This window comes from Lytechinus pictus, chromosome 7 (assembly GCF_037042905.1).
Source record: "Lytechinus pictus isolate F3 Inbred chromosome 7, Lp3.0, whole genome shotgun sequence".
NCBI classification, from domain to species: Eukaryota; Metazoa; Echinodermata; class Echinoidea; order Temnopleuroida; family Toxopneustidae; genus Lytechinus; species Lytechinus pictus.
Window position 1 is genome coordinate 21,491,950 of NC_087251.1, and position 72,089 is coordinate 21,564,038.

At 34.7% G+C, this 72,089-nt stretch overlaps 1 protein-coding gene and 1 pseudogene across 3 annotated transcripts; one reads left to right on the forward strand and one right to left on the reverse strand.

Annotated features, from left to right (window-relative positions):
• The first annotated feature begins 7,037 nt into the window (after nt 1–7,037).
• On the forward strand, nt 7,038–47,843 carry LOC129264757 (sodium-coupled monocarboxylate transporter 2-like). 3 transcript variants are annotated; one of them, XM_064102200.1, is made up of 14 exons: nt 7,038–7,157; nt 19,312–19,363; nt 20,999–21,066; nt 21,934–22,088; nt 34,080–34,220; nt 34,846–34,975; nt 35,655–35,743; nt 37,497–37,609; nt 39,663–39,733; nt 40,690–40,776; nt 42,020–42,246; nt 42,938–43,038; nt 43,778–43,917; nt 44,755–47,843. In XM_064102200.1, exons 2-14 carry the CDS (start codon nt 19,321–19,323, stop codon nt 44,860–44,862), a joined length of 1,473 nt encoding a protein of 490 aa, XP_063958270.1. In that variant the 5' UTR covers nt 7,038–7,157; nt 19,312–19,320; the 3' UTR covers nt 44,863–47,843. The 3 variants fall into 3 exon arrangements, with proteins under 3 accessions (XP_063958270.1, XP_063958269.1, XP_063958268.1); XM_064102199.1 differs by lacking the exon at nt 7,038–7,157 and adding an exon at nt 12,316–12,589; XM_064102198.1 differs by lacking the exon at nt 7,038–7,157 and adding an exon at nt 12,320–12,445.
• A 3,414-nt stretch (nt 47,844–51,257) lies between these two features.
• On the reverse strand, nt 51,258–55,616 carry LOC129266964 (uncharacterized; annotated as a pseudogene).
• Between the last annotated feature and the right edge of the window lie 16,473 nt (nt 55,617–72,089).

Here is a 72,089-nt window from a genome sequence, read left to right on the forward strand (position 1 = left end):
ATTCAAAAGAAAGATTAATGCTTTATTTTCCTTGTATCAAACCATGGACCTACTCACAGAATAGTCTGAGAAGTGTTGAAGTGATATTTTGACCCCCCCCCCCCCGGATAAGAAGGTCAATAGACATTTCTGTCGTTATTAGCGGGAATCAAAGAATAAATGAGTCCAAAAGCAGCATTACAATTGTGCTATTCTTGTAAGAGGTTTTAAGCTATTATTTCTTGTTCATCTTGCATCAAAGTTTCATATTCTAATTTTAAAAAAATTTGTAATGAAAGTTCATTCATGTAGATATTCATTCCTTTAATCGAAGCGACTGTAAACACATTTTCACTTTTTTTGTTAAGTATTTGTGTCTCAACTGTCAGAAATGGGAGTGATTAATTATCTGAAATTCATTATTGTTGTATATTTTGGTATACTTTTGTACAAATTTTGTCTGTCATACATGTTTGAAACTCGATACATGATTTTAACTGCAAATATTTTGCGCCATTTTTCCGAGAGTAGCACGCTATTATCTTTTATCCATATAAAGTTGTAACAGTGTATAAATGTTGTCTGTTGTAAGTTATTACACCGCAAAAAAAGGTTTGGAAATGTTTTTGTTCTTCAACACCGCCGTGATTGGCAGACCATTTTTTATGAATTAGTTCACGGATGAGCTCAATAAGGGGTAAACTATCGATTCTGGTGTGACCAACAGTTGCTCGAACTCTGACCAGCTGTTAGAATTTTGACCATCAGTGAGTTACTAAAAATTCGTTGATCAAAATATTTGCTCACATGTTCAATAAATAATTTGAGAGTATTGCCGAACATTCTTTGCTGTGTATTAATGAAAACTTTGGTCATAATATAACGCACCTGATATGAAGTACGTTTAAACTAACCCTTTCGTTTTTTTAGAATTGATCATGTTGATAGATTGGCCAATACGCCAGTGTATAAATAGGGCGATGAAGGAGACAATCTGATCCTGATTGCCTATTAACCATTATTATGAATGAAATAAGGATTGAAATAAGAATACGTTCACATCTTTTGTTTGACAAACCCAGACATTTGTCATTTATTTTTACAACTTTTATACACACTCTTTGAGAGACGGCAATGAGTCAAATGTATTCTGATATTGTATTACAATGTACACATTTTTATTTACTTCATTTCCAATTACATATACGACAAATGTTAAATTAAAAAGAATACTATAAAGCAATTTTAAGTAACCTTATCTTTTTTCAAATAAACAAGGCTTATTACAGTGTTTTTTTTTCAAATAAAAAAGGAAAATCATCGCTTTAACATAATTTGTGATTATTCCCAATGGATTTTCTGCTTGCTTTATATTAACAAATCTATAATGGCCGCTTCGAGGTAAATCATTTACTGATTGATTGCTAAATTAACATTTGAATCGAGGGCCGATCTTCACACAAAACCACTGGAATATGCCAATTTCTTGTATTATTGCACTTCATTCATACATAAATTTAAGGCATTTATAATTTGAATTGGACTTTGGACGATGGATTTGGATAAGGAAAGCGTATAAATCTCAGTAGTCCACGGTTTGTATAATTGAAAGCTCTTCAATACAGCCCTTACCAAGTTTATGACATCCCTGAAAGGAACGCCACAGCAGAGCCAATGTCAAGTTAGTTGTATATCCTATGCCTGGAATCAATCGCATCTAAAACACAACATTACTTAGAACTGCGGTTCGTGTGCAAAATTCTTGTTAATACTACATGTATGGTAACAGCGACATGTCTCGATCAACGCATGCATTGTGAGGTACGTGCCGTGGCGCCTGGCAAGACACATTTGAGGTTCGATCCCAGGGTGGCGCCTTATTTCCGTAAGCTAATACTTGTGCATACACATGTTTCTGAAAATCGCATATTTTCTCGGTTTTGGAGGGGGAAAAATGATGTATGTCTGCAGGCACAGATCTGATTGAAACTTTGATCAATAAATGGGTTCTGAGACAAGACTAGCACAACGACAACGTGGTTGCAAAGAAAAGGAAAGGAAAGAAAAGAAAAGCAAGGGAAAGGAGAGAAAAAAAAGAAAAGAAACACGAAATAATAAAATATAAAAAAGGAAAAATAAGACTAAGGAAAGAGAAACAAAAGAAAAGAATAAATAGAAAAGGAAAAGAGGGGGAAAAAGAAAAGTAAATAGAACATAAAAAAATAAAGCAGTGGCAAAAAAGTAATTTCTTGACTGGTTGCCAGCCAAATCAAATTAAAAGAGAAGGTACGTACGACAGTGGAAGTTCACGAGTCGGTGCACCGCGGTGGTCCGTATTCTCAAAAAGAAATTTCATTTGTACCGTGCTACAAAACCATGGGATTGGCAGATTTCTCGCATTATTGCACTTCATTTAAACATGAATTTTGCACATTTATAATTGTACTTTGGACGATAGAATTTTGCGATGACTTAAAGGGATGGTCCGGGCTGAAAATATATCTAAATAAATATATAGTAAAATTCACAAAGCAAAATGCTGAAAATTTCATCAAAATCGGATAACGAAGTTATTGAATTGAAGTTTATCAATATTTCTTGAAAACATTTATGTGCATATCGTCATGAATATTCATTAGGTGAACCGGGCTGATAATATCACACCCCCACTTTCCTTTTTCTTATGTTATTACATGAAATATATATATATCTTAAAGTTTCACGTATTGGCTTCAGTAAGGTAAAAAAATAATGCTTTGATTGCCAATAAAGTTTTTATTGGCAATCAAAGCATTATCATCAGCATTATTTTGGCGGGGGTATCTGAATTTTTCAAAAAGAAAATAACATGCCTAAAAAGTTCAATATCTGCTCTTTTTTTCTGTACCTTAATCAAAGAAAATGGTCAAGAATTTAAAAAGTTCTGTTCCCTCGAAACAATGCTTGTATTTCCATAATTTCATTAAATAAACGTGTTTTCACCGGTTTCCCACTGCAGAAGCTATCGCACGGTTGACAAAAGACTGAACCATCTTATCGGTTTCCTTCATTTGTTATTAAGATATATCAGGAATATACAAAATAGTTTAAGCGGCTACTATTCGATATAATTCACCAGTATGCTTGGATGAAGAAATTCCCTCATTAAATCAGCTCATTTGCCTAAAGCCTCCTTCCGAACTAATCATCAGGACCAAGGTTTGTCTGTCTTCATACCGGACTTAATCTTGTGAAAGAGTAAACAATATCATATCCAAGGGCCCAAGTACCTACTTATTCCATTCTCAAAAATTCTAGATGTTCAATATTTAACTCGCGACCCAACAACAGCACATACAAGAGCCTATCAAGTTAAATGAACAAGAAGGCAATTAAGGCATGATGCAAAACAACCATTTTCCGACTCACCCTTGACGAGTGGCATGTATAAAGGAGGTACACAATGTATTAACATCAAGCATTGTAACTGATCTTCAGTTTTGAACGAACATAGTGACATTCCAGATGCAGTATATCAGACCCACTCATAACAATGTGGATTTTTCCCTGTCGAGTGAATGTATCGTGACTATCATTAAAAAAAACAATTAAGGTGAATTTATACCTTTTGACATTCCACTTTTAATAATATGTTCATAACTTGCGAAATACGAACAGACAGTATGCCTGATCAACTGAGTGTTGCCAAGTGGCATGTTTAAAAGTGTAACGAGTGATCAAACAACAGAAAAAATGTGCCTAATCAATATAACACTTGACATAGATAGCATCGATTCCATTTATCGTGATTAATTCGATCAAGTTCAATAAACAATTCTACTTTAAGGCATGATGCAAAACAGTCATTTTCCTATATCATATCCAAGGGCCCAAGTACCTATTTATCCCATTCTCAAAAATTCTAGATGTTCAATATTTAACTCGCGACCCAACAACAGCACATATAAGAGCCTATCAAGTTAAATGAACAAGAAGGCAATTAAGGCATGATGCAAAACAAACATTTTCCGACTCACCCTTGACGAGTGGCATGTATAAAAGAGGTACACATTGTATTGATCTCAATCATTGTAACTGATCTTTTAGAGCGAACATAATGGCATACCGATGCAGTATATCAGACCCACTCTTACAATAATTGGAATGTGCAATTCTGGTATACAAAGTATAAATACGGTATCGTGTCAAATCTTTTTTTAACCGACACTCCACCCTGATAAATGTGAAAGTTTGGATGAATAAAAAATGATCATTTAGACTTAGTCAAATTGACTGACACTTGCGGAGTGGCATGATTATGTGCGATAGTCCAGGGTTAAGGCGTTAACCCCGGCTAAGCAAATACGTAGTATGGGGTTAAGAGAGGCAGTGTGGAACCAATAAAAGATAGTATGGGGTTAAATATAGTTCGGGGTTAAGGAAGGATAGTATGGGGTTAAGGAAATGCAGTGAGAAAAGCATATTACTTGCTTTATGCAATTAATGAGATGAACCAGAGAATGGCATCTCCCTGGATCATCATCCAGTCATGTCCCATCAAATCATGTCCCACTCAAGAGAGCAATAGTCCTACCTTCCAATATTTACGCAAGAGTTCGGTCACACTACCGGCTTTCGCACCGTACTCCAAGCCGATACAAAATCGATCATTGCCAAGCGGCTCAGCAGGTATGGTCGTGCGGTCGCATGAGGATAAAAGCTGACGGCATTTGACTCTATGGTGTCGACATCTAAACCGACGATGAGCGCCGTCGTATCTTTGGGCGACTGGGACGACGTCCTTTTCGCTATTATGCTCTTAATTTCTGCCATCATCGGCATTTACTCGGCCTGTTCCTGGGACAAACAACGGACTGCCGAATTTGATAAAGTTTTAACCAATTGTTGTGAGGACAGTACGTTGCCCAACATTTTTTTAAGAGTGTATGATACGAGTTAGTTTGCCAGTATAGACTCTGATTAAAACTGATCATTAGTGTATCCTGGAACGAGACTACAAGATAACTAATATGCTTTTCACATTGCACTTTTTTCCCTTAACCCCGGGAAATTGGTGGGGTTAAGGGAGGGTCTTTGGCCCTGCCAAAAAGCAGGGTTTGTCGGCTTTTTGTGGTGCTAGCACCACAATTGCGGTGCTAAGAGATGCAGTGTGAAACCGGGCTAAGGAAAAGTGGGGCTAAGCAATAGCCAATCACAGAAGTCGAAATTGCACATTAATCATGCTCTGTGTGGCTAAATCATCAATGTTCATGAGCTGTTTTGATAGGGTGTTAACCCCGGCAAAGCAAATAATATGTGATTAAGGATAGTCAGGGGTTTAGGATAGTACGGGGTTAAGGAAATGCAGTGAGAAAAGCATATTACTTGCTTTATGCAACATATTACTTGCTTTATGCAATTAATGAGATGAACAAGAGAATGGCATCTCCCTGGATGAACAGTGACGAGTTAAAAAGGGATGGTCCGGGCTGAAAGTATTTATAGCTTAATAAATAGAATAGAATTCACTGAGCAAAATGCCGAAAATTTCATCAAAATCGGATAACAAATTACAAAGTTATTGAATTTTAAAGTTTAGCAATATTTTGTGAAAACAGTCGTCATGAATATTCATTCGGTGGGCTGATGATATCTCCACTTGTTCTTTTGTATTTTATTATATGAAATTAGGTTTATTCAATTTTTTTTCCTCCAAGAACTAGAAAAATTGGATTGACAACCGATTTAGTGCATTAGAAATGTATTGCTGCAACTTATTTCATTATAAGGGAGACATATTATTCACAACAAGTATGAAATAATGATAAAAATATGATTTTATGTAATAATATAAGAAAACGGAAAGTGGAGATGTGACATCATCAGCCCACCTAATGAAAATTCATGACGACTGTTTTCATAAAATATTGCTAAACTTTAAACTTCAATAACTTTATTATTTGTTATCCAATTTTGATGAAATTTTCGGCATTTTGCTTAGTGAATTCTACTCTATGTATTTAAGATAGAAATATTTTCAGCCCGGACCATCGCTTTAACATCATCATCCAGTCATGTCCCATGAAATCATGCCCCACTCAAGAGAGCAATTGTCCTACCTTCTGATATTTACGCAAGAGTTCGGTCACACTACCGGCTTTCGCATCGTACTCCAAGCCGATAAAAAATCGATCATTGCCAAGCGGCTCAGCAGGTATGGTCCTGCGGTAGCATGAGGATAAAAGCTGACGGCATTTGACTCTATGCTCACATATGGTCTCGACATCTTAACCGACGATGAGCGCCGTCGTATCTTTGGGCGTCTGGGACTACGTCCTTTTCGCTATTATGCTCTTAATTTCTGCCATCATCGGCATTTACTCGGCCTGTTCAGGGGACAAACAACGGACTGCGGATGAGTATTTCCTGGGAAATCGTAAAATGCACGTTGTCCCAGTCGCACTTTCAATGATGATTACCTACATATCTGCTATGTCGGTCCTAGGCATACCGGGAGAGATCTACTTGTTTAATACTATGTATATGTGGAATATCCTCGGGTATGGTATAGGAGCACTTGTCTCTGCCCAATTGTTTGTACCCATCTATTTTGAATTGGAATTGACGAGTATATACGAGGTTTGTATAAGTGCCCTTTTCCTAATTTCTTGATAAATCGAAAAATACATATTAAAAATAGCAAATTTGAAATGAGTCTAGAACCGAACTAGTAAGGGATTACGATTTTGACTGCTTATAAAAAGCATTTCGTTATTTTTTTCGGATTTTTCAAGCGCTCATAATTTTTATAGCCAGTTTATATTCTATGGATTCACATTACCCCCCCCCCCCCCGCGCACATGCTGGTGAAGCAGTTCTCTGGGTCAGATGCATAAAAAGTAGCAATTGCTTGTGCCAGGCTTTTCCTTGATTCCGTATGCATAAAAACGAGCGATTAAATGCTTTTGCTAGTAAGCTCAAGCAAGGCCTGGTAGCATCTACTTGACGATTAAACTATTGTTAAAAAGCGTAGGCATAAACCGAGCATTGATTTGCATGGGGTTTTTTTTAGCTCCGTCAGAGCAGCTTGAGCGTTAACTTGCTTGATCAGGGCGTTCGCGTTTTATAATCATGTTTATGCACCTGAGAGACAACTTCAAGGTGTAAAGTAGCCTATATGAGTATGTTTTCTTCCTATAGTAAGTACAAAACCGAATGCAAACTATAATAAAATTTATTGATTAGAAACAACTTAAAAGAATTGTTCGAAGATGTTACATGAGAGAAGCAGTATTTTGCAATGCCACACCTGTTTGCGTTCGAGTCCAGCCTTTGTTCTGTGAGTCGTGTTCGCACCGAACTCATGCGTAAATATTGGAAGGTAGGACGATTGCTCTCTTAAATGGGACATGACTGGATGATGATGATAACTCGCCACTGTTAATCCAGGGAGATGCCATTCTCTGGTTCATCTCATTAATTTGCATAAAACATATTAGTTATCTTTCTATAGCCTCGTTCCAGATACACTAATGATCAGTTTTAATCAGAGTCTATACTGGCAAACTAACTCCGTCATACACTCTTAAAAATGTTGGGCAACGTATTGTCCTCACAACAATTGATTAAAACTTTATCCAACTCTGGGTAGTTTTAGACCAATACAATGTGCTTTGGGTGAAAACTACACAGTATTAGATGAAAACTACCCAGAGTAGGATGAATTTTTTAACCAGTTGTTGTGTGGACAGTATGTTGCCCAACAATTTAAGAGCGTACACAAGATGGGTCAACCTTGATGTCCGAAAAAGAACATTTTGCGTATTCTTGCCGATATGATAGGTGGACATGAGTGCAATGAAACATCGAGTTGACGGTTTCCTGTATCATATAATTCCTAAGGTAAGCTAGCCAAAGTAATTATTTTCTCATTTTATTTTTACACCTAGTACTTGGAACTCCGTTTCAACAAGACTATACGTGTAATCTACATGATTATTTTCTTCTTCCAAATGGTATGTATTCATATTAAGCATTGTAATGAAGTAATAGGAAGATTTTTTGTTAAGATTATTTTATATAAGACCAAGTATATTTAAGGATTTGAAAAAACATTACATTGAATATTTCATTACAATATCTGATTTAAGATAAGATAATTTGGGCATTTCAAAGTTTCCCTTCTCTGAGAAAATACATTTATATTTCTTTCATTGGTTTCAACACGCGACAAATCAGCAAGAATCGTCTATAATTGTAATGATTGTGCGTGAATACAAATATGGACTGTAAACCATTGAAATATATAAAGACTGAACACTCTTAAAGGCATGAACAGAAACAAAACACTAGAAATGCACCAAGAGAGAAAAATATGATAAAAATATACAATTCAGATTCGTAGGCCCAGAGGGAGGGGGTCAGGGTATGTGATAAGGGCCAAAAAGACCTATTAGTGACGTCGTTTTTCTCAATTGAATGATGGTATTTTTTGTCATTTATTCGTTTCATTTCATTTACTTTCTACAAAATGCAAATCAGGTTAATACAGTCGAGTCAGTACAAATTAATACGATAGATATGAGATTGTGCTAACAGTCATTTTCTAATTTCTTGATTAAATATAGCAAGGGCCAACAACAAAGTGAATACTGACTGCATTTTAAGATTACAAAAGAGAGCAACATGGCATTGTACTGTGTCTCGATAGTTTAATAACAATGATACAAATAACAGATATGATTTTATATTTTATGATCCACTCTGCAGAGTGCCCAAAGCGCAATTGAAAAAAAAGGAAAAAAGATAGAAAGATACATATGCAATGATGAAATTGACCATTATAATGATCCTTATTTTTCATACTTAAAACATTCGAAATTATTGATATTCGTATAATGCAAATTTCACTTTATGAATGGCTTACACAAAAAAGAGTTACATTTACTTTAGATAGATACATTCATCATGTTCATAGCCCTCTAACTATTGGTAGTCTTTTGACATGAATTTGTTCACTCCGAGAAGTGCTTTGACCCGTAAATCAATAAGATATGTAGAACGTAACATATACGATTTTGTAAAAATATTTTATCATTCAAAAATAATCTATAGGATTTATTTATCTCAAAATAGATTGAATTATATTACTTCAGAGTACCTTTCTGAACTGAGGTTCATGATAGTGTCTTTAATTTAAGATGCAAAACAGGGCGATTCCACACTAGAACTTCAAAAATATCATAACTTTCAACATGCTTTCAATAAGTCATAAGTAGTGTAATATTTTACTATGATACCTAAATTTTTTTAAAGTTGTGAGTTTTAACCAAAAGAGAAGTCAGATTTTTTTTTTTTTTTTGGGGGGGGAAACAATGGAATTTTCAATAATTTTGCTGATTAAATAGTAAAGTACAAACACTGCCTGGAACCATTATTGGCAAAGCACGAGAGGATTGAAAATATTGCAGGTCAATGGAATAATGTATCATTGATGGTTCCAAATAATATCTACAACATTTTCATAATCCATAATAGGGACAGCCCTGATTTTTCTGAACCTATTTTTGGCAACGTCCGTACGACACATGAAAATGCAAACGTTTTTCGTAGACTTTTATTTTTATGAGTTTCTCTATCTTTGACACATGGATGATTGATTTATCCTTCGGGGATCTAATGTACTGCATTTCATTTTTCAATAATTGTCCTATTAAAAGTTGTCCCGTACGACACACAATATATACTGCATTTCATTGCAGGATTTGGATTCAGAAACCAGAAACAGTAGGCCTATTTTATTTTAAGTAATTTATTTGACATTAAGTGAACTGAATAGGCAGCGGCGTAACAGGGGTCGGTGGCCAGGGGGGGGGGGGGGGGGGGGGGGCAAGAGCCAAAAACAAAAGTTCCCGGTCATATCATGGTATGAACAGGTGTAACGAGGCGACTATTTTGAGAAGGCCAGATATTGCGTATCGGGCAGAATTTATCTTTTTTTAAAAAGTTGCGAGCGAGCGAAGCGAGCGCCTTTTTAATACAAAAATCCAATTTTGTGATAGATTTTGACATGATATCCAGAGAATAATATATTTCACTCTTCTCTCTTTAGTTTTTTTTTGGTGGTCTGTACGCCACTGTGAACAGGATTCTTTGCGGCTGTAGCGTGAAGGGTAAAAAAACTAAGGGCGCAGTATAGCCCATGTGCTAAAAAGCTGCTTTATATAAGTCCCGAGAGAGCGAAGCGAGCGAGAAAAAAATCACCTTTTCATGAGAATCTAACTTTGAGCTATTTTTTGACATTATATTCAGTAAATAAAATCATATCCTACACTTTTCCTTTGCTTTTCTTTCCTCCTTTTTTTTTTGTTCTTGTTTGTAGAAATTTTTGGGGCCATGTCCCAAACCTTCCATACGCAGTGATGTGCGGTTGGGGTCCGGGTCGGAGCCCCGGAACTTCTTGATATCAAAGCCATTTAAACCTCGCAGATTGCCGTTATTTTAATCAAATCGCGGGCATATACAAAATATAGATTTTACACAACACATTTATTCAACCCAGTTGCGTAATGAACCAAATATTTTGAGGGGGCAAAACGTAGCAATGTGGAAAAAATTTGTAAAAAGTCGCCAGCGTGCAAAGCGAGCTTGAAAAATAATTGCCTATTGAAATTACATTCTAATTATGTGATAGATTTTTCCATTATATTCAGCAAATAACACATTTCATTATACGTTGTCTCCTATAATTTCTTTTATTTCCTCTTGGGTGTGGAACCAAGACCCCCCCCCCCCCCCCCCCCGCGCACCTGTATGCCAGTGATTGAACGTGATTTAACGGGGGGCGTTATAGAGCCATTTGAAGGTTATAAATGAAGAGCCCCTGCTGCGTTGGGTCTGGGGCAAAGCCCCGGTAGCTTATTTGCATAAAATTTAGGCAAGCTTATAGCACAATGTTGTATGCAGTCCATCTTTCTTCCCGCTCTTTAATTTCAATCATCGGCAGCCCGGTCGTGTTATTATTTTTTTCTTGTCCCTCTTCTTTGTTTTCCAATTAAGCTTTCGACTAATTACATTCTACTTTCGTTTCCCGCTATTGTTTGCCATTTTGTCATCTTTTAATTTATTTCCCACCGTGCTATTGCATGACATAGGCCTATTTCGGAATGATTTGTTCTTTCTCAAATGTTCTTCTTTCGTACATTTTCCCGCTTGCCTTTTCCATTAAAAAAAAAAGTTTTTTCTTCGTTTTCTTTTCATTTTTCCCTTTCCTTTTCCTCCTTTCCTTTCCCCTTTCCTTCCCCTTTCCCTTTTTTTCTCCCTCCTTTTTTTCTTTTTCCCATTTTTCTTTTATTTTCCCGGTGAAATCCGCCTGGGGGGCAGCTTGCCCCCCCCCCCCTGCCCCCCGCCTGTTACGCCACTGTGAATAGGTATTTTTTTATCTCCATAGAACATGAAATAGGTGATTCTAACCATTTTAATTGACTTCATGTAGGCCTATTCTTTTGTGAATCCCTTTAGCTAATACCTTGGTCACATTTGCTCTACGGCGGCCGTACGGCGAGTCGAAAACAGTCGTTTTATTCATTTTCACCCAAAGCACCTATATGTAGCTGGTACAAAAAATGTTAAAACGGCTGGTTTCGGCTCGCCGTACGGCCGCCGTAGAACAAATGTGACCAAGGTATAAGCTGGCGATTGTCACTGGTCAGAGCTTGTAAATTTCTTTGAGCATGAAAAGAGAACCTTAATAATTGATTCACCCTAGCATGAAAGAGGATTTTCCCTTGCATGCTAGTGTGAAATTATTATAAGATACACAAAAAAAGATTTACACATCAATCATCCAGTTTTAACTCCCTTGATGATCACTAATTTTTTTGATATACAGTATTGAAACTCCTTACATTTCTCAAGCTGTTAAAAAAATATGGAAAATAAGACAAACATTACGGTTTCATGAAATGCAAAAAAGTTTTAAAAAGTAAAATCGCATTTCTTTAGAAATAAAAAACAAATGTCGAATTAAAAGTTTACAGTTGTGAAATATATCATGTATATATATTTCATATGTAAAATCATAACATTTTAGTCCCAAAATGTACACAAACAGATTAATTCATTCATTGTTTAAATAGTATATTGGAAATCATCACTCAATTCACTAAAATTTAACTTCACACAAAACCTCAAGTTTTGTTAGCTCTCAAAAATGCTGTGAACCGTTGTACATTTCCGAATATGAAAAAATGATGATATATGCTCCCAATTGTATAAATAACGGATAGAATATGGTTACATAATTATACGAAATATCTATCCCAAAAGGTCGAAAATGTTCAGAGACGAGCCACCCGCATAATACTCAAACAAAAAAAGACAAGAAATGTCCTATCATGACAGATTATTAAAACTCAACTGGCAAACATTGGAATCAAGGAGGACATTTTCACTACTATTTTATGTTGTCAAAGCTTTGTATGGTATTGTACGTTGTGATGCAGTTAGGTGTTCCATTATCATTAACAGTCGGCATTTGGAGGACGTGAAGTTCAACCACCTCCGAGCGCGAACAAATTGACTTCATCTATCAGCTATTAATTCTTTTCCCCGTTACTGGGATGAATTGCCGGTAAGTTTGCGCTCTGGGGTGGTTGTTAACTCACTTATCTCATGGACGAATGAACTAAGAAACAATTTTGTGCTTAGCCGGTGATGAATGACCATGTTTATCTTTGCAGGAATTTATTATTTAGGATTGTGTTTGTGGCAGTTATCCTTGTTGTTTTTATATCTTCGTAGCGACTATTTTATTTTTAAATTTAAATTCATTGATATTGATATTTTAAGTTAAGATGAAGTGATATCAAGTAGACCTATGTTATTCTATTATAATTTATCTTAAACCTTTTTGTTCATACTCACTCTTTTATCCGCTTCTGTTTTATGTAAGCACCCACTGGATAGGGTCAAATGGTCTTCATTGACTACAGTAATTCAGTTAACTTTATTTGACCCTGGCAGTCCAGTGGGTGCTCAATCTATACTCTGTTATGTTTATTATGTGTTGTACTTCACTGTACCAATTTCTATACTTTTCAATGCCGAAATAAATAATAATAATAATAATAATAATAATAATAATAATTATATTGTTCTGAATGACTACTTATGGCTTTTCATTAAAAAGGAAGAATTTAGGGGCAACGCTCCACTTCTGATTAATAAAAAGTTCATTGTTTAATATAGGCTGTCCAATACTATACGCAAGTGTCTGTACAGCACACAAGACAGTGTCCCGTACGACACAATATTTTATTTATGACATATTGACAGAAATATTCAGCCAATATTGGTTTCTAACATAATATATGTCTTGAGTTTGAAAGGATTATCATTATTATCAGCTAAATAAAGGGATTTAAGAAGTCAAAGAGACATAAAATAAGAAAGTCTGGCTTCAATTTAGAGATGCCGTACGACACATTTTGAGTGTCCCGTACGCCACAATGTTCTCAACAAAATTATATGCTTTATTTTTTCATGAATGTTTAATTTGTTTTCTTTGATATATGTGTTCGTTCTTGGGTAATTGAATATCAGTTTTTATGAAAATTATCTGTCCAACTCACAGACTTTAGAGTGCAAACTTGAGGTTTCCAAAAACAGCTATTTTTTCTGCGTCCCGTACGACACATTTCTATTTCAAATCTGTGTTATACAGGATGTGAATTTAATTCATGTTAAGTCTTAGTTTTACTAACACTCTGGTAGTACTTGATGATCATCTTTAGTTAATGGAATATTTTTTGGTTTTCTTGTCGAAAAACTGTCAAATGTTCCAGTACGACACGTGTGGTATCACCCGATCAACATCCATTCTTTTGTCTCATTATGCTGTAGGGGCAGTATTTTATTTCATTTTTATTTCATTTTTGTTATTTTTTATTATTATTATTTCGTATTTTATGCCACAAAAGTGCACAAAACGTGTGCTAAAATGCTCAGAAGCTTCTCCAATAAGCCAGTTCACGGTTAGCTCATGATTTAGCTCATTAGCTCATGATGTAATAAGAAATATTTTTATACTACACTTGGCAATGGTAGGGGGAAAAAACGACATTTCGCTTACCAAGATACTTTTATTTTAACTTTCATTCAATCCATTCATTATTATTACTATTGTATTTTATGTAATTGTAGTCTGGGGATTCTTGAGGTTTCTTTTAGTTTTTTTCTTTTCTTTGTTTTCTTCTATATCATTGTAAATGAATAGGCGTTTTCCTTGTGCTATATGTAACAACAGCGTGAAAAATAACCAAAAGGGGCTACTTTGTACATCTTGCAATTTATGGGTTCATATTTCTTGTGTCAACATTGCTTTGAGGATTTATAATGATGATTCAGAACTTTTCTTAGATTGGAAATGTCCAAAATGTATAATGAAAGAATTACCTTTTTATAATGATACTTCTGATACTTTAAACCTACCGATTTATAGTGAACCATTTGTTGGACATGACGAAAGAAATTGTAAATATCGGGAGTTATCATTAAAGGGATTACGTTTTGCGCATTCAAGTGTTGTAAGCTTATTGAGGAATATTGATGAAATACGTTCAATTCTCATTGACAATCGAATTCACATATTTGCACTTAATGAAACGAGATTAGATGATAGCATCAATGATGGTGAGGTACTTATACCAAATTATGAAATAATCCGTAAAGATAGAAATAGAGTAGGAGGTGGAGTTGCAATTTACATCCACGAATCTTTGAAATTTACGCTATTAGAGCATGATTCTTTGTCTTCGATAGAAGCAATAGCGATTGTTACTCATTTAAAAAATACTCAACCTATTATATTTGTTAATTGGTACAGACCTCCTAATTCCCATAGTGCGGTTCTCGATTACTATGAACAAATGTTATCTTTTGTTAGTGGATTTAACTATTCAATAATAATAATGGGAGATGCAAATTTTTATCTAAAACGCCCGAGTAATTCACAGACTTTGAAATACAATCAAATCAATAGTATTTATTCGCTAGAACAAATTAATACTTCTAAATATACACGAATAGTGGGCGGTTCCGCAACACTAATTGATCATATGCTTACAAATTCTATAAATAAAGTGAGGTCTTTTGGTGTAATCGATAATGGGCTTAGTGATCATGCTATGAGTTTTCTCATTTGGAAATCCCATTCAATAGGTACCCATGAAAAATATATTTCCATCAGGAAGTGTAGAAATATTGATATTAATCGCTTTAAGTCTGATGTTAAAAACCAAAATTGGAATGAAATTTTGATGATATAAATGATGCGGTAAAAAGGTGGGAAGAACTTTTGCTAGAGGTTGTGGATAAACATATGCCATTTAAAACTAAACGTGTAAAGAATAAACACTCTCCCTGGCTTAATGAACATCTCTTCAACTTAATGAAACAGAGAGATCGAATTAAACGTAAAGCTAAATCTAAACAAGAGGAAAGGTTATGGGTAGAGTATAGGCGCTTAAGAAATAAAGTCACCTATGAAATTAAAAAAAGAAAAAAAGAAATATTATTATGAAAAATTATGTCAAAATCAAACTAGAAATGAGTCTTGGAAAGTATTAAAATCATTTATATCAAATCGTAATGTATCATCTGCTAACCATTCATGCACTGGTGACGCTTTCGATACTGCTAACAAATTTAATCTACATTTTGCAAGTGTTGCTAACAACGTATCTATTGATGAAACGCAAGGTTTAACAGATTTTCCTCAAGTACTTGATATTGATGATACATTTACTTTAAACAAGATACAAGAAAGTGATATTTTGAAAGAAATCGATACACTTAAAAACAAAAAGTCTGTTGGAGTTGATGGTATATCTACATTTATTCTAAAGACTTGTGCAAATGAATTAGTCCCCTCAATAACCTATTTAATAAATAAATCTATTGTAGACGGAAAAGTACCAGGTAAATGGAAAGTTGCCAAGATAATACCTTTACACAAAAAGGGGGACAAATCGAATCCTGATAATTTTAGACCAATTTCATTACTCCCATGTGTTTCTAAGTTACTTGAAAGGGTCATTCAAAAACAGCTATTGCATTATCTGAATAAAAACCAAATCCTCATTTCTGAACAATCAGGATTTAGACCTAAACACTCAACTACGACAGCCCTATCAAAGGTTACTGATGAATGGCTTCTTGCCATGGATAATGGGGATTATACGGGAGCCGTCTTTTTAGACTTACAAAAAGCCTTTGACCTAGTCAATCACCAAATACTTTTATCTAAACTCTCTCTTCTTGGAGTTACTGGTAAATCACTCGATTGGTTCTTAAGCTATCTTTCCGATCGCAAAATTAAAACTTGTTTGAATAATGTCTTTTCTTATGAATATGTAATTTCAAATGGTGTACCCCAGGGGTCTATATTGGGTCCGCTTCTTCTCGATTTGTCATGCTCTCTTCATAAATGTTCTTTTCATTTATATGCCGATGACTCTGTTTTATATTTCTCGGACAAAAATCCACTTGTAGTTGAAAGAACACTTAATAATGAACTGAAAAATGTTGCAAATTGGATGAGCAAAAATCGATTAAAACTTAACTGTAATAAAACCGTAAGCTGGTAAGAATGTTTTTAGGTACTCGGCATATGTTGGCAAGACATAAAAATCTTCACTTACGCATTCGCGAAACAGATATTCAAATGGTAGAAAGTGTTAAATATCTTGGAGTTTTTATAGATACGGAACTTAAATGGAATGTTCATTTTGATCACATGTGTTCAAAAATCGGTAAAATGATTGGTTTTCTTGGCAGACTTAGGCGATTTGTTAATGAATCTAGTTTAAATTTAATATATTCTTCGGTTATCCTTCCACACTTTGATTATGCTGATATTGTTTGGCAATCTGCATCTAAAAAGTATTTGGATTTAATGCAAAAGCTACAAAATCGTGCAGGAAGAATTATTCTAAAAATCGATCCATATTTGCATACTTCATCCTCATACATCCATGATATCTTGAAATGGAAGACTTTAAATACCCGGCAAAAGGAACATATGTACGTAATGATGTTTAAAGTTTTGAATAATTTTGCACCTGATTATATGAAAACACAATTTTCTCGTAAAACATACCCTTACTCTCTGCGTACTGAAAATCATCTCAGTCTCCCAAAACCAAATTCAAACAGCTGTAAACGGACATTTTTGTATAGGGGGGCTACACTTTATAACAAATTACCAATTAATTTATCGTCTAGTTCAACGATTCAGTCCTTTAAATCAAATCTTCAATTGTATCTCGGTTTTCCATAATCATTTTGCCTGTTGTTGCTTTCTTTCTTTTCTTTTTTTTAAGGGTGGGTAGTGATGATTCTTTCTTTTCATGCATTAAATTAAGTTTTGAAGTTTTGTGTATATTTTTGTATATTTGCTTTATATGCATGTATTTATGTTTTAAAGGACCCCATGGAAGAACAGTTTTATTAATACCACTGAAATGGGCCATCCTCCATATGATCTGTATGTTATGTTAAATTGAGCATGTATATATTTTATATTTTTTATGGAAATAAATACAAACAAACAAACAAACAATCAACTTTTCTCAAATGACCTTTGTGATATTTCATTAGGATAGGCACTACCATTTTCAAATGTAGATGTTGCGTAAGCTTTGCCGGTAGAGTATTCAAATTATAAGAACAAAAGGCATTGTATAGACCAGGTGACTAGAATAGTACATCAGGGATTAAGTTTGGAAATCTGTTTTATTGTCTGCCTTTGGCACATTTGACTATTGTTTAGGCTACTGTCAAATACCAGTGATTATGAAGGCTCTATTTATTACTCTTCAGCTTGGACGTGATAAAATGAACATTTTGAAAGGAATACATGAATAATCATCAAATCACAAATGCCTATGTCAGTGAATTTGAAAGCCACCTTCATGGTTTATCTCAAATGACCTTTTTCTGCTCGTGCGCAGTTTACAACCGTGAACAGGCTTATTGTTCGCGGGTCGTTTGAAGTCGTTTTTTGTTCGGAAGAAGTTTTGAAAATAAAATTAATCGAGAAAAAAGCGACCCCAATGTTTTTCAGCAGCTATTATATCTGTTGGCTATTAGGCAGTGATAAAAAATACAGGTTTTCCCGTCCAATTTCGTCAAAATTTCAATTGATTTAATGATGTAATAATTCAATTTGCAACTAATTTGAATGACCTATAAGGTCAACATTTAATGGCCAAATACTTAATTCAATTTAATTTTATTGGCATACGATTTCATGGTTTTCTCATTTAAACATGTATAAAGAACGATCAAATTAAAATAGCTGAAGAAGTGTTTTCAAATTCGCACCGGTACCCTCCTTGCGAACGTTTAGGAATTCAAAATCATAAATATGCAATCACTTATAGGATATTGACAGTCTTTTTCGTTGGTGCTTATCATTTTTACTTCTTTTGAATAATTATGGAAATGGGTTTTACTTTGAAATTGGATGTATACAATTTTACTGAAATTTATCATCCATCTGACAAACCATCATCGGAACAACTCGTTTTTGTTAACTAACTATAAACTGTGGTCAATACCATGTCTCTTATCCGTTTCCTAACACAATATAAATTACAATTATGTAAAAAATATTTTAAAAAACAAGAAGAAGAAGATGGTGAAGAAAAATATCTACCATAGGCATAGGTCATCCACCCACTCACCAATCACTAGAAGAATAACCGTTCACAACCATATCCTATAAGTGTTACATGAATTACGTCTTTATCAAACATCATGATAATGGAATAAAATGAATCTAATTAAAAAAAACAGAAAAAATAGAAAGATCAGATAAAGTTTGAAAAAATATTAGATAACGTAATAAAAAAATTAACACAGAAACATGTTATCTTAATTTGGACGTTTAAAGTGCAAATATGTGTGCCGATAGATGGAATTGAAAATGGTATTTAAGGCAAAATTAAATACCATTAGCATTTGAACGAATGTCTCTCTAAATCAAATTTCTACAAATTCAAAGGAATGATGTAGAATTGAATTGAATGCTGAATAAATGAAAATGAACCATGTGTGCTGAGGGTGGACAAAATTTTTTCGAATTTGAAGGTCCTTTCATTTATTCAACAACAACAGCAACACAAAACTGGATTTTATTGTCATTATATAAAGTGACTTTCTAGGTTGAATCGATTCACAAATTAATTACATGGCGGAATATGTCTTTTCTTCTGTAACACCAAACAAAAAATGCCGAAATGTTTATTAATAATCTTTTAACACTTGCATTTTTCTAATTTGTTTCAACAGATTTTTTACATGGGAATGGTAATTTATACACCAGCACTTGCCCTGAATGCAGGTAATTATTATTACGTCAACTAAACTGATAAAATAAATGAACATTCTCGAAAGCTATTGCAAGCTTGTTATATATATATATATATATATATATATAATGTGATGGCAAGTTTACTTGTACCAAACGCTGTTGAGGTGGGAGTATGAAACATAATGAGATGAGGCCAACTCAAAAGATGACGCAGGACACGATTTTAGCTTTAGCTTTCGTCTTTAATAAGACTTCGTCAGAAGCGTCTGTAATTACAGTCTATTGTGGTAGTAAAGTATGATGCCTACCCTATTCTATGTATGTATATATATATATATTATATACTTGCCATGCTAATAAACAAATCCAGAATGATCTGACTATACTTCGTGGGCCTACCAAAATTGTTTTTAAAATCGCTGAAAAAATGATTTGCCAGTAAGGCTTGCACCCTTCTGTTATTAAGAATGAAGGGGAAGTGTTACTGGCAAAAGTATACATGCACATGAGGGAAATATGTTTTCATGATATACACCCGCACAGACCCTCACCAGTGCACCCACACACACACCCCACAGCGCTTCTCAACTTTAACTATAGAGGCCTGCTTTCACACTTCCCCTGGTAACATGATGTATTTAGGTTCACATACTGTCTTCCAAACATATAGGCTTCCAGTGGTGCTGAAGAGGGTAAATTGCTCATTCGTCCACTGCCAACTCGTCCACTCACCACATGGTCTACTTTCATTTAGTTTAATGCCATTCCGTCCATCAACATTTCATTTAACAACCATTTGGTCTTACCATCTGGTCTAATCGTCACTTCGTGTAATCTTTTTTGTCTATGACCATTTTGTGTCATAACCAGTTGGTCTAATATCCATTTAATATTCATTCATTTTGTACAATTTAACACTTAGTACAATTAGACCAAATGGTATATGTACTAATGTCTATTGGACCAACTGGTTATTGGAATGGCATTAGATTGAATGAAAGTAAACCATGTGGTGAGTGGACGAACTTATGGTTGACCAGATGATAGTAGACGGGTTGGCAATTGGACGAATTTGCATTTTACGAATTGGAAATAAACCCTAAAAAGTTAGTGAACACTACCAGAAAATGAATATATATAAAAGTATTCAAGTTCTGCCATGTTATAGATGTAATTGTAAAGTCAGTTAATGTTTTCTGCATTCAACACTCAGCATGAAGGAGTGTATTTTATGGTGGGGTTTACTAACTTTCTAGCACCCCTTTTTGGGCCTGCGTCGCTTGCCTACCTTCGATTCATATCAGTTTCAAGTAACTCAAGTTAGTCCTAGTTCTAAATCACAAATCTAATTTGTTTTCGCTTTTATTTGTAGAACTTACTTCATTTTTACCCATATAACTATAAAACGAATGCAAGTGTTACTGTCATTCAAAAATAATGTTCTATTATTTTCACATTTTATGTTTTAATTTATCAAAACAAGTTATCCTTCAAATTTAATTATAATCTTACATTCGTATTTTAACCATTATGATCGTCATGTAAAACGATTGATAATGTTTATCACATATTTCTATTACATATATTACATATTTCTATTTCGAACATTAAAATATGGATTTTCATTTCATTTTTTTAATTAATTTGAATTAAAATAACTTGCAGCTACTGGAATGAGTCTAACGGCCAGTATCATCTCAACTGGGTTAGTTTGCATCTTCTACACCACCATTGTAAGTAGGACCTCTGTGTTTTATAATGAAGAAAAAAAAAGAAAAAAAATAGAAATAAACAAAGTCTTCATTGATAGTCATAAAAATACTTACTGCCACAAAATGAGAGGATCGAGGTGTGTGATTTGATTAACCATTAATAATTTGGACTTTGAAAATAATGATTTCCATAAACTGATCAACACTCCAAAAAGGAATTAGAACTAATTTTCCATAACTGTTGCCATCCTACAACATCGATCCACAACAATGAAATGCATATTTACTCTTTTCAATTGGAAGACCAAGCCTATACGATGATACCGATTTTATTTGAATACAATTTGTGAAGTCAAGCACATTTTCATCGGAACGGGATATTAAGTCAGAACGAAGTATACATTAAACGATGATATCCATAACATGATCGGTTTATAAATAATTGTAAAAAACAACAAATTTCCCAGTCGATGATGTCATGAGCAGTAAGCACATAAGCATCTTGTTTTTATGTCCATGTATTTTAATATTGTTATGATGTGAATTTTCATTTGTTTATTATTTTGCTTCTATACTATCTATTATTTCGTGACTCCTAATGGAATGGTAACGGAATCTTGGGAGGGGGACTTCATTGTTATCACATTTATGAAGTCTATTTTATTTTTATCAATTCAAATAATAAAAAAAAGGTGCACACTTAAAATGCTGGGCAACATACTGTCCACTGTGGTAAAACTGTATTTACATTGACATACATCTGGTACATAATGAACATGTTAGTAGGTTGACTTGACCTTTATATAAAAAAGTGCATGTTTACCCCCACTGAAAAGGGTGGGGTTTTTTTTAATGAATTTATTTCATCCCAATATTCTCCACGATCAGGGTGGCATAAAAGCAGTACTATGGACCGATGCTTTCCAGACATTGGTGATGGCTGGTGGGATTGTTGCTATCATCATCGCTGGCACTATGGAAGTCGGTGGATTCAATAAAGTCTGGGCGATAGCCGACGAAGGGGAGAGAATTAACTTCTTTGAGTGAGTACAATATCACGGATGTCGCCACCATACAGAAGCTGGGATAGTGATATTCACTTTTGTACGTAAATGGACGAGTGTAGGGTGGGGGTGTGAGGGTCTGTGGGTGTGCGTGTGTGTGAGAGAGAGAGAGAGAAAAGTGGATGGTTTGGGGGAGTGGATGACCGTGCACCTGTGAGTTGTGTATAAGTATGTATGGGCAGTACTGTGTATGGGTGTATATACATTATACGTATGTCTGTATTTGCAATGTGGTTTTGAGATTTTTTTGTGCGAGTGTGTGTCTGAGGGTGTGTGGGATGAATATGTTAGCTTGTTTCGGCAGGTATGACAGTTGCCAAAATGTTTCAAGATTTTCTTTTTACATCAATAGTCTATGTATAGAGAGTCTGACAAAGAAAACCCCGACGAGAATCTTAATCTAATTCGATTTCAAAGTCAATTTAAAAAAAATGAACTCAAGCTATACGACAAACTTCGAGACAGTGAATATATCAGTAATAATCATGAGGAATTTAATGGTGATAATAAGAATATTAACAATAATAAAAACAGTAATGACAATTGTAATAAAAATAGAATATTCTTGTAAAAATGACCAAATTCTAGTTGGTTAAATGACAAGATCCTATTTTAATAACAAATATCTATCATTTTTATACAAATTCTATTGAATTTTGTACATCAGATCTGTTAAAATTTAAGTGGATGGTTTTGAGAATGTCGGGGAAATAAATGTGTCATGATCATCGCGATAGAAAATAGTATAATCACTTTTCGCTTCTTTTGAGCGCAGCGCTTTGTATAACTAGAAGGAAAATGCGCCATGTCAAATGACTATTACATTGGATTGGATTGGATTGGATGTATTCTAATCATGATAATATCGATTTCTGGTTGGGTTTTTTTTTCTTCAAATGTCACCTTCCTGTCAAGAACCCCCAATCTGAAATAAGTATGAATCCCAGCATTTTTACGGTGACCTTACAAAGTCGACGAAGGTCACACAGGACGTGCAGAACGGCAATTACGTAAACTTTCTGTCCACCTCCGTGAGCATGATGGGAGCATGATGGAAGTACGATGAAATAACAGATCATATTCATGCACAGCCATACACGAAAGAACGCCACATCATTCATGGCCTGATCTCAAATGTCACGATGAAAATCTACTTGGTTATTGTTTACTCACACTCTAACGATTTCAATCGACGTCCTTCACGTCTTAGCAACAATGCCCCGTCCAAAGAGTCACTTGATTCTGTATTTAAAACGTGCATGGTTTCAGCATAGCGGGTTAACACCCAATTAAAAAGTTGCCCTTGGTTGCCATTCTTCTTGCACAGCAAGTCTTCTATTTCAAGGAGTTTTTCTCACTGATCGCTTACTTATATCTATTCCGAGTTTATCGCCCAATAAGCATAGAAAAATTGTGGGAAAGTAGCGTGTGTAAAACAAGTCGATAGTCAATAGTTTTGATTGCTTGCGACTGGATTTCTACATCGTTTGCTGAAAAACATCCTTTTATGCTGCTCTTTGTCTCGAAATAAGGCATTGAAAAGGGGGATCCAACCCAAGGTGAAATTTTATTTTAAAAAAAGATAACAGAAAATCAGATAAGCAGACCAGTGCAAGTTTAAACCGAATGTATTATGAAGGATATGTTACAGCAGTGATGGGGAACTGTAACGTCGCCCTTCAGAAAAACAATGAGAAAGTTAAGAATTATCAAATTTGTAAAAGTAAAAGTACTGTGGTGATTTACCGGATATATGACGTCATGGTGATACAGGAACTGACCTATAGTTTTTATTATCATTATTATTAATTGTTGGGCTTCACTCATGCCTGGAAAGTAAAGCTTAAAGGTCAAGTCCACCTCAGAAAAATGTTGATTTGAATCAATAGAGAAAAATCAGACAAGCATTATGCTGAAAATTTCATCAAAATCGGATGTAAAATAACAAAGTTATGACATTTTAAAGTTTCGCTTATTTTTCACAAAATAGTTCATGAACGAGTCAGTTATATGCAAATGAGAGAGTCGATGATGTCGCTCACTCACTATTTCTTTTGTTTTTTATTGTTTGAATTATACAATATTTCATTTTTTACACATTTGACAATATGGACAAACTTGACTGAACCATAAAATGTTAAACAATGGTAATTACACATGTTATGGGAGAAATAAAACTTTGTTTCACAGGACAATGGGGAGAAAATTAGAATATTTCGTAATTCGTATAATAAAATACAAAAGAAATAGTGAGTGAGTGATGTCATCAGTTCCCTCATTTGCATACCAACCGAGATGTGCATATAACTGTTTTGTGAAATGAAGCGAAACTTTAAAATGTCATAACTTTCTTATTTTACATCCGATTTTGATGAAATTTTCAGCGTTATGCTTGCTGGATTTTTCTCTTTTTATTAAAATCAAGGTTTTGTTGGGGTGGACTTGTCCTTTAAACACTGTGACCCATTCAAGGGTGGATCCAGCCTTCTCCATTTTTTTTTCAGCCACATTTTCCCCGAACGACCGCTCGAAGATGATTTTTGTTTGTTTCTTTGAAGGGGTAGACACTTCTAAGCTGTATTCTTACCATAAATATATGATAATCTCATAAGCCTATGCGAGCGCGAAGCGCGAGCTATTTTTTTTTTCATGTATTTTGTCCTAAAATTTTATTTAAACATTCTGGGCATTGTTTGTGATCCTAAACGAGATGTATATCCAACTAAATAAATACTGCGAGCGCGAGCAGAATTTTTTTATATATGTTTTGATCTGATCAAAAAGGGATCTGTTAACGGCTGCTTGCAGTAAGTCATGAAGACGTGACATATTTCAAAAATTAAATAATGCGAACGCGAAACGCGAGCTGAAATTTTTGACATTTCTACCTGAAGAATTGAAATTCTATGCACTTTTTGTTATCGTGAAAAGGATAAATACATAACTAAACAATAATGCGAAGCGCGAGCAGAAAAATTCGAGATTTACACCTAAAGATGGGACACTCTATTCATGATTTGTAAATCATAAAAAGGATGAGTAATTGGAAATCTTCCTACATTAATAATGCGAGCGCAAAGCGAGAGCATAATTTTTTTCATATTGTGATCTGAAATTATATAACTCAAACGAAGATTCTTGCCATCTGATTGGTTGAAAGGTGTTCAATATTTGGTCCATTCTTTACTGCGTGCATTTTGTAATTTTCCATTGCACGGTGACCGTGCATTTTTTATTTTTCCATTGCACGGTACGCGCGCTAGCGCCCCCTCAGTATAATCATGTGTATGTCTACTTATTGTGTATGTGTGTGCAGTGGCGGATCCAGGGGGGTGGCGCAGGGGGCGCGCGCCCCCCCTAATATTTGAGCGGCGCCGAAGGCGCCGCTCAAAAAAAAAAAAGTAAAAGAAAGAAAAGGCGCTGCTTGAAAAAATAAAAATAAAGGAAAGAAAAGAAAAGGCGCCGCTTAAAAAAATTATACACTGATATAATATTAGCAACAGTAAGAAAAGACTATCCCCCAGCAAAGCACAATCATATCATCTTCCTTATCATTTCTTTTAACTACCCTTTTCCCAACAATTTCGCCGGTTAAAAATAATCATTAGTGCGCTGCCTGCATATAACTGGCGCCAATCAAGAATAATCAGCGCCACCTTAATCTAAATCGGCGCCGGACAAGAATAATCAGCGCCATTTGGTTATAAATCGGCGCCGGTACAGAAAAATCGACGCTGCCTGAGTTCTAAACCGGCGCCGATCAAAAATAATCAGCGCCACCTAAATCTAAATCGGGGCCGGACAAGAATAATCAGCGCAATCTGGTTATAAATCGGCGCTGCCAGAGTCTTAACCGGCGCCGATCAAGAATAATCAGCTCCACCTAAATCTAAATCGGCGCCGGGCAAGAATAAACGGCGCCATCTGGTTATAAATCGGCGCCGGTAAAGAAAAATCGGCGCTGCCTGAATTCGTAACCGGCGCCGATCAAGGATAATCAGCGCCACCTATATCTAAATCGGGGCTGGTCAAGAATAATCAGCGCCATCTGGTTATAAATCGGCGCCAGTCCAGAATAATCGGCGCCTCCTGGTTCTAAATCGGCGCCAGTCAATTATGAATTGCCACTGCCTGAATCTTACGTGACGTCGGTAAAAATAATCAGCACTACTTGTTCTAAATCGGCGCCGGTCAAGAATAATCAGCGTCCCCTGGTTCCAATAAATAGGCGCCGGTAGAATAATGAAGAAGGGCCTATTGCCAACCAAATCTAGATCGGCGCCGGACAAGAATAATCAGCACCACCTGGCTAAAAATCGGCGCCAGTCAAGAATAATCGGCGCCTCCTGGTTCTAAATCGGCGCCAGTCAATTATGAATTGCCACTGCCAGAATCTTACGTGACGTCGGTAAAAATAATCAGCACTACTTGTTCTAAATCGGCGCCGGTCAAGAATAATCAGCGTCTCCTGGTTCCAATAAATAGGCGCCGGTAGAATAATGAAGAAGGGCCTATTGCCAACCAAATCTAGATCGGCGCCGGTCAAGAATGATCAGCGGCACCTGGTTATACATTTTATTGTTGAATGGTCATAACAAAGCTTATCGCATGCCCTTACAGAGTGGACTTGGGCGGGGCAGTTGCCCACAGAATGACAGATGTCATGAAATCTTTAATTTATTTTAAAAATCCCAGCATCATACAAAAGCGTAGAGCAAATCCTTTAATTTGATCTTATTTTCCAATGCTTTAATAAAAAGAAGGTCAGTCACTTTTCTTCTTTACACATTCCACATTGTGCCACCTCTATGGCCTTTAGTTTAAGACAGCTTCTATAGTGTTTTATGAAGATGATTCGATATTTTAGCCCAAAACTATGCTACAACCCGTTGCTAGTACCGGGAGTGTATAATTACGCAAACATTCGTATATTGAGATTGAGCTACACAACTCGTTCTTTATTTAAAATCGTGCTTAAATTATCCGCTTCTCAGATTGGAATATACAAATTTTCAGCTCGCGCTTCGCGCTCGCATCATTTCTGTGGCAAAACCCCATACTTTTCATGATTAAATAGGTGAATAGAATGTCCCTTTTTCAGGACTAAACGTCAAAAGAACTCCCGCTTCGATTTGCAATAATCTTTTGCTGGATAAAATCTTGTTCTTTATTACAAACGTCCATTAAACTGTCATTTTTTTCAGATCGAAATATCAAAATTTTAAGCTCGCGCTTCGCGCTCGCATCTATTGTCTTTTTAGATACCCATCTTAATCATTGGTACCAAAAATGCATAGAATATCAAGCTTTCTGGTCAGAATATAAAGAAATTTCAGTTCGTCCTCGGCACTCGCATTATCTGTGTAGTGAAATATGTATCCTCCTCATGAGTTACTACAAACAGTCCTAAACAGGCACCTTTTTCTTGTTTTCAGGTCAGTATACTAAAAAATTTCAGCTCGCGCTTCGCGCTCGCATTAACTTGTGGGTGAGATATGTGTTTCTATCTCATGAGTCATATAAGTATATATATATATATATATGCATATGTGTGTGTGTGTGTTTGTGTGAGTTTGTTTGTTTTGTGTGATATTGAGCGCCTTTGGAAAGTTGATTCATGATTTTGCCCCCCAAATCTTAAAAAAAGGATCGACGCCCCTGTGTATATATATATATATATATACATATAGTAAAAAAAACTTGTATCTCTATTAATATACAAAAGTATTGGCCTCATCGCAATAAAAGGGTTATTACACGATATTTTGAAATCGCACATAACATGCATACTCTGTGCTTGTTTCTTTCTTTAATAAGTTTTTCAATCTCTCTCTATATATGTTTTAGAAAGATTGTATGTTTAGATTGATGTATATTTCTGTTATAATGAGATATGTTTAAGTGGACTTCAGGGAATTGTCGTTCGCAGCAAGGGGAAAGGGGGGGCACATTCGCGATCTGCTGTTGTGAAAAACGATTTTTTTTTTCATTAACATTTCATGAAAACTATGAAAAATGTGCAAATGTGAGATGTGCACCAAATTTTCGAGTCTTGCCCCCCCCCCGGAAATATTATCTGCGTGTGGTCATGCAAAATGGCATGACTGGAAATCCTACATTTTGAAAAGAGCATTTGGTAGGGTCAGAGTTAACCCCCTTTTTCCACATTTTCTTTTATGGCGCCGGTGAAGTGCAAAAATATGTGCGCCGCTCGGCAGTGCGCCCCCCCTTTCGCCAAAAGCTGGATCCGCCTATGGTGTGTGTGTGTTTGCGCGCATGAAGTTAGCGCAGATCAATCTGACTGTGCGCACTCGACTCAGATCCATGAAGCAATACGCGACACAAACATGAAAGCAAAGGGCTGATGAGCTGTCGATACATGGTGTTATCCACTGACTAGCAATTATCAGAGAAAAATTAGTTGCTAGAAATAGGCCAACCTAATTATTATCTTTTTTATTCCTTTTTTACATTTTTAAAAACTTTGTAACTTATATGAGTTATATAAAACAGATAATGAATGTAAATATTTGTGCAATGGAAAGAATATTTACATTCGATGAAAGATTAAAAGTTCCATTCAACTCGGCTAACGCCTCGTTGAATGGAACTTTACATCTTTCATCTCATGAAAATATTCTTCCCATTGCACGCATACACATTCATTATTTGTATATTATATAACTCAAACGAAGATTCTTGCCATCTGATTGGTTGAAAGGTGTTCAATATTTGGTCCATTCTTTACTGCGTGCATTTTGTAATTTTCCATTGCACGGTGACCGTGCATTTTTTATTTTTCCATTGCACGGTACGCGCGCTAGCGCCCCCTCAGTATAATCATGTGTATGTCTACTTATTGTGTATGTGTGTGTGTGTGTTTGCGCGCATGAAGTTAGCGCAGATCAATCTGACTGTGCGCACTCGACTCAGATCCATGAAGCAATACGCGTCACAAACATGAAAGCAAAGGGCTGATGAGCTGTCGATACATGGTGTTATCCACTGACTAGCAATTATCAGAGAAAAATTAGTTGCTAGAAATAGGCCAACCTAATTATTATCTTTTTTATTCCTTTTTTACATTTTTAAAAACTTTGTAACTTATATGAGTTATATAAAACAGATAATGAATGTAAATATTTGTGCAATGGAAAGAATATTTACATTCGATGAAAGATTAAAAGTTCCATTCAACTCGGCTAACGCCTCGTTGAATGGAACTTTACATCTTTCATCTCATGAAAATATTCTTCCCATTGCACGCATACACATTCATTATTTGTATACTGGATAATGATTTAAATAGAAAACAAGCTGCGTATTTGAATAAACATAAGGTCTTTGAAACATGCGCGCGCGTTTCAGATTTCGACCTAGAATCTGGGCATTCTTAATACATTGTCTTATCATTAAATCAATAAGGCGAGCGCGAAGCGCGAGCTTAAAATATATGATATTCCGATCTGAAAATGGTCAATTTTTAAGCGCTGTATTTCAAGCACTTTGTTGGAAAATTGTGATGTGGATATGGATCACAGTTAAAAAATAGCTGATATGTTTTATTAATATCACTTTGAGTTTTGACATAATATAGGACCGGGACATTCTAAGAACTTTATGTCATTATATGAACATGATGGCTATCTCCCTATTTCTCTTCCCAAGCGCGAGATGAAACTTGTCGATATTCCATTCTGCAAAAGGGACAATTTCATTACTAAATTGATATATTATTTATTAATCTAATAAGCCTAATGAGAGCGCGAAATGTGTTAATATTGTGGCCTGAAAACTGGACATTTAAAGCACTTTTTTAATTATGAATAAGATGCATGAGTTAATATATTTTACAGGAAAATAATGGGTACCTGACAAATAAAATTTTGCGAGCGCGCAGCGCGAGCAGAAAATGTTAATATTCAGACCATGAAACAGAAATTTAAAAAAATTGTAAATCAAACAAAAAAAATGAAAGTTTGATTTCCGAACTAAAATATGTTTGGTATATTGACTTAATAAAATTGTATATTCCAAGCTCCATGTGAATCACCTAAAAGGCAATGCGAGCGCTAAGCGCGAGCGAAAATTTTAAATAGTGACATGAAAATTCTTTTATATTATTTTCCAAGCCTCCCCTCATCTTGTTTTATTCACTTGTCTTCCTCCTCTTATGTTTCCCTTTTTCCTTTTTTTTCTTTCTTTCCCTTTTTTTGCGACGCCAATAGGGGGACCCGGGCCCCGCAGGGCCCCCCTGGATCCGCCTATGCATGTGACGTACTGGGGAGTGTTTCATCAACATTTTCATCCGACAAGTTGTCAGATCTGACATCTTTCTCTGATGTTGATTGGCTGAGAGGTACTGTTACTATGGTAACTGTCGGATAAAATGGGACTTGTCGGATAAAACGTCCGACAAGTCCTTTCATGAAACGCTCCCCGGGTCTCGAGTCTCTATTTTTAAAAAATGGTTGATGGCGTACAAGTGTACCACTTACTCCACCTGGATACCCCCTCGTCTGTCATGCGTATAGTGCGGTAGGAAACCCGAAAAGGTGGAGACTTCTCTACATGGGAACTACGAGTAAAATTCACGTCTTATCCGTCCTATGGGGGGATGGGGCTAATTGGGACATTTGACCCTCAAAAGTTCCCCGACTTAACCGTATGGAATTCAAAACAAACTTTTGACGAAAAGATTACTGCAAATCAAAGCTGATGCGCCACCCTATATTGCCCAACCAACATCTGGGCTGTCCAGGGATTTGTTTTATAGAATATTATTGAGCGGGGTCTTTAAGGGGAAATTCACTCTGACAAAAAGTTTATTATAAAGATAACAGAAAAATAATGAAAATTATCGCCGGAAGTTTGAGAAAAATTCATCAAAGAATGAAAAATTTCTTAGAATTTTAATTATTTGATTTGTGACGTTATTTGCGATCAGCTTTTCCCCCATAACATTTTGGGGAAAAAATCAATGAAATTTAATTTTTTCAGAAAATTGAAAATTATTTTTACTCTACCTTCAATATATCACTGAAACGAAAACAAAAGTAAGTAATCACGAACCATTGAAAAATTGAGATTTATGAATTTATATTACATAACATTTGGGGCAGATCCAATACTTAAAATCCTAATAACTTTCTTAATCTTTAATGGATTTTCCTCAAACCTTCTCCAATATTTTTAGTATCATTTTTTTTTTTTTTTTTTACAACAAACTCATGGTGAATTTCCCCTTTAAACTGATACTAGTGATAGACTGTCTGAGCAGACAGACTATACTCCTTTATACACGTTATAGAGAAAGGGCATTGTAGTAAAAAGGCACTGTCACTGTATAAATTTAATGCTGGATTACAATAGTTTCAAACAGCCTTAGGTCTACTAGAACCTAGCATGTAGGTGTAAATTAACATGATCGGACCTTTTTAGTAAATCGAGGTCGGTCATTATCAATGAGTGTGATATAATTTTTGTGTCGTTCACCTAGTCCATGATGCAACACTAGGGAATTTCGCTCAGTGTCATACGGAGAATTCATGAACAGAGTAAATGTATTGCCAAATGCCCGACAAACAAAGTACAACTAAGAAATCTTTTTGAAAATTGGTTCGCCAGACCAGCGTTTCGTCCTACTTTCAGAATTGCAACTGTATCGTTTATCCGAAATCAGGGACAAAACTGTTGTTTCCATTCATCAAAATTCGACTAACAAACTCATTTGATTGGTACTTGCTAATACATTTACTCTGTTCAAGAATTTTGCGCACGACGCTGAGCGAAGACTCCCTCGTGTTGCATCATGGACTAGGTGAACGACCAGAAATTATATCACACTCGTTGATAATGACCGACCTTGTGCATCTCGCTTTACTAAAAAGGTTTGACCGCCTAAATTTTCACACCTACTTGCTAGGTTCTAGTACAGACACAAAGGCTGTAGAAACTATTGAAATCCAGATTTGAACTTCCGCAGGATACAGTGGCCGTGCCTTTTCTACAATTCCCTTCCTTCATAACGAGTAGTCTATAGTAGTCCAACGAAAGTGATATACAGTGCGTATCAAAAAAAAATTTACACTTAGGAAAAATCTGTAAAATTATACATTTGTAATATCCTGAAGATTTTTCCACATTTTATCATTGGTACAGATCCATTTAAGCATATGACGATATAACTGTCGAAAAATATTTCCGCTTGAGTGAGCACCACTTACTTTTGAAAAGTAGGTGAAAATGATTTGCGCAGAACTTTGAAATAGTTATGCGAATAAAAGCAGACCTTAATCATGAAGAACATGTAGAATTATCTAGTAAAATTGATTTGAAGATATCTTATACCCCTTTTAACTTGTTTCCTTGCCCAAAACACTTCGAAGAGTGCATTGCGCCCCACCCAACTCCCCCACACACCGAGGCCATCGTGACGATATTTGCTTTACATTGAGCTGTGATTTACATGAAATGGCTTAGGCTTGATTTTCATTTTGTTATTCATTGTCAAGCTCGGGAAAAGTGTGGAGAAACAAGTATTAAATGAAAAATGAAATGTAAACCCACTTTAAATGATAAAAACTTAGTGAAAAATGATGGAGATGTCTGACATAAACTTTTTTCAGATTCAGTTATGTCTTCAGATCCAGCTGGCACAAAAAGGGTAAAGGTTGCGCCTATTAAGTGTTGAAATTTCAATTTGGGTGGCAAAATTGTTACAAAATACTTGAATGTATCCGTTTTATTTCAATTGACTAAAAGTGCAAGGGAAATGTATGAGAAATGTTCCGCAGGGTAAGTTTGATTTAGCCCTTTCCCTTTGACACAGCGTGAAAATGAGCATTTCTGCGCAAACAGATTTCTGCGAGCTTTACAAAAATGGACAGTGCTCACTCAAGTGTAACATTCTGTCAAAACTTTTACTTTCATTGGATAGATGAGACCCAAACCCAATATTATATGTGAAAAAATTACCCACATGTTGTATATTTTTAAATTCCCAGGGCTTTTTCAAAGTGTAAATTTTTTTTGATACGCACTGTATAATGGGAATTACCCTAAATTGGGTAGAGCTTATACCAACTGGCACAAAATTAATTGTAAACCAAATGGGGTTAGTTGATGTTTAAATAGTGTCCAACTGATCTCCTTGTGTAGTTACAGTATATTTCATGTACATGTATTTTGTCTTGGCGGTTCCAATGCATTGCGTGAGAACAGACTATAAATAGAATGATCTTAAAAGTTTAATACTAAAATATGCCGTCAATGTCAGACACACTTTGGTGAATTTGTGAAAATGGGCCCTGGAAACAATTTTTTTTTGTGTGTGAGGGGGTGCTGAAGTGAATTCGACACACAAAAAAGGTTTTTATTACTCTCATTTCTCTCTCTCTCTTCTTCTTCTCTCTCCCTCCTTCCCTTTGCTTATTTCTCTCTTTCTCAAACTTCTATTTATGAGATACATCTTTTAATTGGAGATAAGTTTTGACGTAGAATACTGTAATTACGTTTTTATTCATTTGCTTTGCTATATCTGTATATTCTACTTCATGAATTTTTGTAAATTGACCCTTTCAGCTTGTGCTGCTGGTCAATTTTTATGTGCATATATACCAATCAATAAATAAATAAATAAATAAATAAAATGATAACAATGAAGGTGGTGTCGGTCCAGAGAAAGTTCATAATTTGGATGATAACACACCGCACGCAGCGGGAGTGCTGTGTGTATTGTTTTCCGTAAGCAGCACCCCCAAGAATTCTGGACGGTGTGACAAAATGGAGAAATGTATATTAATTTTTTTTTTTTTTGCTTGTCAAATTGACATCAGCACCCCAGTAAAAAAAATCGTTCCCAGGGCCATGAATGTGCAGTTACCAAAATATGCCTTAATAAAGTCTGCGTTGTTTCGATATTCGTTGTCTTTGTCTTATTCTTTCTCTTATTTATCATTCATGATTCAGCATGAGAACTGATCTTACCATTCGGAATACCTTTTGGACCGTGACAGTTGGAACCTTTATGACAACCTTCCATGCATTTGGGATGAACCAAGCCATAGCTCAGAGATGCCTCAGTCTCGGCTCCGTCCAAAAAGCAAAACGGTATACTTATTAGTATAATGATGGTGGTGAATGTATTTTAAGTGATGATGATGATCATAATGATGATCATGATCATGATAATGGTGTTGGTGGTGAATTAGTGATCATGATGTTGAGAGCTATAATGAAGACAATGATGGTCTAAGCATTTTTGTTTTCATTCTAGGTCTACGGTGTTTTTCTTTTAAATTTCTATTATTTTGTATATCATTGTATCTTACAGCAATTTATCTTTTATCATATTTAATTTGACCTTATCTTGTAAAATCTTCTCTTGAAAACTTTTAGATAATAATAATCTTATATCCGCCTTTTTTTATTGTAAGGTTTCATGATTTCATGCTTTTTCATCATACTAATCATTTGTAAATATTGTGATTGTTATGATTTATTTCAATAAAAACTTAAATATAAAAAAAAACTTCTCTTTTCTTTATTATATCCTCCATTTAGCATGTTCCGTCATGTATGTTTTCATTTGGTCATTATGATGTCATCAAAATGTTTTGCTCTTTTCATATCTCAGTTGATCTTATCTCCTTATCATCTTATCGTATTTCGCCCTGCCCAAATCTCGTCTTTGCTTGTTTAGTCTGATTTGATTGTTCTATTTCTCATGTAACAGGGCAATAGGAGTTGCAGTGCTAGCTGAATGGGCTGTCATTATACTCATGGGATTATCTGGCGTGGTGATGTATTCATATTACTTTGATTGTGATCCGTACACTGATGGCAAAGTCTTCAGCCCCGATCAGGTGAATCTCTATCATATTTATATGATCCCCCTTTGAGATTCAGTATGTGTCAAAATAAAGGTAATCCCAATTTAGTCTGCTAATATAAAAGAATCATTGGATATTTCAATATATTAGCTTTGATAGCGGGAATTACATGGTTACATGTGGAACGTATTACGCGTATATCAAGTTGTTTTGGGTTTGGTGTTTTGTTTTTGTAGATGTTTTTTATGTTTTTGAATTCATGCTGCTGTATTTGACTATGAATCATGCGATGATGTCTTTTTTTTTCGCGGAAATTACACGTATACATGGAACCTAACATGGCACTCGAATGATAATCTTGACGGAAATGAGAATAATGAATTTATTGTTGCTCGGTCGGGTTTTCTTTTGGTAACGCGAAACGTCTTACTTTATTTATCAGTGCATGGGTAGCGAGGATTTAGAAAGTTGGGAAAATGTTATAAATGTAACTTTTAACAAGAAAAGTTTTAAATCAGAGTGTCATCGTTCTTTGTGTGTGTTTTTTTTTATTATTGTTTTTTTTTTCATTCATTGTACACATAATAACAACAAGAAAGTATTTCTTCGTTCTTTCCTTGTTTTCCAGAGCGAGAAACTTCTGGGTTTAGTAATAAATTTAATCTCCATGACGATCCTAGCTTACATATTTCTCAAATTTCTCTGCTTGCAGATCATGCCGTACATGGTGATGGAGGTGTTCGCTAAGACGCCCGGTATCCCAGGAATCTTTTTGTCTTCCGTTATCAGTGCTTCCCTCAGGTATGGAATTTTCCTGTCTTTACTTCTTTGTGCTTCTCTCAAGCAAGGAACCTTCTTGTATTCACTTCTTAGTGCTTCTCCCAGGCAAGGAATCGTCTTGTATTTAGTTCTTAGTCAGTGGTTTGCGCTTGGAAAATATAAAGAGTCTTGAATACTAGAAGTACTGTTTTGTAGGCTTTGTAGGCTATTCTCTGACGGACAGATCATGTAAGTAAGGAATCTTCTTGTCTTCGGTTCCTAGTGCTTCTCTCGGGTCAGGAATCTTCTTAAATTCAGTTCTTAGTCCTTCTCTCGGGTCAGGAATCTTCTTGTGTTCAGTTCTTAGTCCTTCTCTCGGGTCAGGAATCTTCTTGTATTCATTTCTTAGTTGCTCTCTCGGGTCAGGAATCTTGTATTCGTTCTTAGTTCCTCTTTCGGGTAGAGAGACTTTTTGGCTTCAGTTCTTGGTGTTTCTCTCGCGTAAGAAATCTTCTCATCTTCAGTTCCTCAGGTAAGGAATCTACTTGTCTTCAGTTCTTATAGTCCTTCCCTCTGGTAAGGAATCGACTTGTCTTCAGTTCTTAGTCCTTCCCTCTTGCAAGGAATCTACTTGTCTTCAGTTCCTAGTCCTTCTCTCGGGTAAGGAATCTTTTTGTCTTCTGTTCTTAGTCCTTCCATCTGGTAAGGAATCTACCTGTCTTCAGGTCTTAGTCTTTCCCTCTAGTAAGGAATCTACTTGCCTTCAGTTCTTAGTCCCTCCCTCTGGTAAGGAATCTACTTGTCTTCAGTTCGTAGTCTTTCTCTCAGGTAAGGAATCCTCTTGTCTTCTGTTCTTAGTCCTTCTCCCGGGTAAGGAATCTACTTGTCTTCAGTTCTTAGTCCTTCTCTCGGGTAAGGAATCTTCTTGTTTCTGTTCTTAGTCCTTCCCTCTAGTGAGGAATCTACTTGTCTTTAGTTCTTAGTCCTTAGTCCTCTGGTAAGGAATCTACTTGTCTTCAGTTCTTAGTCCTTCCCTCTGGTAAGGAATCTACTTGTCTTCAGTTCTTAGTCCTTCCCTCTGGTTGTCTTCAGTTCTCAGTCCTTCTCTCGGGTAAGGAATCTTCGTGTCTTCTGTTCTTAGTCCTTCCCTCTGGTAAGGAATCTACTTGTCTTCAGTTCTTAGTCCTTATCTCGGGTAAGGAATCTTCTTGTTTCTGTTCTTAGTCCTTCCCTCTGGTAAGGAATCTACTTGTCTTCAGTTCTTAGTCCTTCTCTCTGGTAAGGAATCTACTTGTCTTCAGTTCTTAGTCCTTCCCTCTGGTAAGGAATCTACTTGTCTTCAGTTCTTAGTCCTTATCTCGGGTAAGGAATCTTCTTGTTTCTGTTCTTAGTCCTTCCCTCTGGTAAGGAATCTACTTGTCTTCAGTTCTTAGTCCTTCCCTCTGGTAAGGAATCTATACTTGTCTTCAGTTCTTAGTCCTTCCCTCTGGTAAGGAATCTACTTGTCTTCAGTTCTTAATCCTTCTCTCGGGTATAAGGAATCTTCTTGTTTTCAATTCTCAGTGATTCTCTCAGGTAAATAATCTTGTTGACTTCAACGGTTAGTGCTTGGAATATATAAAAAGTCTTGAATACTAGATGTACTGTTTTGTAGGCTATTCTCTGACGGACAGCTATGTGTGTGTCAAAAAATATTTCTAATCGCCACTATTAGCGTTTCGTAACATACACATTTTAATACATTATGTCTTTTCTATTCTTCTATTCAATCTCAATTTTAATCAATATCTCACAGTACCCTTTCTTCTGGTCTGAACGCTATGGCGGCCGTAGCTGGAGAGGACATAATCAAGATTTTGTGGCCAAGAATCCAAGAGAAAACCTACACTGCAATTTCAAAGCTTCTGTGTATGTCTATCTTTGTCATTTCTTTTTACTGTTGCACTACTCAATACATTGTTTATGTGATATCTCCAGTCCACTATAAATAAAATTCCGGTCCATCGTGATTTCATATTATCATTTTGTCACTGAGATAAGGATGAGTTGCAAGATAAATGTATATAAATCAATGTTGATTATTTTTCAAATTGAGGCTCAATTGAGCAATAGTCTCCCTTGGAACAACTTGGAATCAAAGATCAAGTCCACCACATAAAAGTTCATTAGAATCAATAAAGAAAAATCAAACAAGTAACGCTAAACATTTCATCAAGAAAGTTATGACATTTTAAAGTTTTGCTTATATTTTACAAAACAATTATATGCACAACTCGGTGATCTACAGATTCGACAATAAGGACCCTCTTCCACATGTTCAGGGAGAAGTAAAACTTAGTTTCACATTTATAAAATACAAAAGATGTAGTGAGTGGGTGATGTCATCGGTACCCTTATTTGCATACTGACTAGGATGTGCATACAGCGCGTCCCCCAAAAAATGTCCCTCTTATATGCGACTAAATTACTTCAAAAAATAAAAATTATTCTCAATGAAATGTATGGAAATAGGAAGCTCATGTGATGTTCTAACTTCTGTAAAAATGTAATTGGTATCGCTTCAGTGGTTTTGAATACACAGTCTATTATGTTACAGTGGTGCTTTTCAGCCCATTCCAAGTTTGCATGCATGCATCACTACTGTGTGTTCTGCACTTTCTAGCATATCAACCCCATTTGACCATTCTGACCAAGGAATTCCCTGATCTGACCAGGGAAATCTCCATGATCTAACCAGGCTCATCAAATCACAACATTGAGCATGTTCAGAAGGGCAAAACAATATTTGACAGCTCATTTCATGTTTGAAAACGGGAGATGCACAGTGATTAAGACAACGGGTCATGTCTGTTTCATGCCTAATTCATGCATAATTCATGCCTAATACTGCATTTTTGTTTCATTACTTTTTTTTATAGTTAATAAGCTACTGTGGTCAAGTTAATTCAATTTAACTTTTTAAAAGAAAAAAGTCAAATTTTTCTCTGGTAAAGTTCCTTGTTCGCAAAGGGTGATTAATTTGTGGATTCCCCTTTATTTTTCAGCTTATTTTACTCATCCATCATTCACATTTTCTTTCAAGTTGGTGTGCTGATTCCCCTTGTCAATCATTAAAAAAACCTTAAATTTGTTATGTCTCTTGTCCTTCTGAACATGCCCAAGTTTATGATTTGATGAGCCTAGATGTGATAGGGAAATGTCCCTGCTCAGATCCTGGATGTAAAAATGGGGGTTAACATGCCATAGACAATGCAGATATGCATCAATTCTGCAAACTTGGAATGGGCTAAAATGCACCACTGTTACGTAACAGAGTGAGTATTCAAAACCGCTGAAGTGCGACCAATGAAATTTTCATAGAAGTTATATCATGAAATGAGCTTTCTACTCATGAACATTTATTTGACAATACTACCACAATTCAGAATTAATTCAGTCCTATGTCAGAGGGACATTTTTTTTGGGACGCGCTGTATAACTGTTTTGTGAAAATAAGCAACACTTTAGAATGTCATGACTTTCTTATTTTACATTCGACTTTGAGGAAATTTTCATTGTTGTACTTGTTGTAGTTTTCTCTTTTTATTAAAATCAAGTGTTTGGTAGATGGACTTGTACTTTTAATATTTTTATATCAGTTTTGATGTTTGTACTTGATTACCATTCATTATTTGCAATGTACCCGTATATGTCCATGGTATACATTTTCAACGCTCGTCTTATGATTAACATCAATTAAGTATCTTCTAAATCAATTCCGTAATACACCGTAAAATGCAATATATTGAGTGGGAAACGGGTTGAAAATATTATTTGACTATCGTAATTCCTTTTAGAATAATCGCTGCATCACTGGACATATATATCGAATCACTCCTTTATTGTTAATTTAAATACAAATTCATAAAAATACTAGTCTCCTTATGTACACTTCCTTTCATTCTTTCTCTGCATGGAAAAGGTCTTGTGTTTGGATTTCTGGCCATTGGGGTTGCTTTTCTTGCCATGGGAATGGGAGATCAAGTTCTAGAGGTAAATATGAGTGATTTTTTAAGCATCCAAAATATTCAAGGAATTGGGGGGCTAGGGGCACTCCCCCCCCCCCCCCCGGTCATTCAAAGGGGAACGTGTTGCTTTGATATACTGGAAATAACACACTGTCCCACAGTGTGTGTCACAATTTGTTCACAGTGTGGAACACAATGTGAAATCAACTTCACACTTAAATTTGAGCATTTCAACAGTGTGAATCACATATTCACATAGTCGACCATGTGAACAGTCATACTGTCGCGGTATCCACAGTGTAAAAATATCTTCACAATGTTGAAATTGAGAAATTAGCAGTGTGAATATTATTTTCACAAAGTGTAAAAACAGTGATCACTCTATGTGACTTTATGTTCTTTCCAGCACGGATATGGCTATACTGTTCTGCTTTAACTATACCACTATCATTATTTTTGCAAAGTATTATCATGTTTAATTGAAAAGTCAACTCTGTTCCGACTTTGATTTACAAATAATGGTGTGGTTCCAACTCAAAATAGTTTTTTTGTTATTTCTATCAAAATTCTTAGTGCCCACATCCCAAAAGAAAATGCAACTTAACAAAATGGGTGAATAAGTTCAGAAGAAAAATACAGCATTGAACGAAAAAGAATGACTTTTATGAGAAGGAGCATGACTTAAAAAAGCGCTGTGTTTTTATTAAATCATTGATAGTATATTATTATTATTATTATCATTATTATTATTATTATTATTATTATTATCATTATCATTATTATTATTATTATTATTATTATTATTATTATTATTATTATTATTATTATTATTATTATTATTATTATTATTATTATTATTATTATTATTATTATTGTTGTTGTTGTTGCTGTTGTTGTTATTGTTATTATTATTATTATCATCATAGTAAGACTCCTAAGTAAGACATGTCCTTTTTTATTTCCTAATCTTTATTCATTTAGATAGGCATATCTATCGCTGGACTGACAAGAGGGGCTGTTATAGCAACGTATACGTTGGGCGTATGTAGTGCTAGGATAAATAACAAGGTAAGAGCAGTTACACACCAAGTGATATAAGCGTGTTTATATATATGCATACCGGTAATCACCTAGTAACATGTCCAGTCAGCTAACATAAAACGTGAATATCCATCTGCAATTACATAGAGAGTTGAATTCAAGCCCATGCTGGCTAATTCCAGAAGTAACAAGCTGGGTTTTTTAACGCTGTTTTAAATTTTAAGCCGTTGTTTAATAAGCCCGTAACTCTAAATAAGTTGTTTAAACTTCTGAACAATCATCTGAACCTTTTTAAACCACTTGTTTTAAAACATTTTGGACAACTCTTTCGTTTAAAAGTGAAACCTTTATTTTGTTTGTATTTTGTTCTCTTTTTGACTGGTTTTAATAAATTCAATTCAATTCAATTCAATTAAATAATAGTTGTTAAGAGTGACGGGCTTAAACAGTGTGCTTAAATATTTAAACGGTTCTTTCTTTCTTTCTTTTTGTACAAACAGTGACAGGGGGTGGGCGAATAAATTGACATAAGCCCTGGGTTTTTCGCACGTTCTCCTTGAAGTGAGTCTGTTGTCAAGACTCTAGACCCCTCGATAGTGTGGCGAAATAGAATTTTGATTTCAAGATCATGACAGAGAGCATTAGAAATAAGATTTGCGGATTAAATCCTATCACAGTCATGTACAGCTCATGCGTCTATTATTACAAATATGAATATTTGTATGTATTATCACTCATAAACTTGCGAAAATGGACAAAATAGAGGACATTTTACTTTCAAACTTTGGTCACTAAAACGGAAATATTAGTGGTTGTTGAGTAGCAGTTTGTACGCACTTAAATAAAACTACACACCCTGACAGTGTGACATTAGACCCTTGGTTTTCGCAATTCTGCATACTTCATGATGCAAGGTCTGAAGTAGTGAAACTAGATTCACTATGTTCTGTGGCTGTACAGATTCTTTGGAGTCTAGTCTTCAGTCTAGACTTGTTATTGGTTGAGGTGTAAAGTATGAGTCTGTGCATGCAGACTAGTGTGACATACGCATACAGGTGCACAAGCGTTACAAAGTTTGCTACTACTAATAAATGAAGGCAAAGACAAAAACAAAATGAGGTAAAGTAGTATTGTTGACAATTTGAATAAGAAAAATAGGCCTATAATATGTGTCAGTATAATTTTGGATTGAAAACTATTGTAATACTAGTATTAGGATTATATATATATATATATATAATATGTTTATTTTTCGTCCTATACACTTCAGGGTATTATATTGGGAACCGTAGTTAGTACCGGCATTCTAATCTGGATAAAAGTTGGGAAGACGTTTGCAGATAATATTAGATCAGACAGACTCTCCTTGTCTGTTGAAGGTTGTGTTTTGGACGAAAACTCAACGAACCTCACTTATTATTCAACGACACCAGCCGGTATTGAGACATTGGTATCATTCACTGAATCGTCACCAAATGAGACAGCTAATGCCGAAAGGTAAAATGTTTTGTCAAGGTATTTAACAAAAGTATTATGTGAGAAAGTTTGTGTATTTACCGTACTTAATCACTATTTCAAACATTCTAATCTTTATACATCATCCACGAATGTCAAACATGACACGGTTTTAGTTAGATAGATAGATAGATAGATAGATAGATAGATAGATAGATAGATAGATAGATAGATAGATAGATAGATAGATAGATAGATAGATAGATAGATAGATAGATAGATAGATAGATAGATAGATAGATAGATAGATAGATAGATGGATAGATGGATGGATGGATAGATGGATAGATAGATGGATTGATGGATGGATGGATGGATAGACAAACTCTGCTTTATCTGATGCCTCCAAACAATACAAAAGTGATTAGGCAGTGAGTTACGTCCCTTTGGCATGTTTGGTGAATATATATTGGTCCTTGTAGCTCTAGTCACCATATGGCATTTTGACCTATCACTGATTCGAATCTATATAACCTATGCAATATAATAATATGATAAACGGGACCGAGTACAAGCCTATATTTGTTTAATCAAGCTTTTGATGACTAATCTTTGAATAAAAACCCGTTTCCATTCCCATCACCCCCTCCCCCCCCCAAAAAAAAATAATAGTAATAATAATAATAATATAAATAAATAAATCATTGGCTTATTTTCTTTTCTACTAATTTAGGACTGTGTTGGAAAATTTCTACTCGCTCTCTTTCCATCTTTACGGTACATTTGGATTCCTTATGACCGTGGTTGTCGCTATCATTGTCAGTGCCATAACAGGTTAGAAAAAAAAAGTCTTTTAGATCTACATTGTAGATTAAGTTATTTGGTGCAATAAGTATAGGTTCATGTGATATTGAATTGAATTAGTCGTATGTTGCGATTTTTTCCTTCTATAATATTGTTGGGGTTCAGCAAATAACGAAACGAAGCCGTAGCCATTCGGGGTTTAAGACATAGCTTATAGAAATCACGAGTTCGCTTTCTGTTTCTCAGTCTTTTGGCGGTATTAAATTAAGGACAATCGCTCCCCCGCTAACATATCTGAAGATATAAGAGGAGAGATGTGATATGTATTCTTTTTAGTTTGTTTTCATAATAATTTGAGTTTTAGGAGCTCGGGTGTGTGCTTGGCATAATATGTGCATTTTTAGTAGGAGCATTTGCCACAGGAGTAAGTGTCATGGAATACTTTTCTTTTGGCAATTACAAGATGAAGTAATACATTTTAAAATTTATAATTTCAACTAGAAAATGGTGCTATATGAATATCATTATCAAATAAAATCATTTTACTTGTATGGATATTGTTAATTACGTCTGTTCAGGAATTGCTGCGATTCGGCGGGTAAAAGATATTTTAAAGTAAATTTAGAGTAGAGTGAAGTTTTTGTACCAACTTAAGGCTCCCGAAAACATCACATCATTAAAATATAAGGTTAATGAGTATGAAGCTTCGTTGATAATTTCTCAATATATACAAATATATACATGTGTTTGTTTTGGTTTGAATGAATAGGTTTTAATGATCCAGAGTCAGTAAACAAGCGATTACTAATCGACATCGGAGATGCTTTTTGTTGTTTCCTTCCTCGGTGGTGGCAGAGAAAGCTTCACATTGTAGATGACGTCATTGATGACGAACAAAAAGACGTCAAGGCGAGTTCGCGTTTAAACCATTTTTTTTTTTATATCAGTTATCACTCTTTATACTCTACAAGTTAAAATGCCCTTTTGTCAGATAATAGGCCTATAACTAGAAATGTATCTATTTTTACTTTGAGACGAACAATATCATAATACGTTGTTATTATACAGGTATACTAGTAGTCCTATATATTTCTTCAAGATAATACGACCATCCATAATTTACCAAAAATGTTAATCATAGCATGTAGGCCTATATATACTAAACCCACCGAACATTTTGTTTTTACCTATGTTTTCGCGGGCGACATGTAGACTCTATACATTTAAGTTGAAAGTTTGAAAATTGGTTTCCACTTTCACTCTAAATTCCTAGGATTTAAAATAAATCCAGATCGGCTGTGAATAGTGACCAGCCGAATATTAGATTAAGATTTAAACCATTAGGATTTAAACATAAAAGCTTTAAGATTTGAATTTAAATCATTTGAGATTCAAAAGTTAATCCTAAAGATTAAAAATGAATCCAAAATTTGGCTGGTCACCATTCACAGCCGATCTGGATTTATTTTAAATCCATGGAATTTAGAGTGTTCATAATTATTTCAGGGTATCTCCGCAAATAGACCCCCAGTAACTTACATTTCACTTTAGGCTCTTGGCACAACATTGTGTCCCTTTATAGTTGGGGAATGTTTCACTATATTCGCGTTAAAAAAAATGTGTTTGTAACTGACGCAACCTCCAAAAGAAATGACAAAGGAGGGTGTGGAATGAAGGTGTAATACCTCGTGTGTGTCACTAAATTATTATGATAGTATTAATGTTTATCATTTTTCATGATTGTAGATTCGTGGGATGACCAACGGAACTGCATACGAAGAGATCTCACAAGGCCTAGTCGAAAGCCCTACGGACAAAGAATACTCGGCTACAACGTATGACACTACGATCTGATGATTGGTTTAAAGTGAAGAAAATGAAATAATATTTGGAGGGTAACTCCTTGGTTAAATTAACATTATGAAAAAATATACTCAAAAGGTGAAGGATCACTGACTTCAATTGCTTGTACATCTAATATGGATTATGAAATGATTCGGAACCCGAGAAGAGGTGAGGGGAGGGAGGGGACAACAAGTATATGATCACGAGTACTCGATTTGTGACTCAACATATTATTGATTGCTTTGTTTTGACACAGTTAAAAAAAAACTATACAAAAAAAAATGGCGGTCTGCGAACTCTTGTTATTCCATGTAGATCCATGGTTATTCAGTGAATTCCCCCATACAGGTGCTTCCATTGTTGTTTTGTGTTGCTGATATCTTACATTTATGTTTATCTCTGTGTTTCAATTTATTTTGGGGCAATTGGCATGATAAAAAGATGAATCCAGCTTTGGTCATAAAATGTTGTGTGGGTGAGAAGAAAAATAACTGAAAACAGAATGGTGAAAGTTTGAAAGAATTCAGACAAGCAACGAGAAAATCAAAATCATGACTGTTGTAAAGTTTAGGACCCTATATGACTATCAATATTTCAAATTGGCAACTGGGTGCGTAAATTATGACAAGTGATAGGGACAATTTTCTCACATGCAGGCTTTGTACTTAATTATCAGGAATTTGTAATTTTCTGCCAATGACCTATTCTTCTGGAGCAGTAATCAAAATATAACCAAAGTAGCATATTGTTATACATCCTCATGGAAGAAAAATATGATTGGAAGTAAAACTTTTGAAAAAGTACGTTTTAGCAATTTTATGAAATGGAGTAAATGGAAGAGTAGTCCTTGCCTTACATTACTATGACAACACTAATTCGGCCAATTCGAAGTCTCCGTGGTTATCAATTTTTACAACTTTTGACAATACAGAATTTTCTTAGTTGTCCGATATCAAACTTTCACCTATCTAATTGTCTTATTTTTTACCTCTAAAAACATATTTTTATTTAGGTTGGATTCCTCTTTAAAATCGAATGTAAGTGGCGAAAATTTTGACATATTATAGATGAGGCATTTATTAAATCAACTGTTACAATAGTACGACTTCACAAAATCAGCGAGAAGCCGAAACATTTCCTACATCATAAAAATAAATTACAAAAGTGTGTGATTTGATAAGGTCCCTCTCATGAAGGCAGCACGTGTTATGCGTATCACTCTATTGTGAAATTAAACGAAACTTAAAAACAAAAGTACTCACTTTTTTCAGTTTTACATCCGACTTTGTTTAAATTTTCAGTGTTTTGAACTGTTATAAAATGAATTAAAATTACTATTAGCAGGAACCTTAGATATGATTCATGTGATGGATTTCCTTCGTATCTAATACAATGGTATCAATATAATACGGGTTTTTCATTTCTTCAATTTGTCCTACTTATATTTTCACCACTTTGTACGATGTACTATTTTTTACTTGGTATTTCAATAATAAAATTCATAGTTTGAAATAAAAGTTTGATCTGAAGTCTTACTTTGAGGAACATAAAAAAGAATAAGTTTGATAATTTCGTGGTCCAAAGATTTCCACTGTACAATGATGAAACATATTTTGCTGACGCTACAAAATCTACAATGCTCTTTTATCCTGCTTTCAAAAAGATAGAAATGCTATGTGCATTATTGGTAACTAGGTGTTACCACATTTTTTAAAAATGTAAAATGAATAATCATTCCTCATTGTGTCCTGTCATAATAATGTAATGAGAAATAAATTCCATAATCATGAAAATTCAACGAAAATATGCAAGCTGAAAAATATAACTCCATTTATTAAAAAAATATGATTCAGGGGCGGCGGAACGTATTTTCGTTTAGGGGGAGGGCAAAGCCAAAAAAGGGCACTTATAAATGTAAAAATGGGCATTTTGGTGCAAACGGATATTTTCATCAGGAGATTATCATCTGCGCGAGGTAGTTAAGCTAAGCCTTTTGAAGTGGTTTATGATTGATAAGCTACGTATCTCGGCTTTATTCTTTTGTCCTCGAGTGAGCATAGCGAACGAGCGGTTTGGAAAAAATCAAATCTGAAGTTGTCAAACTCGCTTTTGGTCAATTATGGCGCTATTTACTGTTAAAAGTGCATGTTGCGAGCGCGAATACATAACATAATGGGGCAGCAGCCCATTTTTTTTTACGTCAAATAATATTCTAATAACGTTGTTAATTTTTGATGAAATTTTCACCGATTTGCCTGTTTCATTTACTTAATTTATTAAGAACAACCTCCGGAAAGACACCACTTTAATGTTCTATTCTGGTTTGCTCCAGCTGAAATAATCGTAATGAATTGTTGTTGTTGTTGTTGAATATGATGGCGCTCTTCAATCTCTCCAGATTATACGCGCCAGTCACTTTCGTAAGTATAGGACGTCGTCGGCAAAGGAGATCCATACGACGTTAAACCATTGGTGACGATTATATGACATATTAATATAGATTAGTCACCCATCCACCTATTATATTAGTAGGTCCTACAAGATTAAACATCTTCGAGGAATAATACTTCAATACAAATAGAGAAATTAAATATCGCCCGTGCTAAATGATTGTTCGTGAAAAAGGGCACACCAGCTAACCAATCGGCTACTAGTTATATATTTATAGAATTTCTTAAAATATTCGTCAAATAACAATTCAAATGTGATATCACATACAATTACACGTCCTTCTTATTCTTTTGTCTCGTCTTTTCTTAGTTTCTTATTAATACAATTTTTAAATCCTTCTTGTGTTTGAAAGAAAAAAAAAAAAGGGGAAAAAAAAAAAAAAAAAAAAAAAAAAAAGGACACACACCTAACTGTAAAAACGGTTAGTGGCATATATAAAACATAGTAGTTTCCGTGTATAATCGGGATTAATTAACAATTGTTTAAGATTCGGGTCATTCATCTTAAGTTTATTAAACATAATGCGTCTCTCCTTTACATATTTTAAACAAAATAAAACATAATGTTCAATAGTCTCAAATTCTTTGCACACCTCACAGAGGCCGGAAGAGTGCTGTTTAATTTGAAACATATAATAGTTTAATTTGCACTTACCTACTGTGATTTGATGAAGGAGGCATTCCTCTTTCCGAGAAAAACCTTTTCTATATGCCTGCTTAAAAACATTATCATGAATAGCATATAAAAATCTACCATTTCTAGACGCATTCCAATCTGCTTGCCAAATACTTTTATAAAATGTCATGCGTGAGCATGTGAGTTCATTTATAGTGTTTGGTAAAACGATGTCTACAAAATTTTTCGCGGCTCCTTTCTTGGCAGCTTTATCGACGATCTCATTGCCGTTAACATCACAATGTGAGGGAATCCATTCAAAATTAATACAGATATCATTCATACTGAGTTTATGAATTTTAAATAAAATTTCATTAACAATGGTGCATTTTATGAAATATGAATCAATCACATTCAGCGCTGACAAAGAGTCGCAAAAAATTACAACTGAACATGGTTTATCAAAGGATTCTAACCACTCAAGTGCCATTAAAATGGCCAGGAGTTCCGCTCTCATGATACTTACATTGGATAACCTGAAATACTTTTTTATTTTATATTGAGGAACATAAAATGCTGCCCCCGTTCTAAAATTTTCCTGTTTGGATCCATCAGTATATATATGTAAATAACCATTCCACACAATTCCAATTCTTTCTAGAACGATAGCTTTCATCTCGGCCGTTAGCATATCCTTTTTTCTAATTATACGATGAGCACAAAACGACACAGGAGGGCGGGACAAACGCCATTCCGGGATTCTTGTTAATAAGTTGTCTTGCTTCTCTACAAGTACCTCATCACTACAGGCTCGAAGTTTGAAAGGTCTTTCCCCTTCCTTCCATTCGTGTCTGTTCGTATGTTCAATGAAAATTTCTCTACTTGGATGGCATAAAGTGCTAAACAACAAATAATATCTAAATTTATCATTAAACAGTTTTCTCCGAAGATACAACGGTAATTCACCAGTCAAAACTTGTAGAGACTCTAATGATACATTGTATATCGTTCCTGTGATGATTTTCAAAGCTCTATATTGTATAGAGTCAAGCTTTTTCTTATGAGATGTACAGGCAGAATCATACATTTCACTTCCATAGTCTAAAACAGATAAAATAAGACCTTTGTATATCATCATCAAAATTTCATACCTATTCCCCCAGCACGTACCCGAAACGCAACGTAATAAATTTAATCTTTTCTTACATTTATCAATAATCGCATTAATGTGGCTAGACCAAGTTAGTTTTGAGTCTAACCACATACCAAGAAATTTGAACTGCTCACAATGAGGCAAAACATGCCCATTTATTTTCAAAGTAATATCTTTCTTTTGTTTATTGGTAAAAACTAAAACTACAGACTTTGTGTGAGAAATATTTAATTTCCATCTCCAGCACCAGATTTCGATTTCATGGAGGGCTTCTTGCAGCTTTTGGCGAACCAGATCTAAGTTTGAGCTAGTAAACCAAATCGCGATATCATCTGCATAACATGATAGCTTTACTCCACTTTCTTTAATCTTTAAGTCATTTAACATCAATGTAAAAATGACAGGACTTAATGAGCTCCCTTGCGGGATTCCGTGCTCTAATACATACTTGTCTGACATACTATTGTTAACTGTCACGTTACAATATCTATTTCTTAAGAAAGCTCTAATAAAGAAAAATAATTTTCCACTAATATCTAACATTGACAATTTTTTCAAGAGACCTCCTTTCCATAACGAATCATACGCCTTTTCCAGGTCTAGAAAAACTGCCACGGTATATTTTTTCTCCTTCAATGCTAAATGAACGTCTGTTTCAATCCTGACTAAATGATCTTTGACGCTACGATATTTGCGGAATCCTGATTGAAGTGGGTTTAACTTCTTCTTATTATCTAAAAACCAATTCAGACGGTTTTTAATCATTTTCTCCATGACTTTAAACAGGGTTGATAATAAAGAAATAGGTCTATAGGACGACACTAAACTAGGATCCTTTCCAGGTTTCAAAATAGGTATTTGAACAACTTCATACCACTGACAAGGGAAATGTGAAGTTTTCCATATGTCGTTGTACAGATCTAATATGACATCAAGCGCTATTTGGGGTAAGTTTTTTAACATAATCGCATGAATATCATCCTTACCTGGCGCTGAGTTTTTCAAATCTTGTAAAACATTCTTCATTTCATTCATGTTAAAATCGTCATTAATGCAGTCATCATTCGACATTTCTTTACATAAATTATCTTCATTTTCACCATCATCATGATCATTATTATAAAAAGATCTGTCAATAGACTTGAAAAAACGGGCGACCGCATTAGCCTTATCTTTAGATTCACTAATGATATTGCCGTCAACGATTAAATTGTGGAAAATATGAGTGTTCATTGCGCTATCTCTCATTCCTTTTACTTGTTTCCATACTTTTCCGATATCTGTAAATCTATTCATTTTACCGCAGTATTTAGACCAATAGTCATATCGTGCTCGCCGTTGCACCTTCTGAGCAAATGCTTTCTTTTTCAAGTATAGTTGAACATCATTTTTATCATAATATCTTCGTAATCTGTTTTTAATATGATTTCTCTCCGCCACCGCTTTTTGACATGCTTCGTTCCACCAGGGAGTTATTTTACCTCTGTTTTCTCCTCATATTCGCACTCGACGAATACACCTCTTCGAAGCATTCAAGATTACCTTAACTATCATATCATATCGTCCTTGAATATCCAAATTACATGCCGAGTAATGTCTCTTGTAATTTAGATTAAGTAATTCATTTGTAATTGCTTTTCTATACTCTTCCCAGTTTACGTTTCTAAAACTCCATCTAAAACCTATAGTTGCGTTTTCTGTAATATTTACGTTATTTGTCTGTATTAATTTGATCACGATTGCATTGTGGTCGCTGCCAAAGTTATTGGTCAATACTTGCCACTCCATACTACAAGCTAGTTCCTTGGAGACTATATATAAATCCAACATGGAATAAGAACCAAAGTGCGGGTCTAGTCTTGTTGGTGATCCGTCATTGAGTAATGCTAGATCATTAACCTCCATGAAAGATTCAACAGTTCTTCCGTTGGAATCGAGCTTGCTGCTCCCCCATAGAGGATTGTGGCTATTAAAGTCACCTAAAATAATAAGCTTCCCTGGCACATTTCTAATCATGAAGTTTAATTCTTCTAGTTCAATCTTTTTACAGGGATTATAATAGTTGATAATGGAAATAATGCCTTTCTTTGAAAAAATATCTACCCTTTGATATTCGATTAACTCTTGAACTTTCATAACCTGGAAAGCGATGTCCTTTTTAAAATACATAGCCAGACCACCTCTCCTACCATCCTGTCTGTTTCTACAAACACAAAAATAATTAGGAATGAACGACACATTAAAATCATTAAACCATGTTTCCTGAATACAAATAATGTCTGGGTTGGAACCCAATAAATTATTATCAAAAAGAGAAGTTAGAAAGTCCGACCCATGCGAAACCATGCCTTGAGCATTCCACTGGACCATTACTAGATCAGAGACAGACTGTTTTATTTAAGGTGGCACTTGACCATTTCCAATGTTATGTCTAGCATGTACAACAGATTCCAAAAACTGATCATCGTTTTCAGACTGTGGTAACTTACGTATCACAAATAAAATAAACATAATGAAATCCAGGGGTGCTAGACTCATTAATGTGTTGACAGTATCTTTCTTTTGGTTATTCGACTCAGTTCCTTTAGTCCAGGATAGAAGAGGCATAACCTTGTTTTTTCATATATACAATATTTTTTCATGGTTTCTTGTCAATTCGAGGGTGCTGATTACGAATATGAATGATGCCACTTGTGTAACCTTGAGCATTTTCCGCAAATTGGCAAAATCCAATATGGCCGCCAAAATATGCAAATTACCCATGAAAATCATAAAATTGCCAGCAGACTGGCTACAAAATGTATTTCATTGTGTTGCAGGAGTGAAATAATCTCTGAAAAAACGATTTTTGAAAAAAATATTTATTTTCTTCATATTCAAAATGGCCGCCATATACCCTATTATGTACAATGTGAATAGGGAAAAAGATTTTTCACAAAAATATTCCCTAAACTGCAAGTAATTGTGATATATGGACGAAGTAATGTATGTAAATCATTAATGTTAACAAGATATATCATTTATCATGTCATGTATGGGAAAATTGTTGTATTTTATATTCAAAATAGCCGCTACTGGCCCAAAAAGTATTATGTACTACAGCAAAGGGGGCAAAAACAAATCACAAGAGTGAGCACTAAAATGCATATTATTAAAGTAAACGAGTGGAATGCTGACTAAAAACATAATTGTTCACAAAATATATTATTTAATATGCCATGTATGTGATAAATGTTGTATTTTGATATTCAAAATGGCCGCCAAAGGCCCTAAAAGTATTATGTACAATGGGAAAGAGGACCAATGAAATCACAAGAGTGAGCACTGAAATGCATTTATTTGTGATAAATAATTGGGATACTGTCTAAAAAAACATAATTTTTAACGAAATATATCATTCAGGTTTTAAGTTTGTGTTATGATACTTTATTTTGACTTTCAAAATGGCCGCCATAGACATATATTGTATTATGTACAATGCGAACTAGGAAATCAATTTTCACAGGAGTGAGCACCATAAATGCACGTAATTCTGATCTATGAGTAAAATATTGTCTGAAAGTACAATTTCTAACAAAATATATCAGTTCTCCTGCCAGGTAGGTGAAAATACTGCATTTTGAAAGTCAAAATGGCCGCTACAGGCCCTAACATTATTATGTACAATGTGAATGGGGACAAATGATTTTAACAGATTTTCGCTTTGCTTGACTAAAAGGTGGTGTACGAGTGAAATATTGTCTAAAAACATGATTACTCACGAAATATATCATATTATATAAAATTTATGTGATTAATGTATATTTCAAAATTGAAAATGGCCGCCATATGCCCTTTTGTGAAAATTCTCTGTCCTCATTCAAATTGTACATTATACAGTAAGGGCCTATGGCGGCCATTTACGATTTCAGAATGCAGCATTTGCCACCTTAATTACACCAGATATGATATATCTCGTTAGTAACCATGGTTTTAGACAATATTTCACTCTTACATCACAATTATATGCAATTCTTATAGTCAAGCAAAGCCAAATTCTGTCGAAATTATATGTACCAAATTACAATGTACATAATACTTTTAGGGCCTATGGCAGCCATTTTGAATTTCAAAGTACAGCATTTATTACCTCCATGAGCAACATGGGATGTATTTATTTAGAACTCATATTTAAGACAATATTTTTACTCGTACATCACAGCAACATGCATATTTTATGATTACCACTCAGTGAAAATAAGTTTCCCTAAACGCATGTAGCATAATTTAGTTAAGGCTTGTAGCGGCTATTTCGAATGTCAAAATACAGTATATATCACTTACATGGCAGAAGAAATGCTATATTTCATAAAAATCATGCTTTCAAATAATATTTTACTCATACAAAAGGATTATATGGATTTCATAGTCATGTCCCCATTTACATTGTAGATAATGCTGTTAGGGCCTATAGGGGCCATTTTGAATTTAACAATACAGCATTTATCTCATGCATGACTAGAGAAATGATATGTTTAGCTAGAAAACGTGTTTTCAGACTATATTTTACTCGTATATCACAATTACATGCATTTTATGTACTTATTCTCGTGAAAATGAGTTTCTCCATTCGCATTGTACATAATGTATAATGGGCATATGGCGGCCATTTTGAATTTCAAAATACAGCATTCATCACATAAATTGCATCTCAAATATTATATTCCGTTAAAATTGAATTTTTAGCCAATATGCCACTCGCTTATCTTAATAATATGCATTTTAGTACTCACTCTTGTGATTTTCTTTTGTCCCCATTAACATTATACATAATACTGTCAGGGCGTTTGGTGGCTTTTTGAATACTAAAATGCTTCATTTATTACACACATGACATAACAAATGATATATTTCGTTAGCAATCATGTTTTCATCCATTACTTCACAAAAAATCACAATTACTTGCATTTAGTGCTCACTTTTGTGAAAATTATTTTCCCCATTCATATTGTACATAAAGTTGAATACAGCGGTCTATGGCGGCCATTTTAAATATCAAGAAAATACATATTTTTTCAAAAATCGTTTTTTCAGAGAGTATTTCACTCCTGCAACACAATTACATACATTTTATAGCCAATCTACTGGCAATTTTATGATTTTCATGGGTAACTTGCATATTTAGGCGGCCATATTAGATTTTGCCAATTTGCGGAAAATGCTCAAGGTTACACGAGTGGCATCATTCAGATTCGTAATCAGCACCCTCGAATTGACAAGAAACCATGAACAAATATTGTATATATGAAAAAACAAGGTTTGGACAATTTTCTATAGGGCCTATCCTGGACTACTTGCCCTGACTCCTTATCTCTTTCCCGCCTTCCTTCATTGTTCCTTTGTACTCGGATTGGGCGCGGAATCTTTGATTGTTGGATTGATTCGTGGTCAGATGCCATTGAATTTGAAATGGGACCAACATTCTTTAGTTTCCTTTGAGTGTTTTCTTTAGTGTCGCTAGTTCTAATGGTCTTACTTTCCTCTTCCACTATTTCATTTTTTTGAGTGCGATACACCCTAGTCGCTTGTGCGTATGTAATGTTTTCCTTCAATTTAACCTTTTGTATTTGTTTTGCCTCTATGTAAATTTTGCAACCTTGATACGCCGCCGAGTGTTTATCTCCACATCTAAAGCATTTTCGATTTTCCTTTTGTGGGCACTCTTCAAAATCATGTTCCCCTCCACATCTCACACAGCGCAATTTACCCTTGCAGTTTTCCTTCATGTGCCCAAAAAGTTGACATTTGTGACACCTTGGCACCGGTGGACTAAAGTTGTCCACACGTTTAAGCTCATACAGAAAGTTTACTGTCTCGGGTTTATCCTTGCCTTTGAAGGTGATGAGAACTGATGGGGTTGGTACTATTTCACCATCGATCTTCTTCATAAAACGCTTAGCATGAATTACCTTCTGATCTTTCAATACTTCTGCAATTTCCTCATTACTTATCTGTGTATCTATTCTATGAATAACACCTTTCGTTGTAAAATCATGATTATCTTCATAACGCGTTGCTTTAACGTCTACACCAGCAAGCTTGGTTAGTTCCAACAATTTCATGACTTGTATTGTATGTCATTCTCACATTTCAAAATCATCATATTTTTCACTTTCTCTTTCCCATTCAGATTGCCTACCAGATTATGAATTTCTTTTAACACCTGTACTGGGTTTGCTCTGCAAATATTCTTATTTTCAAGACCAACAATGACTACCCTCCTGCTTGAATGCGTGGGAGTAGAGAATTTAGGCATTTTACTGTTCTTCGTATTTAGAGTACTATCGCTATTGCTCCTAACCCTTGCCCTTTTCTTAGCCGATCGGATAGAATTTCTATTGATCGCCGTTTTCCAAGAACAATTCGATTCATCATAACTGTCCTCATCATGGACAGTATGATCATCGGAAGATACCACTAATTCATCTGGCGCTTGCCTAAATCTATTACTCGCTGCTGCTAAATAATCCTCTTCGCCCGAGGATATCGAAAGGTTATTCGCCATAATTACTTATTTTACAAGAACATAATAATCTGTAGGCCTATTGATAAATTGAAATTAGTCTCTTACCCGGTAACGTAGTGTTAATAAGGTGAGTATGAATGAAAATGAGTGCATGTCACCATGGGAACGGCTATATGGTAACCCAAGCCTCCAACTCCGCTCACTACGGCAACTGGACTGTTCAATCCTCGATCTACTACAACTGGAGATCAATCAGAAATCAATTCCATTCAACAGAAAAGGGGGAGCAGGCCGATGGACTGGAGGTGGCTAGGAAGCGGCACAGATGCCGGTGAGGAGCCGGGTGTAGCCGACTTGAATTTCCCGCCAAAACGTCTATGTGAAAACAACACTGCTGCAGAGCTCCTGTCAAAAGCGTCCGCTCTGCTCTGCTCTGCTCTGCATAGATCTATTTTGCTTAAGTTCAACACGAGATGGCAGCAGACTACTGTAGTCGCCATAATTTTATTAGCGGTGTGCACTCGTATTTTGTATAGGGTACATTAGCAAAAGCACTTATATTCCCCCTAGTTTTATTCATTAAATCATTAATAGGCTACTTGAAGGTTTAGTAAAATGTAGAAAAAAATTGAGCCCAAATTAAATTTGAAAGTTATAATAGCATTATTTGTTAGCAAAATATTTTTATTACGAACTTGCCCCTACACTGCAAAAACTCTGGTGTTGATTTAACACCAGCATGGAATCTATATATGTCCACACCAGAGAAGTGTTAAACAACACCAGTTTCGTTTTTGTCTAACACCAGATAGGTGTTTATACAACATCAATTAGTATAAAAAAAGCATCGGTTTGATTCCAAACTGGTGTTGTTTCAATACTTCTCTGGTGCATGTGGACATATATACATTCCGGGCTGGTGTTAAATCAACACCGGAGTTTTTGCAGTGTACCATTTCCTTAAAGGACAAGTCCACCCCAACAAAAAGTTGATTTAAATAAAAACATAAAAATCCAACAAGCATAACACTGAAAATTTCATCAAATCGGATGTAAAATAAGAAAGATATGACATATTTAAGTTTCGCTTAATTTCAAAAAACAGTTATTATTCACATCCTGGTCGGTATGCAAATGAGGGGACTGCATGACTGATGACATCACTCACTCACTATAAAATTATGAAACATTACAATTTTCTCCCTGTTGTTCTGTGACACAAAGTTTTATACCTCCATGAACATGTGGCATTACTGTCTATTGTCTTAACATTTTATGGTTCAGTCAAGTTGGTCCTTACTGTGAGATCTGTAAAAATTGAAATATTGTTTAATTCAACCAATAAAAAAAACAAAGAAATAGTGAGTGAGGGACATCATCGACAGTCTCATTTGCATGTCACTGTGTTGTGCATAATAACTGTTGTGAAAAATAAGCGAAACTTAAAATTGTCGTATTTTTCTTATTTTACATCATATTTTGATGAAATTTTCAGCGCTGTGCTTGTTTGATTTTTCTCTCTTGATTAAAAACAACATTTTCTGGGGTGGATTTGACGTTTAAAAAGGGAATTATCAAAATAATGGTAATAACTGCCCTGATCACCTCTTGAAGCGACGAATTGGGATGTCCACCAACCTACCTGGTTGTGGGAGTTCATAGCCAAATAATAAGATAAAAATACAATTTATATTTTTTAGAAAAAATGATAATTGAATAATCACTTTTCCTCTTCCTTCAAAATAAAACTCGGGTCGCCAGGGGATGCGCAAACGGGAGATTTTGATGCTCAGGGGGTTCATGTGACACCCCCTCCCCTCAGAAAATAAGATTTCTGACTATTTGGGGAGGAAATTTAGGTTTGAATATATATTATTGAGTGATAATCCCCTATTTCACGCTTGTCAAATTTTGTGAACAAGTAGGAGTGTCTTAGAGAGGTAACTTTTCGAGTTACATCAACCCCCTCCTACTAGTAAACTTCGACAGGTGTGGTGGGCCACTGTTTTTTTAATGGCAAAGATCAAAGATTCAACAACGAGACCGATCCCTCTCACGTTAAATCGATGCCATTTTGTGCGTTTGTTGAAATGTCGCCCTCTAGTTGTCGAATATTCAAATATACGTGATGATGAATCCCCCAGGGAAAACGAAACCACTGTCTGGGAGATTTCGTAAGTAATCTTTAACAATTTTATTTAGGACTGTCATCAAGCACTCCAATCTTAACACAAAATATAGTGAACCGTTATATCTTTTACTCCATCCTTGTTTAGCACTCTTTTTTAGATTAATGTTTTTATAATGGCAGATATTTTTACATGATTGTTTTGCATATCTGATTACAAATTTTATCTAATGATAATAGAGACATACCTGGGGCTATAGTCCCAATACTTTATGAAGACAAGCACATTAGGTAAATGGATAAAACTATTTGGATTTTATATTTATTGAAAGTGTTATATAATAAATACCGCAATTTGAACACAATATTACAACTCTTGATTCTTTAACAGCAGAAGTATATATGTTTTTAAAAAATGATTTTTTTTTTTTAGGGTGATCCGGGTTTTCGAATAATCAAAATTCCGTCTTTCATGAAATATGCATTGAATTGGGGGATTATGAAAGATATTTTGCTTTCAAGAGACAGTTTTCCAAAGTGATTCGTTGTTAATAACAACAAACATAAAGTCGTTGGATAAGTTAAAACACTTTCCAGTTTATATTCAAATCCAAACAGGGCCGATTGATCCGGGGATTATTGAAAGAAGACAACACATTAAAAAATAAGTAAACATACATAGGTTTAATAACTTAGATAGAGCATGTAAACTGCTTATTCGATTGGGGAAAATCGATACATATTCTGAAAAGATAAGATTTCAACAAACTATTATATCTCTCATCTGGAAAATATAAGTAAATTGATAGTAAGTTTGGAAAAGAAAACAATGTACCGATAATTCTCGCAGTGTCAACTAAAATCTTAACTCCACTTTTCGTTACATCTTGTAGTATAATTATGATAATAACACAAAATAAAAAAGATATCTTGACTTCAGCATTGGCGCAGTAGACGCAATACTTTGGAGACGCCCGCCATTGGGTTCAGTATGGCCCGTAATACCGACTAAATCCAGCAGTGGTTCTGAGAAAGAAAAAATAACAGTATAAAAAGTATTTTGTCCTAATTTCACACATTTCATATGAACCCGTGAAATCACTGCTCAGTATGCACTCAGAGTTAAGCTCATAATTATGCTTCTAAGAACGTGTTTCGTTCCAGCGTATGAAGTTTTATCTTGTTTTATCGCGGTATTCCAAGTTCGGTATTTGCCTTGGGTATATAAGTTGTAAAGTATGGGTTTAAGATGTTGGCGTTAAGAGCAGGAATCGGACTTCTCAATAACTCAACACTGAGTGACGTCAATCATAAAACCAGTCTTGTATAAAGTTGAATGTTATTTCACATGTTTAAAAATCAATATCACAAATATTTGACATGACGTTGTGTATGTGAAAAAATTCGCCTGCCATCTTTCAATCAAACAGATGATTTGCCCATTGTTATTCAACACAATGCAGTTATATATATATATAGATATTGTATTAATTATAGTTTATGTGGGATATTGCCAAGACACCTTAGTTTGTGAGGGGAGACACTTTACATGCTTTATAATGTCCCAGGATATAAGCCATGAATTCGGGGTGATATATTTTTGTGATGACAATCCGTCGGGATTGGGTATGGTCCCTCGGAGACCTAGACCTCTCTCCTGGAGCCATCGACCCCTTTATTGAAGCCATTCCCCTTCCCCGTATCTTTTATTCCTTTAAATATGATTGGCTGGCTTCTCTTGACTGACAATCCCTATAAACCTTTTACCATTTTAATACACTGTTGGGTCTCTATGGAATATAGAAAAATAAACAATCCCATGCGCTTTGAAGTAAAGTGATCTAAAGACTTGTGACGGAACCCTTTTCTTATCCGATCCTCTCTGTCCTCCATCCGGGAGAACTGGATACTTCCTACTGTCGCTGTTCATCAAGTTCCACCGCACATCTTGTTGAAGTTCACGCCAAGCCCATCACATTGTTACATCTCTCTTGACACTGTAACATGACCCGTGAAGCCCCGATCGAGCTGGCGAGCAGGCATCCCTCCTGTCCGCTCGCCACCATCAGGAACAAGACGAGAGAAAGACGAAGACAGCAGGAAATTGAAATCGGTAATTTGAGATGGGATTTCTAACAAAAGTGGAGATGAGCTTTTTTAAAAGGTGTGATGGAGCCAGGAGTGAGAAAGAAGATAGTTGATAATTGACATTCACCTAGTTTTCCTTCTCATTGAAGTGATGGGGAGCTGATATTAGCCATCTCTTCTTTTTTTCCCCTTCGTCACACCCAGACGCCAACATCGTTTTATTCATTACCTTCAACAAAGTTTTCCTCTCGCAGAAGCTTGTTATTAGGATAGAGTAGTCATCTTTTCATTCATTTCTGTATAACAATTTTCCCATTGTTCCTAAATTTGTAAGAAACTTAGTTTGCAATGCTCATGCAATAATAATTTTCCATGAGAAAATCTTGCGTATTTCGGAAAGCAAGGATATTATGAACAATATTCCATCAAAATGTGTCTTGGGAATAGGAAGTCGTGCATCATTATCTGTATAAAAAAATTAATGCATGTAAATATGAACAAAAATGGAAACCGTGAAATTAGTTAATGTTAGCTCCTTTTGAAGCGACTGTGCATCTTTTAGACAATTCGTCTTGATAAAGAGCTAAAATTCACACTCACAAGATGCAAATTTTATGCCAAAAGGATTGGTCACTAGCCTCGTATAAGTGTGATAGGGCACCCAATTAGCTCTTTCTTATTGTGATATTACGCGACTTTGAAAAAAATGATTTTCATGCATGACACTGTATTCAAAATCGAAAGAGGATCAGCTTATCCTCGAAATGGAGAAAAGGATAGTGGATTATTTCTATCCTGATTTACAACTTCCAAATTTATTTGATATTGCGAAAATAGGGATAGTGTGGCAAAACAAGTACTTTAATAAGTGAGGGTGTATTTATTGAAGGGGCAATTTATAACTGCTTTTGCTCGCGAAAAAAGAAAACCTAGATATTTATCTTATCAATCAGAAATCACTTAAAAAATATACTTTGCTCAACTTAATTACTACAAAACACACAACTTCTTCACACAGATGATAATCTCATTGTGAAAATATCCGTTTGCACCAAATGCCCTGTTTGGCATATAAGTGCCCTTTTTTGGCTTGCCCCCCCCCCCCCCCCAACGAAACTACGTTCCGCTGCCCCGTGCCTGAGTCAGTAGACTAGTCATTGTAGGCTGCGTATTCAGACCGCTTAACTCGAGTGAAGAGGTTTGCACATCAGACTACGTTCCCGCCTTAAGTCCCTTGCAACAAGGAATACCTCAGAATCTTTAAACTCTTTAACGATGTATTTTTGGTTAATATTAAAAACAATCATTCTCATATGAGTAAGTGGTGAGCTATATTCCTTTATGAGAAAGTGATGAGCTTTCCCATTGACGAAAACAATCGATTAAACGATTTGCTTTGGGGGGGGGGTTCTAACATGATAAAATATACCTTTTCGGTTGCTGGTTTATTCCACTGTGTTTGCGGGAATATCAGGAAGGACGATTCAATTTATCAATAGCTTTATAAGTTTTACCAGTATGTTAGTATCATAATAAATTGTCTTCAAGACGTCAAGAATCGTTTCTTCTAAATGCTTAATTCGACCCCCCCCCCCCCCCCTCTTTTCTTGTGGTGTGTATTTACGTGTGAATTTGTGTGTATTTTTCATGGCCATGCACCTTACGCTCTGCAGAGAACATCATCTCCAATTTCTGTCTGATTTTCTACATTTTTTACGGAGAGACGGATCGGTTATGTAACCATAAACTACCTGCGGGCTTTGCTGAGATAGAAGCACTACCAAAGAGAAGATAATTATTAAGGTCTTTCTACAAAAAAAAATAGTGCCGGAGAAAAGACAAGGAGAAAAGAAAATTGTGTCTTGCGACCTGAGATATCATCGCTGAGATTGGAAAGAAGAAAATGAATATTTTCTGTCTGTTGGTCGTCTTATTTTCTTATGATGCCCGCGGGAACAAAAAGTCAGTGGCAAGCTGGAGAAAATAGAGAGGGTATCAAATGTTCGGTGGTTATTAACCAGCGGGAAGAAATATGAAGAAGCAAAATAGCAACACAGTCCTTACAATAACAAACAGACACAGGATCGAATGACAAGAGACATTTAACATTTGTATGCATGATTTAGAATGTTTGTCCCATGCCAACTCACCAGGCACTGTAATATTTCGGCTTCAATTTCACATTCTGAAACTCCAGAAGGCAATTTATGGGTTTGCAGTTTCCCCATACTGATACGCACGTGAGGCATAACAGGAATTAATAGATGGTTGAAAGTCGAATAAGAAATGAGGAAAAAATGATAAAAAACCATGAAGGTAAGTATAGGCCTAAATGAGAAGTGGCAAAGAAATAGAGACATGGTGATATATATATATATATATATATATATATATATATATATATATATATATATATTATATTCTAAACAGTGAATCCTTAAGTATGGAAAGATTGAAAAAGAAGGTCGTAAGGGGTATGAACGGAAGAAACAAATGAGAGAGGTGAAAATTATACAAAGCCCTTATATCAGTTACCAATATTGATTTTATCTACACATAGTTATACACAATTTGCCGATTGTAATTTATATGTATTTTGGTTTGGAAGGTATAATTTTCATATGACTGCATCGTGATATAAATGAAGCAAAACTAAGAATGATAGAAAATGGAATTAGGAAGAAAGGACTATAATTATATTTAATTGATAATTCAGATCAAACCAGAATTGTGATCAGCTTAAAAGTGCGAAACTGATCTCTCTTTCCCAATTCTTAACCCATGCTGTCACGAAAAAAATAATATCCAGATATAGATCTAGAGTATAAAGTGAATAATACTACCATCTTCAGATAAAGAAAGATTGATCGGCGTTTAAGCAGATATTGAAATTAATCTGAACTTAGCTCATCTACGAAGGAAAGAAAGGGGTAATCGATAATGCTCCCACGGGATATCGAAATCTATCGCGAGAATGACACGGTATCACGCTGACTTATATCAATCGCCTACGGGGATTAAGGCTCGCGAGGAAAAGAAGGTCATTTTTAATTGGTGTTTGTTCAGCAATTTTCAAAGGTGTATCAGGATGATTGGAATTTATTTAACCCTCGCCTTTTTGGCGTGATGACATCTCCATCGACCGTCGTTAGAGAGGAGGTGTCGCCTTCGCGGACGACCCAAGAAGTGAGGACGTTAGCTGCAGAAGGTGTGTTATGATCGATTGGGGGACATTGGGTGTTGTAGAGATTGAAGGGCACAACAGTACTGATCGACTTGAACTTCACCTCAGACACGTGCATTGACAGAATCTTAAAGGAACAATGTCAAGTATTCCGTTGATAGCCCCATATGAAGATGATAATCTGGCGTGTGCATTAAACTTTGAAAATGTATTATTGAACAAAAATTTGACATTATTAAGCCAACTTAAATTGCATCATTCTAATTTTGTACCCACGATATTTTTTTCTGTATGATCGAACACTTGTGCCCAGTAAAGAAAAAAAGCAACAAAAAAAAATTACTATTGATGATGATTTTTTTTTCGACTGTAGCCACCTCGGACACAAGATTGATACATTATTCTCATCGATTAAAGTGTTATGTATTATTTCCAGAATTTTTGTGATTAGTATTATGTTTACTGTAGCTATCAAAGTTAAATCCGGTAATAAAAAAATGCAATATTTCTTTTAAAGAATTATTGCATGTTTTAAGAAGAAAAAAATCATTCCGATGAAAATTAATCTCTTTTTCTTAAAACCTACAATAATTCTTTAAAAAATATCAAAAATTGTATTTTATGAAATACTTAATGCCACTGGAAGATGAACAAAACACCTTATAGTATACTTCTTTGTAACAATCGAAAAGTATACCAAATAACATAGGGTGCATGAAACCGGATTATTCGTCTCCTTCACACCAAGCTGCTTTCACAACCGGCTTTCACCGATCAAAGATAACCAAGCTAGGCGATATGAAAAAAATGTCAACGGTCTGGGATCGATCCGCAAGCAGATTTACCATCAAAGCTGCATGACCAAAGACACTTGATGAGGATACCAATGCCATTCACAGTTATTTCAGCAGATTCATGACAGCCAATGAAACTTAAAATAGACAAAAATTCTTCACACTCATATTGAGTTATGTTTGCCCAAAAAGTGACAAAACCGAGTTTTCCAATAAGATTTTTTTTTATTCGCTTACAGTGGACTTAATGCAAGACCAATAAAGGCCAAACGTATCTCATAACACCATAGATAATATGAACAAATTACCCAAAAAAGAGAACATTAGATAACATTGTCTGTTATACATATGTTCTTGCACTATATAAAAAAAGTAAATAAGCAAACGAATCTAATTTTGATGATTATACGCAGATATGGCTATTGGTATCAACTCACCATGTGACCTAAAATTGAAACAGTTTATTTTATTAGATATCTAATACATATTCAAAAAGGCGTGTTTTGAGAGAAACCGTTAACAAATAAATCAAAGAATACATGATGCTTCAGAATCATAAAGTTAGGATCATATTTAACTGGTCGATCCTAAACTTGAAGAATTGACGAAGCCTTAGTGTAAACTTAAATATTCTTAGTCTTAACTAACAGAGAACAAGCACGCACACCCACACACACCACTTGCCACAAGTCATGTGGTGTGTATGTGGGTGTGTTTGCGTGTTTGATTTCTCATTATTAAAGTGATAGATCACAGACATCAAAGCTGCATCGAAGCAGGGAGTTACACTTTTTTGTTTTGAATAATATTTTATTTTCTTCCTCTTTCAAATCAATAAGTTTACAATCACAATTCATATAAATAAAGATTCTTTGCATGTATACAATCAATAAACAATCAAACAAATAAATATATCAATATCAATGAGATTACAAATATTTTTTTTTGATGATTACAAATGAAATTAAACTGCCAAATTTCTCTTCTATAACAATGTGAAAGCAGAGGGAAAAAATCCATATCAATCGACAAAATTCCAAATATCGCAAAACAAGTTATTCACAAATTAAGTATCTCATATAAAAAAAAATACAATAAGAGCATATAAATTCATATCAAAATTATCTCAAATCAATATAACTGTACAATTTCTTCAAAACGTAAAGTTTTAACCCGAAAATATATATATATATATATATATATTTTTTTTTTTTTTTAATGAAAATCTCTTATAATTTTTTCCCCCAAAAAAAGTACATAATATAGAATAAAATTACCTCAATATTTATATCATGTTAATATCAAAATTATGTCAAATCAAATGAACTACTTTTTTCATGAAACTCTATGATCCTTAAGAGGAAGGTTACATATATATAATCTTTCACTCACCCACGCACCCCACACTCTCTACCACACAAACATACAACCCCCCCCCCAAAAAAAAAAAAAAAAAAAAAAAAAAAAAAACACCGACAGACGCTGCTTAATAGCGCCATCTTTAGGCGAATGTTAGAAAGTAGGTACCTGGATTGAGATGGGGATCCACAGTTCATAGACCTATACTGTCCCCGCCGCACACGCTTACAATATTCATCCTTCGTCATTTTCATCCTTCGAAAATTCCCTAAGAATGTATTAAAATGTTGACGGAGAAAGAAAGATGCATCCCAGTTTCCCATCTTTGTGACACTTTTCTTACCTTACCTAAAATAATAATGATAAAAGAATGATAATTAAGGTTTAATTAGCCACTTCGGTATTGAAACTACTCCACCATTGGGTTCTGCATAACACTACACCCTCTCGCCATCTTCACGCTGAGCGCCTGACAAGAAGGCAGGAAGACTCATTTTTTATCCGTCTTTGGTGTGAATCGACTAGAGTTTGAACCCACGACCGCCTGTCCATTTTGCGGACGCTCTACCACTGAGCCACAATGGCGTAATAAAAAAAATGTCTGTTAATTCAGTACACTGCAAAAACTCTGGTGTTGATTTAACACCAGCCCGGAATCTATATATGTCCACAATAGAGAAGTATTGAAACAACACCAGTTTGGAATCAAACCGATGCTGTTTTACTACTAATTGGTGTTGTATAAACACCTATCTGGTATTAGACCAAAATGAAACTGGTGTTGTTTAACACTTCTCTGGTGTGGACATATATAGATTCCGGGTTGGTGTTAAATCAACACCAGAGTGTAGCATCTTAGTATTCCGTTTCTCTTTGTATAAGAAAATTAGATTTCCTTGCTAATTTTTTTTTTTTTAGATGCACAGGTACAAAATTTTCTATTGTAAAAAAAATGGAAATAGAATAAGAAAAGATATTTTTACAAATTTTGTTTGAATTGTAATGAAAATCCGAATAATGCAAACAATTTAAAAAAAAAAGAATTTGAGAAAGAAAAGGACAATTGAGTATGGCTTAAAAATAAAAGTTAAGTCTTTGTGAAACACTCCCTTGAATAATTAATTTTTTTATTGCATAAATTTAAACACAGTTACCGGAAAAAAATAGTGATAATAGGCAAGTCTTCTGTATTGGCAGAGGAAATGAAATAGAAAAAATTGCATCACTCGGAAGGTTCATTTTTTTGTCTAAAACAAAAATACCCACCCCTCCTATAAACAAACACATAACACATCCTCCTCCTTAGACACACACACTCTCTCTCTATAATCTTTTTACATATCATATAATATTATGTATGTATTTGGGTGTGTTGAATTTTTGTATAAATTATCATTGCATTATTTACTTAATTATTTTCCTTTTTGCGTTTTCTTCGTGTTTCTGCAACAGGCCTACTCTGCAGAGTGGATGAATGCATGCGATTATCAATTTAAATTATAAATTTACTCTAGTTATAATTATACTTTTACCGAAAAATAGGCTGGTTCACTTTTCTGCTTTATCAATCATATTTTTTGCAACTATATGATTCCAACTGTATTCATAATAAATTTCAATAATGATGATTGTACTTCTTGGTTTCTTTTTACTCGCATGATTATATTCTTTCTTCCCCTGAGCATTAATACGTTTCTCTTTCTTACACTTTGAAACTATTGTTTATACTATTTCTATTTCTTATTATCATTATCATTATTATCATTATTATTATTATGATTATTTTTGTTATTATTTTTATTATCATTATTATTGTTGTTATCATTATTATTTCATCATTATTCTTGTCGTCGTTTGAGTGATAAAACAATCTTTAAGAAAAGTAATATTACTTAATCATTAAGATCAAATTGATTTCGATCGAAATAACATGTTAAGTCACTTCATTGTGTTACTCGTATATATCTTTCATTAGGAGAAAACCGGACCTAAAGAAGTCAGTCACTTATTTTCCCATTCGATAGTAAAATGGGGCCATTTGCTTCGACACTTAAGCTTAAGATACATTAAGTCAACACTAGACGCCATATGTCGAGTGGAGAGTGCTGGTACATTAAGAATCTTTGTAAATGGTGGTGTGTGTCTGATTACACTGAGAAAGTCAACAGATGACCAAATCATGAAGCGTGAGAAAAAAAATATGCCCTGATCATTCCTTCCCTGTTTCAAATCTTTATTTGACAACAAAAAGAATGCCCCCTCAGAATAGACTATCGAATATTTATAACTCACTTTTTGTGCATCTTAATTCCCACGATGCTTGCCTCACACAATGCAAGCTCCTGTACGGGGAGAGAGAAGAAAAAAGAGAGAGAGATGGGATAAGGCAGGGAGTGGGATAAAAAAATAAAATCCTCCCTAATGGAACGTACGCATGTGCGTCCGTTCGGGAGGCAAATAAGCCATGTATTATCCGAGTTCAAAAGCGTTCAGCGCAAGAATATAATGAGACACGTGTGCGTCGGCGAAGCGTGCATGCAGCGCGTCCGCTGCAGGGCCCTTTCTCAAGCATCTCTAAAACCAGACACACCAAAACAAACGTATGGGCATGAATGTTGATTAAAATATGCAAAGTTACTTTTTTAACAATACTACATTCTCGCCAACTAATTTCACGGTATTGAATTGTAATCAATAGATAATGAAAATATTATTCTTATGCGTTAATTGGAATGTCGTTGGGAAATCACTTAATCTGCAATGAACGTCCGAAAATGATCTTATAAATGTGGAATGACAAAAAGCAACTTGGAAAATTACTGATGAACAAAGATTTGGGAAGATAGCACTATCAGTTTTAGTCGATCTGTCATGTTCTATTAAAGATGAAAACTAGGCGATTGGAGACAAACAATTGGTATGAGGCCAAATCTAATTGAAATATAATTGGAAAGTCAAAAAGGGGCCTAAGCTTTCGATCCTAGCAGAATCTTCGTCGGAGGCAAAATGACAAACATATAAAGTTTTTTTATATTTATATGTTTGTCATTTTGCCTCCGACGAAGATTCTGCTAGGATCGAAAGCTTAGGCCCCTTTTTGACTTTCTAATTTACTCCATTGGCTCTCTTTTATTAGTTAAGCAGTTTTCAGCAGCTTCTTTTTGCCATTGAAATATAATTGCCAAACATTCAATGATTCAGAGAGTGTCATCCAAGCAGTAAGTGGCATGCATCCAGCTGGGGTAGGATTCTTACTTAATATCATGAATTAGTTTGTATCAAATATTTTGAGATAAATTCTCTTTAAGAAACACATATTCCATTGCTGTAACGTTTATAGGCATGTCCTTCTTGGTGACCAAACCCAATTGATCATTCTTCCTCTTATAAATCATTTGAGATTTTTTTACTTTGCATCTGGGCGCTTAAGAGATCATCCTTAAAGGTCAAGTCCACCCCAGGAAAATGCTGACTTGAATAAAAAGAGAAAAATCAAACTAGCATAGTGCTGAAAATTTCATCAAAATCGGATGTAAAATAAGAAAGTTATGACATTTTAAAGTTTGGATATGCACAACTCGGTGTCATGCAAATGAGTCAGTCGATGATGTCCATCACTCACAATTTTTTTTTTTTTTGTTATTTGAATTATACAATATTTCATTTTTTATAGATTTGACAATAAGGACCAACTTGACTGAACCATATAGTATTAAACAATGCTAATTCCACATGTTCAGGGAGGAATTAATCATTGTATCACTTGACAATGAGGAGAAAATTAGAATATTTCATATAATAAAATACAAAAGAAATAGTGAGTGGATGACGTCATAGTCTCCTCATTTGCATACTAGCCAGGATGTGCATATATTAACTGTTTTGTGAAATTTAGCGAAACTTTAAAATGTCATAACTTTCTTATTTTACATCCGATTTTGATGAAATTTTCAGTGTTATGCTTCTGGATTTTTCTCTTTTTATTCAAAGCAATTTTTTGTTGGGGTGGACTTGCCCTTTAACAATTCTATTGTCATTATCATAATCATAATTTGTCATTATTTTAATTATTTTAATTATTTATTGCTATTATTATTATCATTTATTATTATCATTATTATTATTATCATTATTCATTATTATAATTATTATTATTATTATCATTATTATTATCCTTATTATTAATATTATTATTATTATTATTATTATTATTATCAATATTATTATTATGGACATTTGTATCGATAAAAAGAATAGAACAAAGACTGATAAAAATTACTTGTCCTGAAAATGCAACCCCCCATTACCGCCACACAACACATACAATGTATTAAATTTATGTAATTGATATTATTTATGTTATCGTTTAAAACTTAGAAAACATACAAAATAAATCAAAATATTCGAAATAAGAAAAATCCCCCCCCAAAAAAAAGAGAAATATATTAATAAGATAAAATGAATGAATAAATAAAATAAACAACTGAATACATGAACAAACAAACAAATAAATAAATAAGTAAAGGAGACATAAATAACTAAAAAAATATTTATTTTTATGAAGCAGAAATAAATCAATCAATAAATAAAAAAAATTATAAATATATGAAATAATTTCGATTGAAGTCGATTAAAGTTTTTCTTTTACACTACGTTTGCATCTGACTTAGTGCAGAATACCAAGTCTACTGATCTACTTTCATAAGTAGAACACCGATTTGACACTGGAAAAGCTGAACTTATAAATAATTGACACCAGCCCCCTCCCTATCGTGTCTATTATAATTTAAAAAAAGGGTGAATATATATGTCAGCTAAATTTGTGAGTTGATGAATGTTTTGTTTCTATCTGAATATTGGCATTCCATAGAACAAAGAGACGTTTCAAAGTGTCCCTGGGAGAGTCTGGTTGAAAACAGGGAGCTCCCAGGTACAGCTGTATGCAAATGAGCTCTCCCTTCCCAAACATTCGTTTGATTGCCCCCTCACTTTTATTTATGAATGAAAAACTTTTGGTGAACGGACGGAGCGTTGGAGTGAGTGAAGTATTTTTTGAAGGTGAGTCGTGAATAGAAAGAGGCACACGCCCACTCCACAAACATTCACATGAAAACCTTGACGGGACAAAGATGAAATTTTTAACTATCTTCGAATTTTAAAGACAAATAAGGAAGAAGATCCCTCTTTTCCTTCGGGTCTGCATTGTCAATTGTCATTTTCTTTCCTTTAATTTCAACATGAATTCATTTTTTCATCAATGTTTGCAAAGATAACAATGTGTGGCGTTCCACTTCAAAAAGATGTGCTTCTCTGCTTTCGGTTGGATGAATTTGTTGGACTTTACTATAGCGTTTTACCTTATCCGCTTTAAACATGAGGTTTCGTTATATTAATTCCCAAAGATAATTTATGGCGAAGTTAACAAAGGAAAATATGACAAATAATATATGTTGATTTACTAGACTAACACGCATTTTAAAGTGTTTAGAATTTAAGTTTTTTTTTCAATGTCCTTAGAATTGAATATTTAGATTTCTTTTTTTCTTTTCCATGTGTTTGGAATTTAGTTTTTATTTTTCCTACATTATAGTTCTGAGAAGTAGTTCTTGAAATGAAAATGTACAGTTTCATTTAACTGAAAATTGAGTATCAAATTATTCATTGATGAAAACACTATCCTATTATATATTTTGTGACAGGGTAAAGTTGAATTAAGTTTAAATTAAAACTTTTCTTTGCGATCATTATCTAGGAGACTATTTCCACATTTGTGTGATAGTTATGGAACCATACATAAACATTTAAAGAAATAACCAAGATGGGTATCCAACAACTTGAAGACTCTGAAACACGTCTAATTCGGGAATCAATTGTTGCCGATGGTGAGTGGTTTGTTCATCCAAAAGTACTTTCACATAGGAGAAGCGGCCGGTCGTTGTTGCTAACAAAGAATTTGTACAGCAACGCATCTCCGATGCTATTCTAGCAGTTGACTGATTACCACCATTAAGTTTTAAAGAAAAAATAATTTAGAATAGTCAATTTATCAATGGACCTTGACATCAACGCGACCAGTTGATTAAATACTATCGGAACCATCGAATGGGTATTATCAGCTTTTTGTTTGAAATATAAGATGGTATAGCTGAGCTAACATCAAACTTGCAGTTATCTTTTATGAATCGTATTAAAACAACATCATTCTGATACATCATGATTTACATTCACCTTAATTTTATCCGAAAGCAAGAACTTTTTTTTAAATACAAAACAAAAAAAGTGGCATGCAATTGTTGATAAGCTTTATTTCTAGCTCATGCGTGATATGGATAGCAGCGTCATTGCAATACACACGCCATGAAATACTTTCACCCTTCACAAAGAAAATTATGAAGGGTTGCTAACAAAGAATGCGTATAGCAACGCATCGCAAACGCTTATGTTGGGTGTGCACGAATGTAATATCTAAAGTCTACATTTATTATGAAGTAAAGTAAAGGAGAGCGTTTAGCTTCTTATTTTAAGGGAGTATTTCGTGCTTATTTGATATAAGTTGAAAAGTCAACCAATTGGTGAAAGAAAGAGGGGAGGGGGCAGATGACATGTAAGTGGGTCGTTGTTTTTTTTTGTAGTTGAAAAACATTGGTGATAATAAAGTTTTACGACTCAGACACCTCTTTTCTTCCTATTTTTTGGATTCTTATTTTCTCCTTACTTTTTTTCAATAGTAAAAATAATTGGGGCTGTCGCCATTGGACTTTGTCATGCTATGGGCCTTAATTCATTTTCAGATTATTAAAACATTAACTGATCGTATACAGTCAAATATCTTTCGGAAAAAAAAGTTTCAATATTTTAACACAATTTTAGCAGGTCGCGATGAGGAATAATTTATGATGTTTCCATCAGTGTATGATGATGATGGTGAAGATGATGATGATCATGATGATGATCATCAT

Excerpts from the sequence above, each read along its gene's own strand:
- LOC129264757 (XM_064102198.1), top strand. The coding sequence starts at position 12,344 with ATGTCCTATCATGACAGATTATTAAAACTCAACTGGCAAACATTGGAA. Across the intron at positions 19,364-20,998 it reads AGCACTTGCCCTGAATGCAG|CTACTGGAATGAGTCTAACG; the intron begins GTAATTATTATT and ends AATAACTTGCAG. Across the intron at positions 34,221-34,845 it reads TCCGTCCAAAAAGCAAAACG|GGCAATAGGAGTTGCAGTGC; the intron begins GTATACTTATTA and ends CTCATGTAACAG.